General features: G+C 33.6%; 5 protein-coding genes across 9 annotated transcripts; all 5 read right to left on the bottom strand.

The window, feature by feature from the left end:
• Window positions 1-1,676: 1,676 nt before the first annotated feature.
• Window positions 1,677-13,824, bottom strand: GR (glutathione reductase). The gene is made up of 11 exons (XM_022300107.1): window positions 13,259-13,824; window positions 11,696-11,921; window positions 11,212-11,490; window positions 10,951-11,127; window positions 9,216-9,269; window positions 8,989-9,137; window positions 4,475-4,538; window positions 4,226-4,396; window positions 3,995-4,126; window positions 3,802-3,897; window positions 1,677-2,059 (listed from the first exon to the last, which is right to left on the bottom strand). Exons 1-10 carry the CDS (start codon window positions 13,633-13,635, stop codon window positions 3,856-3,858), a joined length of 1,671 nt encoding a protein of 556 aa, XP_022155799.1. The 5' UTR covers window positions 13,636-13,824; the 3' UTR covers window positions 1,677-2,059; window positions 3,802-3,855.
• A 2,334-nt stretch (window positions 13,825-16,158) lies between these two features.
• PSBW (photosystem II reaction center W) lies at window positions 16,159-17,415 on the bottom strand. Its single transcript, XM_022300108.2, has 2 exons — window positions 17,231-17,415; window positions 16,159-16,628 (listed from the first exon to the last, which is right to left on the bottom strand). The coding sequence occupies exons 1-2, from the start codon at window positions 17,322-17,324 to the stop codon at window positions 16,312-16,314; spliced, it is 411 nt and encodes a 136-aa protein (XP_022155800.1). The 5' UTR covers window positions 17,325-17,415; the 3' UTR covers window positions 16,159-16,311.
• Window positions 17,416-18,375: 960 nt separating this feature from the next.
• On the bottom strand, window positions 18,376-27,800 carry HINT3 (histidine triad nucleotide-binding 3). Of its 2 annotated transcripts, none has more exons than XM_022300126.2 (8): window positions 27,428-27,800; window positions 23,821-24,083; window positions 22,376-22,431; window positions 21,166-21,223; window positions 20,807-20,873; window positions 19,331-19,386; window positions 18,712-18,765; window positions 18,376-18,625 (listed from the first exon to the last, which is right to left on the bottom strand). In XM_022300126.2, the coding sequence occupies exons 2-8, from the start codon at window positions 24,025-24,027 to the stop codon at window positions 18,497-18,499; spliced, it is 627 nt and encodes a 208-aa protein (XP_022155818.1). In that variant the 5' UTR covers window positions 24,028-24,083; window positions 27,428-27,800; the 3' UTR covers window positions 18,376-18,496. The 2 variants fall into 2 exon arrangements, with proteins under 2 accessions (XP_022155818.1, XP_022155819.1); XM_022300127.2 differs by having other exon boundaries at window positions 23,821-24,060; window positions 27,428-27,799.
• Window positions 27,801-29,519: 1,719 nt separating this feature from the next.
• Window positions 29,520-42,266, bottom strand: GAUT6 (galacturonosyltransferase 6). 4 transcript variants are annotated; one of them, XR_015787233.1, is made up of 10 exons: window positions 41,816-42,266; window positions 41,685-41,719; window positions 41,353-41,391; window positions 41,175-41,265; window positions 41,028-41,080; window positions 39,394-39,710; window positions 38,839-39,196; window positions 38,097-38,618; window positions 37,433-37,977; window positions 32,735-37,294 (listed from the first exon to the last, which is right to left on the bottom strand). XR_015787233.1 is itself a non-coding variant. In XM_022300129.2 (9 exons), the coding sequence occupies exons 1-9, from the start codon at window positions 41,925-41,927 to the stop codon at window positions 29,789-29,791; spliced, it is 1,803 nt and encodes a 600-aa protein (XP_022155821.1). In that variant the 5' UTR covers window positions 41,928-42,263; the 3' UTR covers window positions 29,520-29,788. The 4 variants fall into 4 exon arrangements, 3 of the variants coding, with proteins under 3 accessions (XP_022155821.1, XP_087973730.1, XP_087973729.1); XM_022300129.2 differs by lacking the exons at window positions 32,735-37,294; window positions 37,433-37,977 and adding an exon at window positions 29,520-30,064 and having other exon boundaries at window positions 41,816-42,263; XM_088117604.1 differs by lacking the exons at window positions 32,735-37,294; window positions 37,433-37,977 and adding an exon at window positions 29,898-30,078.
• Window positions 42,267-63,556: 21,290 nt separating this feature from the next.
• On the bottom strand, window positions 63,557-65,937 carry WRKY21 (WRKY DNA-binding protein 21). Its single transcript, XM_022300144.2, has 3 exons — window positions 64,780-65,937; window positions 64,570-64,695; window positions 63,557-64,025 (listed from the first exon to the last, which is right to left on the bottom strand). Exons 1-3 carry the CDS (start codon window positions 65,520-65,522, stop codon window positions 63,881-63,883), a joined length of 1,014 nt encoding a protein of 337 aa, XP_022155836.1. The 5' UTR covers window positions 65,523-65,937; the 3' UTR covers window positions 63,557-63,880.
• Window positions 65,938-71,538: the final 5,601 nt, after the last annotated feature.

Below are 71,538 nucleotides of genomic sequence, written 5' to 3' on the forward strand. Positions count from 1 at the left end.
CCACTTTGAGTTAAATTTTTACTTTCCTATTTTTTTTTTCTTTTCATTTCTTGTTCTCTCTTTTCAGACTTTTCTCTTTCTCGTGAGACATAACAAAATCAGTTTTCCAGATTTTTAGGTTTCTCTCCTTCTCTCTTCTTCTCTCTTTTTCAAATTTTACAAATATTTATGGATTTTAAACTTTTCCCCTTTCATTGGAATTTTACGAAAACTTTCTTTCTCTCTCTTCAAATTTTCCCAAAATTAAAATGTACACTTTTTCTCTTCTCTCTCTCCCTCTCTCCTCTGTTTCACATTTTTTATGCATGAATCAAAGATTTTTTTTTTAATATTCGTTGACCAACGAAATAGATGGATTGTGTACATGAGAAAGTTCACTTTTTTTTTTTTTCTCTTCAAGAAAATCAAGAACGGGAGCTTTGGTGTGGGAGAAAATCAAAGCGAAATTGAAGGAGAGAAGAGAGAGAAAGAGAGAGAGAAGAGAGAGGGGAGAGAAAAGAGAGAGAAAAGCGAGAGCGGAGAGAAAAGATGGAGAAAAGCGAGATGGAGACCAAGAAGAGAGAGAAAAGAATTCCCAATTTTTTTAAATTCGGTTATGAATGCGTTTTCCATTTTTAGTTTACAAATTACAAAATAAATAAATTTTGAAACAATTTGACCAAATTTAAGTTCGAAATATTGGCAAATAATCAAGATCCATGGATTAAAAATTTTATTCAAATTTAAAATTTAACATCTTTTTAATCTCATCCAAAACTTTTTTTTTTCTCTCTCATCTATCATTCTCTCTACAATTAATTTATTCTCTCTCGTAATTTATTTTAATAGTAAATTTTCAAATCAATAATTAACAAAAAATAAAAATTAAATATTAATGGTGTTTCAAATCTATTAAAACAGAATTCAAAAAATCGGGATTCCTTTTATCTCTCAGTCTCGATTCAAATCTATTAAAAATATATTTCAAAAAATCAAGATTCATTTTATCTCTCTTCTCGATCTCACTTCTCTATCTCTTTTCTCGCTCATTCTCTCTCTTTGGTCAACAGACATTCAAAAAGAAAATCGTTGATTCATGCAAAAACGAAAAAAAAAAAGTGAAACAAAGAGGGAGGGAAAGAGGGAAGAATATGTACATTTTAATTTTGGGAAAATTTGAAGAGAGAAAGCAAGTTTAAAATTTGTAAAATTCGGTAAATTTTGTGGGGGGTTTGAAATCCATAAATATCTGAAAAATCTAAAAAGAGAGAAGAGAGAGGGGGAGGAAAACCTAAAAATTTGATATTGTTATGTTTTACCAGGAGAAAACTCTGAAAAGAGAGAACAAGAAAGATTGGGAATAGAGGGAAGGAAACATGAAGAGAGATGAGGGAGGGAGAGGAAGATGAAAATGGGGAAGAAAGAGAAGGAGAAGAGAGAAAGTGAATGATTCGAATGAAAAAAAGAGGGAAAGTAAAAATTTACCTCCCAGATATCGAGGGTAGTAATGGTCATTTGGTATTTGGGAGTGGGGACATATTTCAAACTGAGTCCGCTACTCAACCCAAAAACCCTAGATATATATCTCAAAAAAAGGACTCCGAGAAATATCTCAGCCTTTTTAGGCTCCAAAGAATTCAAAGTAATTCTTTAGATATGGTTAGATTTCTAAAAGAAATATGGTAAGAGGCATCACAGGAGAAATATTAGCTTTTAAATTAAGAATTGTCCTCAATTCTTGTACAGCATCAGAGATTTGTCAAAAATGAGAATCAATTTTCTCAACGAACTGTTTTGTTTACAACATGTCTTATAAACAGAAACACCCACCATCCAATTTCCAAATAATGAAAAATGTAAAGAGAACCAATAAGATAATTATTCGATGGTTCAATCTGTGCTGCTCAAAATGCCACTCAAAAATGTACAAAAGGCATAATCACAACATATAGAATTCATCATTCTTCAACATGCAATCTTTGTGTATTGGCATGCTCGGAAAGTTATTTTCCTAAAGTTTCTGAAGCTCATGTATACGATGTCCGTTGGGAGCTGTTCCCTTATGTAACATGAAGTCAACCTGCCAAAAACGAGGCGCCGAGCTTTCTATCAAGAAAAAATAAGAATACTAATTCGTTGGTGCAAATAATGAAATACCGTGAGCGGAAGGAAATTTAACACACCCCAAAAGGAAAAAGGCTAAAGACAACTAGCCGATGACCTACATCCATTCGTACAAACTTTAGAGGAAGATTGTACCATTTGGAAAAGGGATGAAGAGGACTTGAACATCTACGCTTATGGAGTCTCGTGTGTCTTCCTTCCACCACCAAGGCAACATGTATTCTAGTAATGTAATGTAGTTGGACTCTCATGTCGACCTAAGCGGCTGGTAACTTCCATGTATATATATATATATATATATATAGTTTACATTCTCTTGGATATTCATACCTAAGAATAGGTGTGGGGTCAGATCAGTCCTGGCTCAAATTAGGTGGTGTGCAAAAGAACTGGATGACAGCTTGAAATTTCAAAATACCTAATTCCCTATACCAACCTAAGATGAAGACTGTTTTCTAACACTAACATATTGAGGCTGCCAATGGTGAGAGAATTTTGAATATACATCATTCGGATTCTTTCTCGGTATTGGTACTGGCACTATTCTTTAACCAGAAAGAGTTTGAAGGAGCTCATCAGCAAAGGATCTCTAGAAATTTGGGAAGGTAAGTACTAAGTACCACAAAAAGGTTATAAGTCTTTTATGTGGACAACTTGTCTTCATGGCCTCAACATGATCAGTGACTTCATAGTCACTTTTGAGCACACAATAGAGCTATTCTGTAGCTTTTGTGGGAGGAGAGTCCGAAAGATTTTTGGAGATAAGACTTCTTCTTTTGATTCTTTTTGTAATGGTGTACAACATACTACTTTTTGGTGGTGCTACAACTATAAAAAATTCTTTTGTAACTATGACCTTTTAATGATTACTAAAGATAGGAAGAATTATTTTGTAGTTCTATTGGGTGGGGCTCCCTCTACCCGACCCTTCAGCAGATCTTTGTCTTTTTAATATAATTGTTTCTGGTTTCTTATACTACATATATATATATAAAGGATAGTTCAATAGTGGTATAAAGAATTAGATTAGATTCATTAATGTTACATCTTAGCATAGTTAAATGTATTTTCTCAACTTTCAATAAGCAAATATTTCTATATGAAAAACCTTGTTAATATAGAGTTTCAAACTCAAAAATTTCAATTGACATTCATCTTTATGCAGAATTAGTTAAAACTATTTCAACAAAAGTTATATTACACTTGGAAGAAGGCTAAATATATATTTTAATCCCTAATAATTTGAGTTTTTTTTCCTAACATTTATGCTATATTGCTTAAAAAGTTTTCTTCCATTTAGCATGATTCAATTATACATTTTTCGTTGGTGAATGTTAAAATTGGTTGATGTTAAACTTACCATTACACTGCCTAAAAGAATTAAAATAAAAGAGTTTTGCCAACTTTTTAAAAAATTGGAGGAATTAGAAAAATTCCTCTCTTAGATGACCGGATTTCTTCTCAAAATATTTGCAAACCAATTAGTATCATGTGGTGCAGGTTTATTATCAGCTCATTTTAATATTCTCCAATGGTAGAGTATAATTAAAGTTTTTTTTTTTTTTTCTTTTTGAAGTATATAATTGAAGAATGTTAAAATACAAGGGATTAAATTGAAACTTTTTAAACAACGGGACCAAATTAAAAAAAAAAAAAAAAAACTCACAGATATGGTGTATAGATCAAAAGAATGGATACCTGAAAAGACTGACTAAGTTTTTGTTTGACAAATTGATTAACCTCGGCTTTGTATTAAACACCTGCTCCAGCTTTAGCCTCAGATTCTAACTTTTCCTAACAGATGGTAACCCAACGATTCGTTATTTAGTAGTTCAAGAGGTCAAAAAATGCGATAAAGTTAACTGACACAGCCTCATAATTGTCAACAAACCTCGGTACTTCTTCGAATCTTCCTTGTAGGAGTCCGCATTGTGACGAATTCTTCAGCAGCTGTAGGATGAATACCCACCGTTGCATCAAAGTCGGCCTTGGTCAGACCAGCTTTCACAGCCACGGCAAATCCCTGCCCATTAAAACCCGGTACATAGTGAGCTTATGAATTAATCAGTAAGATAAGGGGGGAACAAAGAAAAAGTACTGATTTAAAGGTAGACACAGACACCTGCATGATTTCTGGTGAATCCTCCCCGCACATGTGCAGTCCTAAAACTTTATTCGTCTTTGCACAGACAACAAGCTTCATAAAAACTCGGTTAGGGAGCCCCGAGAGTGTAGCCTTTAGTGGCCGGAAGTTTGCTGTGTAGATGTCAACATCACCATGCTCTTCTATAGCCTGCAAATAGTTGAAATGTCAATGACATAACGGAAAACGTGCGGACGCTGATAGTTCAAACGTAGTATCTCTTCTTACCTGCTCTTCCGTAAGACCAACTAGTCCAATTGGTGGCTGGGAAAAAACAGCACAAGGAACAGCACTACGTAAAGAGTAAGATGTTCAAGAAAATATCACCAACAAAAAAAAGGCCCAAAAATGACAGATAAAAGGAATATGTATTTCAATGTTCAATTTAGAATGAATGCTTAGTCAAAAGTAAAAAAGCAAAAAAAAATTATTGAGGAAAAACAAAACATAACTCAAGGGTCTTCTATCTGTTTTTAAAACAACCGAACATTTAATTGATATTTGAAAAGTTACAAAGCAAGTAAACAAACTCCCTTAAGAAGCAAGACACTAAAACATCAAAAAGTAAGAAAACAAAAGCACATTACATTTAAAGTACCCTAAATCTTGTACATAGGGGACCCAAAAAAAAAGGTATTAAGAAACCCTATCGGCCCAACCCTTGATATTTTTTTCCTTTTGATAACCGGGAGTTGGAGCTTTGGTCCCCTGTACCCAAGGCACCATGCCCGCCCTAAGGCCCAACCCCTAGATATTTTAAGATCTTTTTTCAAACATGCTCTCATTTCGAGTCCAAAGATAAATAAATAGACGCATCCTATATTCCTTGAAGTGATTGAGGAGGTTGAATTTTTCAAAGATGTCAATGAGCCCACTCCAGATCGGAACTTTCTATGTATGTTTCAATTGCATCGATGACGTATTAAAAACATTTTCAAGAAACCTCCACCATGACCACTTGTTCCAAATCACCGAGAATCCTTCTTCTAATCTATTATCAAGTAGATCGAAATTTCCAATCATTTTCCCCACTTATCCCCTAAAATCATATTTTACCTCCCTTCGTGTGCTTCATTTCCCTTCAAAATTTTGGGTTTTACTATTTGCACAAAAAGTTTCTCCTCCCACCTACCAAATGAACAATTTCTAACCGAAGACATCCCTTCTACTGCCTCCCCTTCACCCAGCTTCCTCTTGAAATCACCCAACAACTCCCAAAACACACTCAAACCACCCTTGTAACACCAGTGGAACCACAATACATCTCTCAAGTCTCAACTACTTCAATAGAGGTAGTAGAAATTTCATGAACCATCCAAAAAGATCCGAGCTTCCTTTCCAAACAAAAGGTTCCTTCATCTCACCCTTGAAGAACTTCAGTTTCAAAGGATATTAAAGAAGATCCATCAGCGTTTGTTCCAACAGAAAACATTGCTCCCACTGCAATCTATATAGAAAGAGGCAGATTTCTATTTTCTTCTAACTTAATCAAGAAACCCCCAGGAACCAGCGATAGAACCGATGAAGGAAGGCTTACTTTCCATGATACAACTAATAAAATCCATGAACCTCCAAAGGAAAACTCCATTTTCACCAAGAGAGAAGAACAAAAATGAAAGAGAAGGTAGAGAAAAAGAGAGATAATGATCCATCGAAATCCCGGGGAATGTTATACCAAAGGAACTAAGCAAATTATAGAAAAAGGTGAATGATTGGATCATCACATCTACCATAATACATAAGAAAGGTTTTTTCTGCTCAAAGCCAATAACTGTATAATCTATTAGCATATCAGGACTCAGGAGAAACTCTAAATAAGACATACTAGAGAACTGCCCGTTGGAATCAAGAGAACAAGGGTCTTCTTTCAGTTGGATGACAGAAATGAAAGGTTTAGTTCACTTGAAGAAAATACTGATGAGTTACCATGAAAGTATCTTGACAATTCTGCAAACAGGTCATTTATAGACAACCTATAGGGATGTAAAGAAAAAGTCAATCTATAACTGAATTTATTTATTTTTGAATTTCTTGAGATGGGTTATTGGAAATGGCTCCCAAACTTATTTTTGGAAGGATTGTTGGTTGGGAGATTCCTCTCTTGCCTTGCTTTTCCCTCGGTTGTACTTCTTGTCTTCTATGAATGGTACGATCAATGGCCTCAATCACTTCTCTCGGGGTGCCATTCGTTTAACTTGGGTTTCAGTCATTCTTTGACGGATAGGGAGGTTTGCTTGATTTGGTTCAGTTGGTTTTGGAGATGAGGGTGTTCACTGTTCACCTTTGGTCCCCTGCCCTTTTGAGGGGTTTTCTTGTAGGTCCTTGTTTCCACTGTTGGGTGGCACTCACCCCCTCCATCTGCTTTATTTGCCTCGTTACGGAAGGTCAAAGTGCTTAACAAGGTAATTTTCTTTGCTTTGGTAGGTTTTTCACGGGAAAGTTAATCCTTAGGCATTCCTCCTTCATGCCGGAGCTGCAGTGGTGTAGAACCATATTCTCTGGAGTTGCCCTTTTGAGTCTTTGATCTAGACTTGCTTTATGGAATCTTTTGGAGTTAGTTGGACTCATAATAGTGGGTGTTCGTTGATGATAGAGAAGGTACTCTTTTCTTTTTTAACAAGAAACAAACTTTTCATTGATAACATGAAAAGGAAGAAAAAAGTTAAAGGATACAAGCTCCCAGAGGAAGCGAAAAAGGAAAAAGAAAAAAAAAAAACAAACAGCACATAGAAAACAAAAACCATAAAATTATGAGAATTGAAGCCCAAGAACAGAAGTTGAACACTGATTACAAGAAAGATCGCCAAAACAAAGGACAGACTGCTAAGGAGGAATCCAAAACCATTACTTAACATAAGCTAATCGCCAGAAGAGAAGAAACTGAAACCTCCCTCCACCAAGAGAAGACACAAAAGCGAAAGAAACTCAACCCTCAAAACTGTTGTGAAGCGGAACCAACCAAAAACCAGATGCCCATAATAAAAGCCTACCTAATTAGTGATTGGATCTAGGGTAAGGCCAACGTCTTCAAAAAATTTTAAAAACCTTTGATTTTCTGCACAAGAAGCTCTTTCGCCTCTCAAAGTCTGCTCCCGAGAAGGAGAAGGAATGGAATCTATTTTTGAAGAACAATGATTGTCCTCTGCAAAAAGTAAATTAAATTCCTCTCATAGGGAAACCTCTGATAAATCATCATTAATAACCGCTTCCTCCTCCAAATACTCTGCTGGATCTTCACTGCTAACAATAACATTGAAATCTTCTTCATCTTCAAACAAAACGTTATCCTTGATAGAGAAGGTACTCTTCCATCCACCGTTTTGCGATAAGCAACGCATCTTGTGGCAATGTGTCTTTGTTATGTGGAGATTATGATTAGAGAGGAATAGAAGAGTCTTTGTCAGGAGCATGAGAGGCCTTAGGAGGAGGTGTAGCCTCTTGCTAGATTTAATGCATCTCTTTGGGCCTCCGTTACTAAGGCTTTTTATAATTATCCTCCGTTACTACGACTTTTTATAATTATCCTTTAGGACTTGTCCTTATATATTGGACTCCATTTTGTAGGGGTGAGCATCATACCCCGAAAAACCGCCCCGACCGACCGAACCGACTCGGTTCGGTCGATTTCAACTACAGGTCGATCGGGTGTAAAACTGACCAGTCGGTCGGTCGGCAGTTCCAAATAAGGAAAAACCGACCGACCGACCGATTCATAGGTTAGATTGGGAAAGATGCCCGTTTTTCAAGGTGGTTTTTATAAAAAACCATGGGCGCTCACGGTTTTTAGAAACCACCCAACATTTTTATATTATTTTAATGGTTTCTCTTTCCTCTCTCATCTCCCATTTCCCCAAATCACTCATTATTTACCATTTCATTTATTACTCTCTTTCTTTCCTCTCATCTCTCAAAATCTTCTCCCTCACCATTTTCCACTCTTCACGATTTGTCTCTCTTACCTTTTCATTTGTCTTTCTTCTCTATCTTCTTCCTTTCTTCTTTCTTCTCCATCTTCTTCCTTTCTTCTTCCTTCTCCGTCTTCTTCCTTTCTTCTTCCATTACCATTATAGATTTTTTTTCTTTACCATGTCTTCTTTTCTTTTATTTCTCACCGACGACACAATCTTTCGAAGTTTTCTTAGTTCTTTTTTCTCAACGACAATAATAGCACACTTGTCAGTCGCCTTCGCCGGTCGCCCTCGCCGTCCCAACAGCCCCAACCCAATCATGACAGATTGCTTAGTTAAACCGACCAAAATAAAAATATATTTGTCGGTTAAACCGACAAACCAACCAACCGAACTGATCGATCGGCCGGTCGGCGCCAAACTGGAGAGGGAAACCGTCGGTTTCCAATGGAAACCGACGTGGTCGGTTTCGGCGTCGGGGTCGGCCAAAAACCAACCCCGACCGACCGATGATCAGCCCTACCATTTTGTATAGCTACTAGCTAGGTAGGATTTAGAGCCCTCTTTCTTGGGCTTTTTTTTTGGTATGCCCTCTTGTATACTTTCCTTTCTTCTCAATGAAATCAATTTTTCATTTAAGAAAAAAAAACATCTTAAATAGGTAGACTCTGGAAATTGCTACAAAGAATGCCTCTGAACTTAGATGACTTGATATCATGTTTGCAAAGAAATAGTAGGAGATAAAAGATCACAATAGGAAGTAAAGACTGCGTTCAAGAGAGTTCGTAAAATGACACTACAAAACTTACTAACAAATTATCACAAGATAGATACCTATAATTAGGTTTTGTGGGCTCATTCTGAAATAGGGTTTTTGCCAATGCTCCTCCCTCCATTAAAGCAACAGGAGTTAGGTTTATCCTATCTGTAACATCTCCAACAGCCCAAATTGAAGGAACTGAAGAACGGGAGTATTCATCAACCTAAAAAGACAGAAAATAAGGTTCATATCAGATTTATGCAAAAGAAACGAACACCAAGAAGCAAACCAGAGTCACTACCTCAATTGCTCCATTCTTGGTCATTTTTACGCCTACTTCCTCCAACCCCAAGTTCTGCAAGTATGAGTTGGATTAACTAAATTAGCAATGACTGGTACACTTGTCACCACTTTCAAGGAAATAATGAGACACTCGCAAAGGTTTCTCTGCATTGTTTGTTGGAGTAAAATAAAAAATGCTGAAAACATAAAAATTTAACTACTAAACAACTTTTTTTTGTTTTTTTGTTTTTAATATGAAACCTGATACTTTAGTATTATAAACAAAAAGGGCAGTATAGCATAAGGGCTGGGGGTAGAGATAACCCCCACCCAAAAGAAGCTAACAAATGGCTTTCCAGTTGTTTACAAACATGGAGAAGCTATAGTTACAAAAGAATTTTCTATTTGTAAGACACCGCCAAGAAGCTGTGTGTTGTACATTCCTACAAAGAGAGTCAAAAGAATAAGTCCTATCTTCAAAAGTGCACTAATTCCTTTCAAATCAAAGGTGCCAAAGAAGAGCTCTCGCCGCACTATTTCAAGGAAATCTAGCCTTTCTAGGTAAAAGGCAACCGATCAAGACTTCAGGTAACCAACCATCGACATGTCTTGGAAAACAAGTCAAGATTCCAAAAAAAAAAAAAAATCCAGTAGAAGGAACCAGCCTCAGGCTGCGAAAGAACAATGCACAAAAAAGGTGGTCTAAGGATTCACCATCACTATTGCATAAACAACAAAAAGAAGAGGAAATTGTCCAGCTTCTGCCCTTCTTCTGAAGAACCTCATGGGTGTTTAGACTTATATAGGCCAAAGACCAAAACACCTTGATTTTCTTAGCCCTTAGGAATTCTAAAATTCTTCAAGGAAAGGGGGGCCGCTGAAAACTAAAAATAAACAGATTTTGTGGATAAAGCTCCTCCTTTTCCCAAGGACAATAATCCTTGTCATCACCTTCTCCAAGCCTTACCACATCCAACAGTTGAATGAGACCCACCCAACTTCCCAACTCCCTATGAAGAGACCTCTACGAAGGCCTAAATCCCAATCTCTTGAGGTCTCAAGCCAACAATCAGTAATGGAAGCTTCTTCTTTCAAAGATACGCTGTAAATATCTGGAAGGCAGCTTGAAGAGTATTATCCCCTAATCTTAGAAAGCAAAGATGTTTACCATGTTCTGTTCTTTTTGATTACTTACACCAAGAAATTTGCACACTACATTATATAGTCAAAGGAAACTAGCTTATGCTTTGGTGGGCTAGTTATGAAACTTAGTTCTATTAGTACAGCTCTCTGTTACCTATTGATTTTGTTGCTGTAGTAACAAGTAGACTCAACTCCATGATTACCTAGGATCAAATCTTGCATATTTATATCCATGATCATTTCCTCTTTCGAGATTGTTCTTTTATATCCTCTTCCATACATATTTGATTTAGTTGTGAGTCATGGGTACGCTAGTCAATAGTTGGGATATCATTTCCTCAACTGTAATAGGAAGGATTCTTCTTATAAGTCAACAATACAACTACAATAGAATAAGAAATCAATGCAGTTTTTTTCTTCAAAAACAAAAGGTGTGCTTTCAACCGTTAAAAACTGTCGTCACCTATCCAGGTTCACTCGCTTATCATAAGGTGGTTATAGGAAATACAAATATTCAAGCATACTTTGAAGACATATTCAATGCAACAGGAAGAGATTTGCAATCTTGATACTAGCCTAAGGGAACTTTCATCAATATTGTAATATTTTACCTTTGTATTAGGCCTGCGCCCTGTCGCAAACATAACATGTGAAAAGCCTTCAACTGTTCCTTTGTTAGTCTTCAGAGATAATGACCCATCTGCTGATTTAACGATAGCCTGTGGTACCTCCTCTGTATGGAACTCAATTCCTCTTAGAGACATCTGTTCTGCAACAAAGTCTCTAATCTAGAACAAATAAATTTAAACATGAGAGCTTTGAAGTGAAGGAAAAGAATCAAGCAACCATACGAAATTAACGTCAACATTTACCTCTTCATCGAAGCCTCTTAGCACTTTTTTCTGCCGTATAAATACATGAACTTCACTTTTCAAACCATTGAAGATGCCAGCAAACTCTAGAGCAATGTATCCACCTCCAACTATAGCAATCTTCTCAGGTTTGGATGGCAACTCAAGGGCAGCATCAGAATCTATTGCATACTCACTGCCAGGAATGTCAGGAATGAAAGGTCGCCCCCCAACTGAGACTAGTATGTGTCTAGCCGAATAAAGCCTTCCATCTACATCAACCGTGTGTGCATCCACAATCTGTAGATATTATGTTGTTGAAATTGATACATTTAACAATTCCGTAACATGTTCAATGAACAGACCTTTGCTAGCTTGATCTCAAGAGTTAAAAGGGAAAGAAAATGTCGTACATCTCAAAAAGTTCTGTGCAAAAACAGAGTATTAAAAAAGGAAAACAGTAACATTTAGTGCTAAAAATTGTGAACTCACAGTGTTGCCCCACCTTTCCACGGCCTTCAATCAATTTGACACCAGCATTTTTTAGAACGCTCTTGTAGATACCAGTTAGTCGTTGCAACTCAGCATTCTTGTTAGCAATCAAGGTGCTCCAGTCATGCTTTGGTTCAGAGTCATATTTCCATCCAAAGCCATGACTCTCTTCAAATTCATGAGCGTATTTTGATGCATATACAAGTAGCTTCTTTGGTACACATCCTCGAATAACACACCTGGAAATCTAATAGTAAGATGACAGACATAGGAATTGAAAGGCATTCAATTTTAAGAACTCAACATAACACAGAATTCAAGAAAATAAAAGCAAAAACATAGCAAGGATTCAGACTATATACACTTTTTTAAAGAACTACCATACATTTCAATGATTTTCAAATTGAAAATTTATTTTACTTAATGATATAGATCTTTGAAAGACAATAAGATAGAGGTGATGAAACATATGACACTTCAGAAAACCGACGACACTAATTACGCAATTATAATATGTAATGCTTTATAATAATGGATTTGAAGAAAATAAAAAACCCAACAAACATTTCTCTAGGATTTATTTAATATCTCAATCCAAAGGCGAGGATATGGAAAAATCACATTTCTTAAAAAATGTTATACATTTAACAATTTTCAATTTCAAAATTTATTTTAGTTGATGATATTGATATTTGAAACACAACATAACACTTCAAAAAACTGATGAACAAATTACATATTTCTAATATGTAATGCTGTATACTAGTGGATTTGAAGAAAAGAAAAAACCAAATAAACGTTTTTCTCTCTAAGAGGTTAACATCTAAATTCCTTCAAACTGTTCTCCCTCCTTAGAATAAAAAAGTACACCATGTCCTCCATATTGAGAGTAAAACTGTAACACATCATAACGAGATGCCCCAACATAAAAAGAACCAAGGAAGAGGAACCAACGGGTAATCGATGCTTCACTTCCACTAGTAACCATCGTCAATCTAAACATAGTTCAATAGTTAAGTTATTGGTTTTTTTTTTTAAAATAATAATAATAAGAGACTGAGCTTTTATTAAGACAAATAAAGGAATGAACAAGAGCATAAAAAAAACCATCCTAACGTAAGGTACTCCAATCTACAAAAGAACTCCAAACTGATCATTACAAAACTCCTTTGTAACTGAGCCCATGAAGAAGTACTAAATCTTATAAGCTCCCAGGTAGCCTCCCAACACTTCTCTAAACTCCCAGGTATCAATAGTTAAGTTATCTCTACCTCCCATCAAATTCCCACCTCTATTATTGATGTAATGTTCTAAGAAAGATTGCACCTCTCTCTCACACACACAGAACTGCCTGGGGGCGCAGGAGAACGCTTCAGTGAAGCTCCACAGCCCAATAATGTAATAAAACCACATAGTTTAAGTAAGAACCCATAACCCATGTAAGAGCAATTCCTAAATTCTCATTTCATACAACCCTACCCCACATAAAGAGTTCTTCATTCACACATTGAAAACACCTCAATCCAGATAAGCTCGAATTGCAAACAAGACAATCAATCAGAAATTGCAAACTTACGTCCCACCAACACCTCCAGCGGTGTCAGACGAAATGGTGGAGAAAGGAAGCTCGCAAACCGCCACCGAAGCACCAAAATTAGCAGCGAAGCGAGAAGCTCGCACACCCCCACTGCCTGCGCCGATAGTAAAGAGGTCAAAATCATACGGGCGAAGAGCTTCGGCGCCATTTTCAGACTCGGCCCGAACTACAAGCCCACGGTGGCGATAGAGGCGATGATTAGAGGTGAATTGAATGAGAGGCAGGAAGCGGTGGGAGTGGGAAAGAGGGGCTGCTACAGGCTTAGGAATGGAGAGAAATGAAGTTGATAGAGAAACGGGGAGGTTTTTGCAGAGAAGGGTGTGGAGGGTCTGCGAGGAAGAGAGGGAAGCGGCCATTTTTCTCTGAACAAAAGCGCAATTCTATGGATTTCTTCGTGGGTCTGTGCTCTGTACCACTTCCATCAATGGGGAAAAAATTTCGATTGAATATGATATGGGTTGTGTGATTTGTAAAGAGTGAAGACCAATCAGTGGGATTTCTTTTGGGCTTTGCATAGCAACTAGAATGGCGTCTGGATTCTTAGGAGGAGATTTACAAATTTTCTACTTCTGTTTCTTCAGTTTCATATTTGAGATTTTTAGGAATCTTTTAAATTTTATTTCATTGTGAGTTATGAACTCTCTCTGTGTTGGAGACAAGGTGAAGTTCTAGCAATGAAAATTTTGATTACTTTCGATGGTGTTTACCAAATTTATGAATGTAATCAAATGGTAGAATTCACATTAAATTTTGTAATCCCATTACACTCATAATTTTTAATTAGTTTGTTTTATACTTTTATAATTTGTTCTCCATTTATACTCCAATCTTTATTAGTTGATGAGATTTTATTATATAATATTAATACTAATTAATATCATTAAATTTTTTAAATAGATATTATTACTTTTAAATATTAGAATGATAAAACTGTTTTATTAAAGTTTGGTTCTTATAATAAAAAAATATTTTATTTGATGTAATTTTATTTTAATTATTCATTAGGTATTAATATTAGATAAATGGTTATAATAAGAAATATTTACTATCAATAATATAGTAATAAATTAAATTAAAATTTATTATTATTGTAATTAAAAAAAATAGCACAATAATATATTTGTAATTAGCTAAAAAGGAGAAAGGGGTATATTAGTAATTATCATATATCTGATTCCGATTCCGATTCCAGACAGTTTTAATAAACAACATCAAAGGAATTCTGATTACGATTTTAGAAAATTTCTAGTAAACAACATCAATGGAATAACATTACGATTCCGATTGATTTCATTACGATTGATTTTCATTACGATTGCGATTAAGTAAACGTGGCCTAAAAGAAAATTTTTATTAAGTTGAACCAAAAGAAAAATAATAATATTTTTTCCCTAAATTTGGTGGGGTGTATCAATTTTTATTTCAAAATTTTCAATTTCATCGAATTACATTTTAATTTGAACACAAGTGTTATAATTTTCGCAAACTTTAGAAAGTGTAGATTTTCATGGGTAGAATAGGGTTAAAAAAAGTATTTTTCTTTTTAGGTGTATCAATAAATTATAAAACATAAATTTTGTGTTGTTAGGATTTAAACAAAAATAATAAAGCTGAAATTTTATTTTTATTTTTTTGTTTTTGAATGTGTAATTTTGGATAGAGTTATTTAATGATCGATTTTGTGCCCAATGAAACTTAATTTTCATTAAATTAATGAATCTTTAATCCTTTTTATTTTTATTTTTGCACTAAATTTAATGGATGAATTAGTAATTTGATTAGAGAATAAAAATTGCAACACATATCTAAGTTTATGTTTTAGTTTAATGAAATTGAAAATAAAAAATTGATTTAAAATAAAAAAACTAATTGGTGTGATTCACCTCGGAATAATTCATCCGAATATGGGACAACTCATCCTTTCCTTATTCAATTTTTATATTTCCTTTGCGAAAAAAAAAAGAATATATATATATATATATAGTTTTATATTTTCTCTCTCATCTCTTGCGTGGGAGATCTACACTCCTTTTTCATTAAGAGCAAAATATACTTTTGATATTGGTGTCTATTTGGTACTGAAGTTTCAAAATTTACATTTATAGTTTATAAGGTTTGAAAAATATTCTTAAAGGATCATTGCAAGCTTCTTTAACCAATAGTTGATTAACGGAGAAAAAGAAAAAAAAAACCACATAAAGAACAAGTCTATATGGCACAGCTTCCACAAACCGTACCTAAACAAATACCTAGCTTTATGCCCTAAAACGTACCCTGAAGCTTAATTTGAGAGACTTTTTATAATGTGCATCAAGGAGAACAAACACTATCGAGATGATAATTATAAGGTTTGCAAGCTAAAATCGTGCAAAACTCCATCAATAAACAAGTTAAAAAAACTTGCCTAGAGCTCAACGAATTGAAATGATATATAATTCCAATTTTACCCTTTGGAATGTTGAGAAGAAGTAGGACAAGTGGAGAAAGAAGTTACAAGCCAACTTAGAATACCCAAAGTCAAATACTCTTTTAAGGATTATTTAGGATTTCTTTCGAGTTTAAACCCTAAACTAGTACGTTTCTTTGTGTTTCTTATTGTATTCTTATTGTAACCTTCTTATGGACCTAATCTGTATAATAGTTCTCCGACCCAAGTTCAAGGTTATATATCTTAGTTATGTTCCATCCTATAAAGAGTTCACGGAATCACTAACTAAAGTTTGCTTTCATAAACTACCGAACAAACTTGAAAGTTCAAGCTTTTGCCAAAGGCTCCAACCAAACTAATCTGCATAGGGCAGTTAAAACTTAAAAATCATCCAAACATACCCTTAGTTTGTAATTTGCTAAGTTAATTAAAAAGAGAAACACAGGCAAAATATTTAAACATTTTTTACTTCTTTCTACATTGATATCCCAACAACAGGCTTTGATGATACAAATTCAAAAGCTTATACGAATTCGAGCCAAAGGCGAATATCCACAACGACGATAACAACAACGACAACAATAAAATGGCGATCGAGTTTTGCCTAAAGAGACAAGCCCGATTCCTCATCCTCTTCAAGAGAAGAAGTGTAAACGATGTAGAATGACCATATGAGACCAAAAACCCCTAAGAGAATCCAAGCAAGAAGATTGTTGCTCAAACCAAATGGAAGGCCAGTCCCTTCTGTGCTCAGTCTCTCATCCACCAGAGCCATGGCCGGGCTCGACATCGTCGTCGCCACCGCAGCGATCAACGACGCACCCATCCCGAGGCTGCTACATTTGTTTTCTGCTTCTTTGCTTGCCTTTCCTTCTTCCATGGAACACCTCACTCCTCCCTTCTTTCCCAACGCAGGCAACCCTACCATCAAAGTCATCAAAATATAAGAGCTTAAATTATAACATTTTTGTTTCATTTGTTATGATTTAGTCACTTACATTACTATTTTGATGCCTGTTTTTTCAATTTAACATAAATTAATGGAAACTTTAACATTTTTTTTAGTACAAATTAATGGAAACTATTTACATATGCATTTGTAAAACTTTAACATAAATTATATATATAAATGGATTAGTACAAATCTATGACTACTTTTAAAAAAAAAAAAATTTAGCGAGTGAAGCGTAAGTACAATAATAAAATAATAAAATAGACATTTTGAAAGTATAGATGTCCAAATTTATGTTTTAAAAATCCTATGTACTGTTTAAATGAACTAAAGTCGAAAGTACCGAAACCTTTATTTGAGAAAGAACCGCGTGCATGAACAAGTGAATGAAGTCCCGAGGTTTTTCGTCTTAGATAGAAATCAAACATAAAAAATTACATAACAAAAAGCAATACAAATACTATACATTAACCTAAACACTAAAATTTATTAATTGAGCAATATTTATAAAAACAGATCATAAAAAATCAACTCATCAGCCTGATCAGAAGAGAAATGGGGAGGAACTCACCGAGAAGGAAAGGGGCGGATGAAGCCGCCGTCCGGGGGCGGCTGTGAACCGGAGCAGTGCGCACGGCAGCGGCGGCGGAGGTGACGGCGGCCATTTGCTTTGTGTTGGAGGAGAAAAATGAAAAATCAAATTTTTTTGGCAGTGGAGAGAGAGGAGTAGAGATTAATATTATTTTGTTGGTAGAGAAGTGAGACCACACAATTTTGTAGATATGGAGACAGCCATTCATTTGATATCCTCTAATCTACCAGTGGCCTATTGAGTTTGTACACGTGTCGGCTCATCCATTTTTGGCCAATAGATTTTCATCCTACGTGGACTTTGGCAAAGTGAGAAATTTGCCAACACTCACTCACGTTCCTTTCATATCAAACAAACGTGATGCTCAACTTTGATTGATATTAGGCTCGGTTCATTTATTTATGTTGTTTACTTATAAAACTGTTTGGGTTGGGTTGAGTTGAAATGAGACATAATACCTGAACTATTTTGGTTTTAGATTTATGGATTTATCCATGTACAAATTTCTTATGATTCAGTAAAAATTGTTTGAGTTGAAGAAATTTACAAATAGTAAATGACTAATATATGTAACTGAACATAACTCAATGGATAATGGATAAGACATCCTGTGGTTATTGAACTAAGAAAAAGGTAAATGGGACGATCGTAAAATTCCATAACCAAACTAGTAGTTTATAGGTAAATGAATAGCCTCCTTTTCTCATTCTCTTATAAATCCTCCGTTGCATTTCCCTTTTTAACTATACAATATTATAAAAGAGCAAGACCAACTTCAATCTTTATTGGATCATTTTTCTTTTTTTTAGCACAACAAGTGGGCTGGACCAATCGAACTCGTGACCTCTTGATCAGAGACAGGTGCCAATTATCGCTAAATGAAACTCATGTTGGCTTATTAGATAAATTAAACAGAGTACCAAATAGCTTAAAAACTAAAAAAATACATTTCTCAAACTAAAATTAAATTAGAAACTAAGAACATCAACTATGAGCAGGGACTAGTTTAGTTTAAAAAGCTAACATTTTCTCCCAACCAACGATATCATATATTTCCATTTCTTTTCCAATTCTCAATCACTTTTCACCACACCCATCTAATAAAGCAAGCACAATCATAGAACTACAAGCAAACCTTTCTTTTCCCTCTTTTATTAACTATTTCAATTGTATGGTGCTTTAAAAGAATACTGTAATTCATTAATATGGTACAAGATAATACAGTACAGCAGACTAATTACATTACTAATTTCCAGTGAGATTTGATTCTTGAACCTTGCTATCATCCTCTTTGGTGCCGTGTAACTTTTCTTGTATGCTTTTCGCGAGCCCCGAAGCCTCCTCATCGAATTGTAGAATTTTTCTCTGCAAACTCTGCATAGCCTCAATGTTTATAGTCCACATATCGATGATTTGGTCACACACCATACAAGATTTACTAATGATAGAGTAACGCGTACCTCAGATGCCCATAAGCAATCCCTTGCCTTGCGGGGAATTATGTGAATGTGAGTCTGAAAGTTTCAAACTTACACGAAAATTAGCAAAGATGAAACTATCTATAATGCTTGCTAGAACCGCCATGAGTTGGTCTAGAGATCGAGAGAGCAAGTTAAAATATTAAAATCACATAGTAAAATTCTTCGTAATCAAATATTATAATGTCACGTGATTGTAATAGGAACGCTATTAGGATAGAACTAAGAATATTATGAGTATTAAAGGTATATTAGTAATTAATTAGAGAATTTGTTAAGGGGATTTGTTATAAATAAGGTCAGTGGGAAAGGATTGAGTGAGCAAGGTTTATGTTCGAGTAAGAATACTCTCTTTGAGAGGAGGATCCAAGTAGTAGTTATTATAGTTCTTCTATCCTCTATCTTTCAATCTATTTAAGTTGTTTGAGTGTTTGACTTCTATTTTTGTCTCGTAAAATTAGTTGAGGTGCATTATGCTCCAGGCTAGTAAAATTTAGCCTAAATGTGCAAGTTCACGTTCGTTCACTCGAGCATCATTAGTGAAACCTATATTGCCCTCAAGGGCCATAGAGAAGAGTAAGAGAGATCTATTACAACTCACATGGAATATAACTTGACCAGCAGCCACACCATTGTTTACTAACAAATTGAATGAATCTGCATATGATATAAATTTATCTTCAAGTCAGACTAAAACTCCATGAAACAAGCAACATCCACCACAGATTAAGAAATGTCATACAGATCAAATTAGAAGAGGACATCCATTCTGATTCTACGTTTCTGGTTCAGACAACAAAAAATGCAATATAAAAGAAAAACTAGACAAGGACATCATCTCCACATAAACGTGACCCGGACTAGAGATACACCAGGTACTTTGTGTTAGCCAGTTCATGAGAGGGCAAGGGTGCCTGTGTTAAGTTAGAATGTGTACGTATGTGGGGTCCATTGTAACTAAGCACGCTACAAGTAAGTGTGTGACTTTAGATAAAGTTAGAAGAATATGAATAAAAGACGAAATATATAATAATCTATCAACTTATGTTTTTAGGTTTAATGGTAGTTTGACATGGTGTATCAAAGTAGAGGATTCTGTGTTCGAACTTTTGTCATGTCATTTCCTCTCCAATTAATATTAGGATAACCACTTGTTGAATTTTGTGCTAATTTCCTATTAGAATCCATATATATGAATTAAATTTACCAAATCCATCAACTTAAGCTTTTGGGTTGAGTGGGGGTTTATTCGTCCTTAACATGGTATCAGAGCAGGAGGTCCTGTGCCCGAACCCCTGCATTGTTGTTTCCTCCCCATTTCTAATGATTTCCACTTGTTGGGCCTCGTGCAATTATCCAAACCCACAAGTGGGGGGAGTGTTAGAATCCATATATACAAATGAAATTTACCCAATCCATCAGCTTAAGCTTTTGGGTTGAGTGGTGATTTATTCTTCCTTGGCATTTCCAAACTCACAAGTAAGGGGAGGGTTAAAGAACAAAAAGATATAATATACCGGTATTGGCGGTATCAGTTTAAGCTTTAGATTTATCTAAACGAATAATATTTTGAGGCTTCTATGGTGGAAAGAAGGTACCCTTTTGGTAGTTGATAGATTGGGAGTGAGAGAAAGTCAAGGACCTATCCACTGTTCCTTGTCAATATATCTCTCTCTTAAGAAAATAAATGAGTCTATCAGATTCATCCACATTTTAGGTATTTTCATGTGATCTAAAATCCAAATGCAATGCCTTGGCTATTAAAAAGAATTTGGAAACCTTGTACGATTTTTTTTAAAAAAGAACCATAACTTGGTGACAAGATTGAAAATATTGGGTGTAGTTAATCTTTTATCTTCTCAACAGTAAGATTACAGGACATCTACCCCTTTTTACGAGAAACCAAACTTTCATTGAAGAAAATGGAAGAATACACAACATATAACATATGTATTTCAAACATGCCTGAATTCCCAATATATTACATGACGAATAAGACTAAGAGATGAAAAACTAAACAAGTGAGCAAATGAAAGGAAGACTTATGCATACAAAGTAGCAAATAGATAGTTCATACCACAACCAGTAGACTTCATGATTGCATTACTAATGAAGGGAACTTTCGAACACATTGCAGCTATCACCTGTTTGATAAGTGAATAGGAGTTAGAGAAATATAAATGCACAATTCATCAGAAACTTGACCTATATATATATATACACAGGTTAAATAGTAAGGGCAAAAAAATATTAGGTGAAAGCAAAGCTTATGATATAAGCTCTATGAGATAAGAAAAAATGGAGAAAGATGAGCATAATTCATCTGAGGTCTCTTGAATGCTTGCTTTTTCTTACATAGACAGATTTCATTGAAAAAATTTTGTTTTTTTTTTTGACAATTACTCTAGAACAGAGCTTCAGTGGATGATAACTTACAGATGGAGGCGTAGCTTCCAACGAAGAGTAATGAGATTTTGGTATAATTAAAGAGTGCCTGGATGGAACATAAACAATGAAGAACAGGGAAAAAAAACCTTAAATTGGTTAAAAAACTCAACTCGACATAAATCCTAGTTAGATTAGGAAGCATTAAGTCACATTTAATGTGTCAACTATACAATGCCATGGCCACATCAACAAGGAATTGTATGATAAGGGAAAAATAATTTTAAATATGTCCTAGTTAGATTAGGAAGCATTAAGTCACATTTAATGCGTCAACTATATAATGCCATGGCCACATCAACAAAGAATTGTATGATAAGGGAAAAATAATTTTAAATAAAGGGCAGAGAGACGGAAGTATCTAAAAGAATCCAGATAAAGAATGGAACTTCTTTAAATGGATATAATAAGGATATACCTCTATTTAACTACCACAAAACTCAAAAGCTTAAGTTGATAGGTTACGATAGTGGATCTGGAAATTAGAACAAGGCTCAACAAGTGATTATAAATATTATTAATCGGGAAGGAAGGGGTTTGAACATAGCATCTTTATTTTGATGCCATGTTAAACTACCAACAAATCTAGGTATGGTGTTTTTTTTTTTTTTTTGAACAAAAGACGAACTTTTCATTGATAAAATGAAAAGGAACAAAAATGTTCAAGGATACAAACTCTCGAAAGAGTGAAAGGAAAACATAAAATTCATAAGATACAAAGAAAGAATCTAAAAATCAAAACTACTCGGGCCTAATAAAAGCATACCAATTGGTAAAAATAAGAGAAGGGGAGTAATGAGAAAATGAATAAGAAAGAGAACACCAATGAGATGCTTTGAACTTGGCTTGAGGTAATTGAACAAAGATCTTCGTTTACTCTTGAAAAGCCGCAAATCGAAATTAGTGATTAATACAATGATGCTAGTAATATAGTGACATGATAATAAGATATCATTGAGTTAAAATTAATAATCTTACACCTGATAAATTTTTCTTTATTCTTTTTAACAGACTAGATAAAATTCAAAATTAGTGAATGCAATCAAATACATCAGTAAGTTACTTGAGGTATCAATGTAACTTATAAACACATCTCGAGATATTATCACACATAAAATCATCAGACAGAATAAATCCATGCTTGTCTCAACATAACAACCTATATAAATATGTATTGCATCTTGGATGAATGATACCTTACCCATTACTCAATGGTCTTGTATCTAATATACAAAGGCAACTATCATCTTCATAGAGCTGCAAGTTGAAATAATTTAGGTGTAAGAAAAAAAAAATGGAGAGTTAAACTAGCTACTCATACCTCATTATTGTGCACTAAATTTAACAGTAACTTTTTCATCAGCCATGAGAAAGGAATATGGACTTCTCTAATTAAACTTATAAGATTGCCTGATGTAGCTATAAGGGAACAATCACTTTTTTTTGGGTGATAAGACTGAATCTTATGTTGAATTGCTGAAAAGTAAAGGATAAAAGAAAATGCAGACAAAAGGAGTTTATATTGCTTCAATTATTTCAACAACATCAACATTGGTTCAATATGATTGTACAAAATAATCACTTTTGCATATTTAGTAACACAGGATATGGCTCCATTTGATAACACTTTCATTTTTAGTTTTATGTTTTTAGTAACTATGTGTGTTTCTTCCTAATTTCTTTGGTATGTTTTTCATCTTTCTTAAAAACATATTTGAATTCTTAGCCAAATTTCAAAAACTTGTCTTCTATAAAAAAAACAAAACCAAATAATTAATCATAAGAGAGAATTTACAAAACGAAGATGAGATTTCCTTGACCAGCCAAAGAGATTACAAAAAGGGCTCCAATTTGGCAGTAATTCGTGTCAAGCCATAATTACAAAATAAATAAATAAAAATAAAAAAAGAAGAAGAATGAAGAAAAGAAATACATAAGTGAAAATAGTATATATAAACTCAATTTTCAAAAACAGAAGACCAAAAACAAAAATAGTTATTATATGGGGCCTATAGTTCAAAGTTGCATTTCAATTTCCTAGCTGAGCCAATAGTACTTCTTGAAAAGCATTTTGTCAGATCAAGCCTAAAACTAAAACCCCACTATATTAATAATAAAAATGATACTTATTGTCAGACTTTTATTATTCTATATTGCATTTAACAATACTCATCACTCATCACTTGTCAAACTCAAACTTCATCCTTAATATATAATTGAGTGAAACAGAGGCTACAAGATAGTGCATCTTATGAATATTTAACCAAACCAGACAGAGAAAACACAAATCAAAATAAAACAAAACTCAATGAAATGTAAGTATCTTTAGAAGATAGTAACATTTATAAGGAAATAACAGATGAAATCCCTAAATACCAATGTTTGAAATGGCGAAAATTAGCTCTTCTATTCTATATAAGAGGCTTTAGTTATCAAAGTATGCATATAAACTACGAGCTGATTTTAATTATAAATGACTAGAACAAGAAACTTCACTTAAATATAAGCACTTCATAGTGATGGTGGTGCATATTTTGCAATAGGAGGGAATAACTGGTTTGTTTGCTTCAAATATCCCCTATCTAATAAAGCAAACATAAACAGATGACATCAAAAGTTTAAATGGATAAAACAAACAATTAATACCTTTAAAGCAGGCGATTCGCCACGTATAATCCTGCAGAAAACACAATCATCTTGCAGACTCCCCTTCTGAGAATCATGAATTAGCTGCTCACCCTTGGATCCAGAAGCACAGTTTGAAGAGGAAAGATGTGAGAGAGGAGCTTGGTTATGTCCCAAGTTGATCGGGCAGAGATGCGAACAGAGAATGGCAAGCCTCCGAGCCTCCATTGACCATTCGAAGCAGAAATTATTGCAGTCAAACTGTGAATCGCCATAAGTATATACTGTAACACATGTAGAGAATTTGATAAAACAAACAGAGCCACTGTGCTATGAACTTAAAAATCTAGAGAAGAAAAAGGACAACAATGAACTGTGGATATTATGACTCAAAGGAAATGAACTGTCCCCGTGAATTCGACAGCCCTGAGAGTTTCCTTCAGCTGTAATCAGCTTATTTTTTTAAGTACTCCAGAAAAATTTATACAGATCAAACTACACTCTATTTAGTCATCCAATCATCACCTATAGACATTATGTAAATGCCTCTCTAGTAGCCATGTATCTTCCTACTCTTACACAATTAACCCTTTACCCCTTCCTTGCATCTGGAAAATGTGAAACTTAAAAAGTGAGTCCTGGCATTACCCCACTGAAACTTGAAATTTTTCCTCAAGGTGGAGGTCAGGAAACTGCTGGTAGGTAACATCAAAAAGTTCCCATCTGACCTCAAAATTACGCAAACTTTTCCAAGCGAAACAGTGCTTGCAATTATTCAAATTTATCAATTGGCTATGTCCACAACCCCAAAACTTCTTTGCCTCTTCGGGCTCCACAAACAACTCAAAACAGGCAGTCAATTGAGGAGGCAAGGTAGGCAAGCATGAGTCATACCAACTGATCGTCACAATTGAGATTTGAGAATCAAAGAAGACAAGGTGAATGTGTGAGAGACCTATTAGGAGTAGTTTGGAATAGTATTAGTATTCTAGTTAGGGGTGTTATGGTAATTAGTTAAGGGTGAGTTTGTTATAAATAGAAGTATTAGAGAGAGAGGGAAGGTATCTTGGGAATAGTTTATGGCGAGGAACTTGAGAGAGTTCTTGGGAGAGAGATAGCCCTCTCGAAGGCTATTGATATTGTAATTTCTTTTTGATATTGCAATATAGTTACTTAGTTGATGTTTTGGACAATCTAGTTTGGAGGACACCTTGACGATACATGCCAGAACAAAAAACAGGCCATAGAACTTAGGGGTTGACTCCTCACTCCTCCTTTCTGCAAAAAATTTTAGCCCCAAAGCCAAAGGTTCAAGAAAACCATATCCCCAGTTTTCTACTCACTATGACAATACTTATCTTCGGCCAGTTTCATGTGCTGTTGAGCCCTTAGTAGGTGAATTTTAAGATAATCTAGAGCTGAATCCTGCTCCTCTAGCATGTCTCCAATGGTCAAAATATAGGAAGAGCCATTCTCATAAAGGAAGCAGTGGCGGAGGTGCCAGCCCATGAATTTTCTAAGCACTTGTTTAACTACCTCAGATTGTGCAACGGGGATGATGGCTGTACTTTGCTTAAGAATAATCTCTTGAACTTGAACCTTGAACAATTCTTCCCATAAGTGATTCAAAATATGATTGAACGTGGAAAGTTACCCAAGTGATCAGACCACATCCTTTAGAAAGATTTCAAGTACCAGTTGGGGAAGTGTTCAATTCACTCCATTAATACCACTAAGATTGTTTCAACCCCAATAGAGTGATGTAGCCTCTCAATGAAATCCGTGGTCATATCATCCCAAATTGCATATGGTAATGGTATGAGCTGCAGTGATCTAGATAGTGAAAGACCTTAGACTTTCTTGCAGTTACAGATCTCCCAATCTTTATCAAAGGTGGCCAGAGACAGTCTTCCACATTTAGACCCAATACATATCTGCAGCTCAGTACAGCCAACGGAAAAGCAAGGATAACAAATAAAACCCATCTAAGTATAGTATAGGACAGAGCGCATCCACCACCAATTATCTGACCCTGATAGTACTAGATTTCAAAGTTGAAACCCATGAGCTCTCAATACCAAGCGCTAGAATTAGTTCCCAAAGGCTTTTTTGGTCTATACAGACAATGAACTTCTCTCCAACCAAATAAGATCTCCACTTCTGAACCAACAAAACCGTAGTCGTCAACTTCCTCTCATACACTCAATTTTGGGGCCCTTCTGCTGTGTTGATACCAAATAATTTGAGACAATAATTTCTCATACAAATATACATATCTAGTGCTACCACAGTACTCAATACTCACAAGTTTACCTCTCATTAGTCGGCCCCATAAGTAGAAACAAGAAACTATTCAGCCAGACAGGATAGGTACATGGACTCAAACAAGATCTACAGAGTTCAATTTCTCTATTTTTGTTCCTCTCCTCATCTTTATGTTTATATTCAAGTAAGTTTATAAGTAATAAAATAGCCTTTTCCCTTTTTTCTCTTTTCTTTTGAACCCTTTAGGATTTAAAGAAAATGATACTTTTAGCTCCATAACGATTGAGAGAGGAAAAAAATAAAAGAAAAAAGAAAGACATGTTTTGCTAAGGATTTTTATGCACCCAAGAGTTGGAATCCTACCTGAGTGTATTCTATTAGACTATTACTGAACTCTTGATTTCCTCTGAAGAATTATTTTAAATAGAGAAAAATAAGTAACCCCACTTTAATTATAAAATGAAAATATTAGATTGAACCACTGAGGAGAACGAAATGGTGAATTAATAGTTAAAAATGATAGAGCAGACGAAATGTACCAAGTTATGAGTTAGATATTGAATAAAGATGTTGCTGCAATATTTAGCATACTTTGATCATTTGAAACCATATCCAACAATTTGCACTTCCTGACTCAAAAGTATCTCTAGCAATCATTACCAACTCACGTGGCAATAAATTCTTTTTTTTTTTTTTTTTTTTACTTTTTCATCATTTTTTGACTTCATTTTTTCAACTTTTTCACTCTTATATACTTTAAATTCTATTTTGGTCATTTTACTTTTAGCTTTTTATTTATTTTGATCTTTTGTAATTTCAAAACGTCCATTTGGACCATTGTACTTTTAGTTTTTGTACCGTCCCCGTACTTTTAAAACGTAGCCGTTTTGGTCCCTATCTACATAACTCTAACATAAATTTTATACCCTAAAAAACCCTTGAATACACAGCTATAAAAATATTTCAAAATATTTATTGAGTGCAATGTTGTGATAAAAAAGAAAACAAGGCATCAAAATGGGGACCAAGAAATGGACAAAGGACAAAGATAAGGTTTAATCCTTAATTCTTCTACTTCCCGACCTAAGTCTTACTTTCTTCTCCTTTTGCTTTTCTCACAAACTGACGCCTTCCCTTCCTTTCTGCCAATATATGCATATCTGAATATTCTCCCCTCAAACTTTTTCAAAAAAAATAAATAAATAAATAAATCAGGTCAAACAACAGACATGTCCTTCCTTTCAAAGGTTTGACCAAATCACAACAAACAATTATATAATCTCCGGCCAGACAAAGCATTAAGTTTCAAGAACAGAGTAACTCGTCAAATGCACTAAAATTATCAGGAAGGATTGCCATTCACCTCTCCCTAGCTTCCCGATTCAGCACCAAATCCTTTAGCTCCCTTTTCCACCCGATCCTGGTATCAATCAAATAGCTCCATACCCACCAAGAATTTGTGCCAAAGTTGGTGCTGCAAGGCCCATTTCGCCACTAAGTTTGGAACCCAGATGGGAAATTATGCGGAGAGAGCTCAGAAACTAGTTGGGTCAGAGAGTGAGGCCGAGAAAGAGAAGAAAAGGGTGGCTAAAGAGAGAAGGCGAAAGCGTGGGTTTTAGAGAGTTTGTGGGTGTGGGTGTGAGAGAGAGAAGAAGAGGGAGAGATGAGATTCCAAAATGAATGGCTGCTCTGTTATCTGGATTCACTTTGTAAGATTGGTTTCGGCCTTTTGTTTTGGGATCGACTTCGACTTAGCATTATTGGGGCTCAAATTGTTCATCTTATGGGGACAAAAAACAATTAAAAAAATACATTTTGTTCCGTAACAATGTGACAATTAATTGACACATGAGTTAGATTTCATTCTCTTAATTCAAAAAAGAAAAAAAAAAGTACAATGTAAAACAATATTAACTAATTTATTAATATTTTTGTTATAAGTTTTAAAATATTATATAATTTATCATATATTATATTTGACATGTTTTACGGGTAAGAAAAATGAAATGAGTTTGTAACATGAAAAATAATATATTTATTAAAGCAAACCTATTTTTTTATTTAAAAAATTTTAATTTAAAATCTAAGGACACTAAAAACATACCAATGTTTTTTTCGCAAAATTCAAATAAATTTGAAAACAATAATTAGAATAAGATGAGAAGATGAGATCCATAGGACTTGTTTGGTTAGTAACCTGCATTGTTTCTTATTTCTTATTTTCATATTCACTAAATGAATATGCAATTGGTAGACAGATTTATTTTGTAAAATTGATTCTGAAAACAACGTTTTACTATACTTTAAGAGTTTTCAGATTTTGAATTTGAATTTAAAATGCATAATTACATTAAAAAAAGATAAAAACTTTTATAAATATTTTATTTCATGTTATAAACTCTTTTTTTTTAAATTAAAACATGTAAAATATAAAAATATTGTAAATTATATAATATTGTAAAATAATAATTATTAAAATTTTTAACTAAATCTTGATAAATTAATTAATATTATTTAGATTGAACTAAATATTTAATTGGTAAGTACAACTAGTTACAAATATATTTCTAAACACCAATTCAACAATTTTTTAAATTGAAATTCAATTTCTAAATGTACTACTAAACACATATCTGAAAATACTAAAAACAAAAAATACAACTCTTTTTTTATTGAATCTCTTGTTTTCAGATTTATGTTTTTTCCCATTAAAATACAACTCTATTTTCTGGCCAACCAAACACAAGTTTAACAAACTGAAACTTAACCTACTATATTCTGCTCAACCAAACAAACTCATACTTAATAAACCCAGGTTTAACAAACATCTTCAATCCTGCAAACCAAACATCCCCTAAGCTAATTATGACTTAGTTAAGCGACAAGAATCGCCTAGCAATACTCGACAATCCTCAAAAGCTAATTTTGATCCCGTTAAAAATCATAACTCATCCTAGTAAGGTTCCAACTCAGTTTAAAAGCAAGACAATCAAGTAGCCGAGAACCAATACGATGAAAAATTATGTGATGACATGTTTGAAGGATCTTAGCCCAGTGTAGAAGCAATGTTGAGTCGTGGGACTTGGCCTAGAGTAGTGGCAAGCCGACTAGAGTCGTGATCAAGCCAACATGCATGCACAAGCGACATGCATGGCAAGGAAAAGTCAAGTTGCGCACATAGTTATAAACACTTGGCTTGAGACTAATCCAACGACGAACGAGAAGATGCTCATTAGTTAAAGTGAATGTCCAAGACGACTTCATGATGCAAATAGGAAAATGCTCGGTTGAAGAAGAGGAAACAAACCTCGCCTATAATTCAACAAAGTTAAAATGTACAAGAACCAAAATGTTATGAGATAAATGACTAATGGTATATTCTATTTTAACCTATAAAAGCATGTCAATACTGCAAAACAAAAATAGAAAATAAAAAGCACAGAAAAGGCAAAACCTATGAAAAGTGTCTCCCAATTCCTTTTATGTACAAAAAGCTAACCAATCAAAGGTGGAATTTCTTATTTTTCAATCATTACTATAATTCAGCTCCCTACAAGGTAATGGTGAAAGAAAATACATATTTGGGGGAAAGAATCAGTTGCAATTTACATGAAGAATCGTAGAAGTAGAAAGAATGGAGAGAATTTTTGCAGCCTCCTAAGAAAAAAAAGTAACTAAATCTCACATCTAATCGAACCTCTAACCTCTGTTTCATGGTTATTAATTACCCGTGGATGTTGCACTGTTGCAAATATGGGTTGTTGAAGTCCATGTGTCTGCTCCAAAAATATTTGTACTCTCCGAATCCAATGTCTAACCATGGCTTCCGAACACCGTCGTAGTGTATAACGGCTGCCTTCTCGATAGTGTCTGGTGGCACTGTAGAGTCGTGGCCGAGTCCAAGCAGATGCCACCGCTGCTCCAAGGCCGTGGTCTGGTTATAAAATGTGATCCACCCCAAAGGCAAGCTTCCACCCTTCAAGATCGGCCGTTCATTATTCTGCATGCATATAGCTGTGAGGAATGGGGGAATGTGCATTTGAAAACCAACTATGAACAACAATAGAGATTAAAACAATAATCTTTTTGTAGTATCTCTAAAGACTTCTATTCGTTTAAATGATTTTTTTTAATGAGAAACAAACTTTTCACTGATATAGGAAAGGAAAAAAAATGTTCAAGGATACAAATTTCTTGGGAGTGAAGAGATTACAAAAAAAAAACAGAGAAATAAAGAACAATTGACATACAAGAGAAATAAAATATTCATAAACAAAATATCTTAAAGAGAACAACAGACTAATGAATTATAGTTTTAAAATACTACAAGCATAAAGTATTTTATAAATCGAAATAACGAAGTATACAACTATTTTTGTATGAAAGGCTCTTCAAAAGATCTATCGCTAAAACAGGTGATAATCATTGGCCCATTAGCTTGATGAATGGAGTCTAAAATTTCAGTAGAAGTTCTCATGGAAAGAATCCAAAAACTCCTCCAAAACACAGATTCAGATAACCAACAAAGACAGACAAATTATTCATGCAGTTCTAATCACAAATGAAGTGGTGGAACAAAAGAGAGATAGAAAAAGGGTGGGGGTCATCAAATTTGTTCTTGAAAAAGCCCGTGAAAGAGTGGATTGTCAGTTTTTTTGACAAGATATTGGAAGGAAAAGGATTTTGTAAAAAAAAGAGAAGGTGGATAAGAGGATGCATTACCGATACTTCTTTCCATCTTTCTTAATGGGAAGCAAAGGTTGAAATTAAAATCTTTCAAAGGATTTATAGTACTGTAGCTGAATCAATGTGGACCAGAGTTAAAAGCTAAAGTAGAATCTTTCAAGTGCAAAGTGGGAGATTGGCCTATGACTAATCGGCTACTGTTGGGAGGGAATCTAACAAAATTGACTTCTGGGATCCCATCATCGATATAGAGTGCAGTAGAAAGTTGATGAATGGAGGAAAATTTTAATGTCTAATGGAGGTGATAACCCCTTATCAACTCAGTTTAGCCTCGCTTCCCTATTTACTACATGTCCTTGTTCAAAGTATCTTGAAATGTAGTCAATATCTTGGAAAAGGCTTTGAGAGACTTCCTTTCACCCTCTTGCTCTATAATTTTAATGTCTAATGGAAAAGGCATACAAAAAACAAGCCCACTGTGGGGCACCGCATACAAGATCTTGCTCTACAACTCACTTTCGGTCAAGTTTTTATAAATCATGGTAGTACCAGCTCCGTTAGTTGTCACATTCCAAGATAACGTATTTAGGGCCGGGTTGATGGCAATAGGATGTGCAAGCCCAACGCGATATGTCACAGCTAGTTATACTTGGAATAGCTCCCTTTTTGGCAAGCAGGGCCTTATGTTTTGTCCTCAAACCCTTGCTATCTTCCAATGGGCTCAACTTTGATTTCCTCCTTCAACCCACTGATGACTTGACACTCCAAAATGAGCTCTAACAACTTTGATAGTGGAGCAACAAACAAACAATGATACTCTTGAAGGTGGTTTTGGAAGAAAAACAAACAAAGTTTCCCATGACGTCACCTCCTGAATTAGTTGAAATATTTTGAGTAACAAATAACAAAATTTGTCCCAACATCTTATAGAATGCTGTCCTTCAATCCATTGATGCCAAGATCACACTCTCCATCTAAACAAAGTACAAAGTCTCAAGTTTTTCTGCTATTGTAACCGATTTATCACAAATAACGTTCAACCCTAGGCAACCAACCATCAGGATTTGTTCCATAAAGAATTGGTACCTCTAACTTCTTTAAACAAATATCCATAAGATTCAAGAGAAGTATAGAATTAGGGAAAGATTGAAGAGTACCCCTTACTCTCCCAAGTTCCAGCTAACACACCAAAAGAGTTCCCCTTGCCATGATCCTCCTCCATCTTCTCCACAACAACTGAGATCTTCTCCAAGATACTTCTCAGTTGTTCTGTACGCCAAATTCCCTCCAACTTCTTGATGAACTCCATCTTGCTATCAAGTGATAAGTTCAACTCCCCACTCAACTCAACAAGCTCTTTCTCATTTAGTCCTTCCTCTCCACAGAATATGGAAAATTGGTGGGGCTTAATCCAAGTTTTCCTTCTTTTATCGGGCCTTTCTTTGAATACAGTCAAGACTGCAGTGATTAGGGTAAACTGTAGTGCTTCAGAGGTCAACTTTTGGGCAGATTCTTTTGGGGGTAAGGCAGATTCTTTTCCCTTCATTTATTTGGGTTTCCCCCTGGGAGGTAACCATCGGGCACCTAGCTTTTGGGATGTCGTGGTAGACAAAATACACAAAAGGCTACAGAAATGAAAAACTTTGCTTTTATCGAAGGGGGGCGCCTTACTTTGGCTCAGGCGGTCTTGAATAGCATACCCGTTTGTTTCTTTTCCATCTTTATAGCCTTGTCAGTGACAAAGACGATGGAGAAAATCATGCGGGACTTTATATGGAATGGTGGAAAAAAGAGATCAATTGGGAACCTAGTGAAATGGTCATGGACCACTTTGCCTAACCAATAGGGAGGTCTAGGGATAGGCTCTCTAAACCTTAGGAATAAAGCTCTCCTCATGAAGTGGTTGTGGCATTTTGCAACTGAAAAAGATTGCTTCTTGAGGAAGATTATAGCCTCCATCTATGGAGAAGAGCTTTTCGGGTCATTGTCCAAGCCCTCCAAAAACTCATCTATAGGCAGACCGTGGATTGAGATTCAAGGAACTAGTATGGCCTTTAGCAACCTTACTTTATTCAAGGTAAATTCAGGCGTGTCAGTGAGATTTTGGGAAGATAGATGGATTGATTCTTCTCCCCTTTGCTTTATCTTTTCCAGATTTGTACGCCATCTCCTCCAAAAAACAACAATCAGTAGCAGATTGCTGGATCTCAGAGGCCATGACTTGGGATATCGGTATGAGACGGAATCTCTTTGATAGAAAGCTTGATAGGCGGGCTACCTTTACTGAAAAGCTGGATGGGGTGGTGATTGGCCAAGGAAGGGATACCATCTGGTGGAAAGCAGACAGCAAGGGCTCTTTTACAGCAAATTCAGCCTTTCTTGCAATCACTTCTCCTTCTCCCAAGCTGACTTCCGCAACAGCTTCCCTTATTTGGAACTTTAGGGTCCTGAAAAAGGTTTTTTCCTTTGGACTCTCTACTACAAAAGTATAAATACAGCGGAGAGTTACCACATTGGTCTCTCTCTCCATCCATTTGTGGCTTATGTGTTAAGGCAGCGGAAATGGTGGATCATCTTTTTCTTCATTGTTCTTTTGCGACTCGGGCTTAGCACTACATAGCTTCTCTCCTAGACTTGCTTTTTGTTTACCTAAGAAAGTGGATGATTTCATTGCTGAAGGCTTTGGTGGCTCCACTCAAAGGAAAAGCCTACGTCTTTTGAAATTGTGCTGCAAGGGCTCTACTTTAGCTTCTTTGGAAGGAAAGGAACAGTGGACTTTTTGAGAAAAAAGAGACCCCTTTTGATTCTTTTTGTGTGAATATTAAGCATACAGCTTCTTGGTGGGCTTCTATCCACAAGAAGAGTTTTTGTAACTATGGCTTCTTTTTTATTCTGCAAAGTTGGAATTCCGTGATTGTATAGATCTTTAAGGGAGGGTTCTCTCTACCCCTCTGCCTCTAGGTTGTTTTTGTGTCTTAGCTTTGGGCCCTTATTACTTTTCAATACATTTCCTTTGTTTCTTATAAAAAAAAAAAGAAGTTTAGATTGAAGGAGAGAAGTATAGCCACTGTACCAAGGTAAGTTTCAAGCTCTTTCTCATTTGTACTTTAACTCCCACCATTTTCTCTTTCACAGCATAAGTATGATCTCTATTGTTATTTTCTTGTTAGTGACCAGTCCCTAGAATCGAACAACTCTAGTAACACTTTTGCTTAAGGCTGAAGCCTGCTATTATTTTGAAAGTAAATAGAGAAGTATAAAATTAGGGAAAATTCAAGAGCTCCTCTTGCTCTCCCTACTAGCTAACACATCAAATGCATACTTCCCTCTTCTAACAAGGATCCTAAATAGCCACCATATACATCCACGTTTTGTCTTCTTTTTTTTTTTGATAACGGGGAGTCGCAGTATTGCTCCCCTATACCCAGGGGCACGAGCAACCGCACCCGCTCTAAGGCCTAGACCTGGGAGACATTAAGGGTTTTTGGTATTAAGCTCACCAAAAAATTCAAACTTGAGACCTCTAAGCCAATATGATCAAGAGACCTCAAACCTTTGCCAACTAGGCTACCTCTTGGGAACATATCCACGTTTTGTTTTATGCCTAACTATTAGTTTAAAAAGAAAACGATACGCTTTACATTATGCAGACTCATTAATCCTCCAATCGATATTCTGGTGTCCTAGGCGTACAGGAACCACACCTGAAAGTCTTCTTCGGATTCTGCTCTCGCAATTCTCAAAGTACAAAGTTTTCCCAATCAATGGATATCTCTTTGAGAAGATGGAAAGCCCTTTCAAGAGCCTGAGAGAGGGATCCAGAATCTGAGGAAGCGACTGGAAGGGAAGCAACTGGCCCCGACTGCTGATCTTCCGAGAATGCCGTGTCGTCCAGCAAAGCCTAGAAGAAGGTGACTCGCACAGACAGCTGACTCGTTTTCAATAGAAAGGAATAGCTTATCGAATCAGTTGCGACACGGATGGGAATGCAGATGTCCTTTCATAGATTCTCAAACCTTCGACAGAAGAAATCAACTCTCCTTTTAAGATTTGCATTAATAGTAGAGGGCCTACCAAAAAAACCTTTGCTCTCCTATCTCTCCTTTTATAGGAAATAAATATTCTAATATGAAATACACAAAAGAGAACTTTGCTCTACCATCAAAATGCCTTTGGGAATATCCTTCAGGGGAAAGAGAAAAAAAAAAGCCTTTGGCATTGGGCATACCAAGTAATGGATCATTTATTCTTATGTTGTGAATTAATAGCAAATGATGGTATTTCCTATTCAAAAGGTTTGGCATTCAGTGGTGCCTCCCAAGAACCATTCAAAATACTTTGTAGATGATGACACTATCTGGGAGAAGGTGAATGTATTTGCTTCGGATTGGAGCTCCTTTTTTAAAGAGTTCTATGATTTTCCCCTTTTGATCATTTATACCAATTTGAGCACTTTTATGTAAGCTCATTGGCAGCTTTTGGGGATTTCTTACCCTCTTTTGTATTCTTTCATTACTAATGAAAGTAACTCTTATTTTAAAAAGTAAAAATAAAAATCAAAGGTTCGATATAAATATAACCTACAAAGAAAGCTACAAGAGTATTGGACTATAAAATTTAGCTTGCCCTGTTCTAAAGGACTATCACAAGCCAGCATATTGCCGTAGGGGAGTACCAGTAAAGGTTAAAATGACCAAATAAGTATTCCAACCCTTAGTTGCAAAAGAACATTGAAAGAAGAGATGATTTTGGTCTTGAATTTACAAATAAAGCACCATTTTGGGGACACAGAATAGTTGGGAAACTGATAGAACCCAAAATATATTGAAATATAAAAAATATACGAGCTATAATATAATCCCAAGTATTAGAGGTACTTGGACCTTTCCTCTCTTCAGATATCACTCGAGACTAAACCTAAATCAATGCTTGCCTTCCTCAATTCCCACTCCCTCTATCTATAACAAATCTCCAAATAACTTCCCCAACTAATTACTAATATACCCTTACTATTCTATTAATCCCCCTAAATACCTTTAAAGGTCATTCCTGTCAGAAACCTTTGCCAAACTTTGTTGCAAGTGCTCAAGTGGTCTTGGACAAGGACCCAAGAAAAATAAATTTCACCTTTTTTTAGAAACTTTGGCTTTCCATTTAGCCTTGAGCCAACAGTTTTCAATAAGTCCATCCATATCAAAAAGGGACGTAACAAGGACTACAAGTAAAGGAGCCACAGAAGTCCAGAATTTACCTTTTAGAATCCAGAGGAATGATAAAAAGCAACACCTGGAAGTAGGTTCAATAGAATACCACATTCAATAAATAGCCCAAGTCGTTAAGCTTCCTGATATAATCAAGGTTTCAACCTGCAAGTCCTCATTACTCAGAGACTAGCATTGGTTGGCAGAATAATTTCAAGAGTTCATAATTCTGTGAAGTCTACGAAAGCAACCGGAGAGAACTATCAACTATCATTATTCAGGATGAATCCAGAGATCCTTCCAGAACAAAATTCCATTATTTTTACCAAGCTTGCACCTATGCTATTTATCTACGTGCAGACAGCATTTTTTACTGTAAGGTCATGGGTTTCTTGTCGGTACACCATTTTGGACAAGCAAGCCAAACCACTAAGAACAATAGAATATTTGCTAACAATGGCTTTCCTCCATAAAGCATTAGTTTCCATCATAAACTTCCAACTCCATTTAGCAAGAAAGGCAAGATTCCTCTTTTTGAAGTTACCACTTACAAAGGCCACCTTGACCCAGAGGCAAGGAGACTCGACCCTAATGGGCTGTTTCTCTCCCTTAGAAGTTAATAATCGAACTCTCCAAGGTCTAAGCAACTTTGGAAGAAATCTTAAGAATAAGTTGAACGAAAATGGAGATCCTAGATAGGGTAGCATTAGAGAGAGCGAGACTGCCACTTTAAGAGAGCAAAGTGCTCTTCCACTAAGAAATTTTTCTGGAAATTCTTTCTTCCACCAGTTTCCAGAAATGAACATAGGATGCCTTCCTCTAAATGTCACTCCCAGGCTGAAAAGAGGCCAAGTCCCTCTATACACCCCAAATATTAAGCTTTATTCTGGGCTGAATAATTATCAATGTTTATGCTAATGAAGGTGGATTTGGGAAAATTAACCTTGAGACTTGAGATTAATTTGAAGAGGTTCAGTACCTTAAGAAGATTATTGAGCTTGTTATAATTGCTTTAGATATAAAAGGGTGTCATTAACGAATATAAGAGGGTTGACTGAAGATTGTGAGTACATCCACCAGCATCCACCATCTATTGGTTTGAGACTTTGAGAGAACTCTCTTGGTCTTTTCCATTTAAAAAAGGGTGTTTGAAATGCAGCCACAGATCCATGAAATCTACTTGGACCAAAAGCCTTTCTTGAGATGCACTTCCAATAAGAATCCCAATCTACCATGTTGTGAGCTTTAGCAAAATCAATCTTTATTACTCATCCCTTCTTGTTCTCCTCGCCCTATAATCATCCATAATCTCATTGGCCAAAATGATGGAGTTTAGAATTTGCCTATTAGAGATATAGAAAAATCAATTAGAGTGAAGGCTTTCTTCAATCTAGAAGCTATTTTTCCAATTAGTTTAACACCTCATCCAATTAGTTTGTAGAGAAAAAAGTGACAAGGCTAATAGGATGGAAGGCAGTAACCTTGGAGGCCCTGATTTTCTTTGGAATAAGGCACGAGGAAGGGAGAAAGGAAGAATGAACAACCCATCCATTTGATCCTTGCATAACATCTTTTGAAATGTAACAAGTACCTGATTGATAAACTAAAACAGTACAGAAGTGGCTGGAGATAAGGTAGACTTAATTAACAAGAAATTAAGAATTATAATACCATACAGTAAAAGTAAATGGATATGAACTGTATCTATAAGAAATTTCACGGCCTAAGAAATCAGCAGGATACTGAAGACAGGAAGATATGATCAGTGTTTGATGGGTATATTCTTAACAAATGGAAATTCTTTTGTAGAGCATACTTTTTGCTCAAACCACAAGAAATTCTGTCTTCACAATTTGCAAGGCTCTTCTTTTGTAGTTTTTTGAGGGCAGGAGCTTCCTCTATCCCGGCACCAAGGCTGTTTTTCTCCCCATTTCTTTTGTTCTCATATATTATCTTTCTGTCTTTTTTTTTCCTCAGAGAGAGACAGAGACAGAGACAGAGAGAACCTTAACACGATAGAATTAGGCTGAAAAGTAGTAAACGTTAACAAGGTAGACAATGACTACTAATTTACAAACTGGTTAAAATAGTTGCATATCCAGGAAAAATAGCACGTAAATAAAGCAGGGACATCAATTTCCTTACCAATCGTAGATATTCATGGTAGAGTGCAGTTACACTTTCTTTCCTCCACCTTCCGAGATTGAAGAGGTTCATTCCAAATGCCCATGTGCATGCATTTTTGTTGAATTTATTAGCAATCAGTGGATCTGAGAAGTTGACAAACATATCCATCCGAAGAAAAGAAACTTCACTTTCTTGACAAGTTTCAACAGCAACATTTACCTTCCCCTTCATATCAACATCCCACAAACCAGATAGATCTTTTTGCACCACCACATCATGATCAAGAAGCACAACCTTACCCAATGAAGGGAAGATATTCGGCAGATAGAACCGAAGATAGTTGAGTTCAGAATTAAACCTTGGGTCACTAGAATTTTCCGTCTTCCATCCTAAACGATACTCCGTGGATAGCCATTTAAAATCTTCCATGCTCAGGACCTCGATTGTGGCTTTTCCGGGAGGATTTAGTAAGAACCACATGGACATTGCTGGTAAGTTCAATGAATTGGTCACCAAATGGAAGACAATTTTCTCGGGTTCCTGCCAATTTAAAACAAACAATTACAAGTATTTTCAGAGAAACTGTCCCTAATAAGTAATAACCATTTTAAAACTGTGTGAAGAGATCACATCCAGACAATATACAACCTTGAGAATTCCCAGTACATATCAAGAACTAGAATCTTTGAGACTTTATATTCTAATTGAGGTAAAAATAATAACGTTGATTGTGATGCTCAAAGGGGAAAATCATGGATACCTTAGCACTTGAAATAGTGGAGTTTACAACAACTGCACAAGCCAAAACATTGTCAGAGAAGACAGCATAATGATGCAACTTAGAATCATGCAACTTCTGCTGTTCAAGCAGCTGCCTCTCTGAAGGTTGCAAAGCAAAATATTCAGAAGTCAATCGCATTGACAGACAATGAAAGCCTTTAGGGGTGGTTCTTGCGGCAAGATTAAGAAGGTAAGCAGCTTGTTTCTTTTGCGTACGAACTTGCTCTTCAGCATTTTCAGTCATAGCTCGAAGCTTTGAAGCCATAGCTGAGCAGTCTGGGAAAGCATGGCCCGCTTTTACTAATGAAGACTCCATATTTTTCATTTTCTGCAGAGCACTACAAATTTAACTGGGTTTTAGATGAAACTCCACCAGTTTAGCTTCTCTTCTAACAAAAAGCTGATATCATTTTCCGTACACTAATGTAGCTCCTAGACATTAAAGCAACCATTCTGCTTTTTCTTCATCATTTTTCAAGATTTCTTTCAAACTATCCCAAAAAAATGCTAAAATGGCAATGAAATTACTATTTACCTCTTTGTCAGAGCTGAATCCATAGTAGCTTCATCAACTGCATGTTCTAACTCTTTGATTCGTTGCCTTAACTCTTTCATCAGGTGAGAATTACTACTGGGTGGGGCAAAACTTAGGTAGGCTTTGGCTCTTATTAGTTGATCTTTGATCTCCTTTACCTTAGAATCTATAGTTCTAGACTTAGGTACATTCTTATCACGCTTCACAGCACTCCGATTCAATTGCTGATGTTTTTTCTCTATCTCCACATCTCTCACTCCCCTTGACTGAGAATGCACAGAATTATCATGTCGTTCTGTTGCCTTAGAAGACTGTTTCTGCAATCAAAAATTTAAAACCAATATTAAGCTGAAGTTAGATATTTATTCTTTTCAGTTCACACATGCTAGAGACTAAATTCACTGTTGCAGAACATTTGTGCTTCTAATGGTTCGATTGGGAACATAATAACAACATAAGTGAGGAACAAGAGTTGAATAACATAAGAAGAGCAATATGTTCATGGATGATGTTGCCACCACTTATACAGAAATTTGAATGTTGACAACCAAAAATTCAGTTTTATGCATTGCAGTTAAGTATTGCACATAGTGATTCGTTCAAATCAAAAAAATAATATGCACTCTTGACCATGCTCAACAAATTCAAACTTGATGCTCATTATTTCTGCTGGTGATATGACCAAAAGGACATTAGATTTTTAGAAAATTACAGATTACACGCTTAAACGGTAAAAAATTTGCCATCAGATGCACCATATTAAGGAGATTATTACTGTAGAATAAATATTTTTAATCAATTAACCAAAACATACCATACATCATGAACAGATCAAACTTATATGAAGGCTTCAGAATATTCAGCATCATTGAATCGAATAAAAGATCTTTAAATTGACATAGCTTAAACACATTGTAAAAAAAGTTAGTAAAAGATCTTTAAATTGACAGTTTATTCATAAAATAAAAAAATAAAAAAAAAACCAGACTTTTTGTTCAAAAAACAATTGGGCTAGATAAGAAATTCAACTTCAAATTATCAACACATGCAAGCAGCCAAATGTACGAGTATACTGACAAAACCGGAACTCAAGGGAAGACCCTATCAATTAGAAGAAAACCTCCGACTTCATAATGAGAGAGAGGTTTCTTTCGTCAAGGAAGCCTATTTAGAAACATTACAATAAACTTTAATCCAAGTATCAATAATTTCTCTAGTTTTATATTTAAAAGTGCATGTATTCCTTCATATTTATACCTTCCAAAAGAAACCAAACCATGAGTCCAATAATCCATAAAGTATTTTCCTTGCTTCTAAAAAGATGTAATTATATCAGAAGCTGTAGCATACTCAAAATTAAATTTAAAAACAGTAAAATTCATTTGCAACTCCTAAAATAAGATCGTAAACAAAAGTTTTGCAATTATCAACAATGGCAAGTTTCTCAAGAAATTGTTTTGCACCAGGATAGTGATCATTGCATTGAAGAATGAAACAAAAAATCTACGAAACTAAGGCATTACACTCCTAGTATAGCCTAACGTCACACATATACATTTCAAATATCATTGGGAGGTGGCAAGTCTAATTGGTCACCGAGAATCAAAAGCATTTGTGGAAGTGGAACAGAGTACCTTTTCCCCACCCTCGAACCGTTTATCCTCATTTCCCTTACTGGGTTCACTTCCTGAAGTTCAAATGGACTATTTTAGAATAAGGCAAAATAAATAAAAGAAATGAGAACTGTAGGGGGAGATTAAGATACAAAGAAAAACACTTACTGAAATTAAGGGAGTTAATTCCTTCTCTAGAATGGAAATCTATATCTTCGAAAACAACAGGTTTAGGCTCTTTCAAGCCTTCACCCGCTTCCTTCATGACAATGACAGTATAGATCAAATTCACTAACCATAGAGTTCAAAACATCCTAGTGGCAGAGTAGTATATAAGTCAAAATACCTGTCTGATTGAATGAAGTGCTTCAACATCAATCCGCTTCTGCAAAGAACAATATTACAAGAGGAAAAATAAGAAAAAAAAAACGCCTTCAATCTTGTTATAACATTCATCGTTATCAAACTCCATTCCAACACTACGAAGCATCACATACGATTAAAACTATCTCACCGAAAACGAAAAAAAATTCCCAGTGAAGGAATAACAACTAAGCCTACGCCAAAGCCAAAAACCACTAGACGCCAACATTTCTCTCATTTCAGTAAAATCGTTTTCCTCAGAAACTAAAAACAGAATCCATAACCAAAAACCAAGATAACAAAAAATAGCCATACCTTGCTTGATATATCCTCGATGAAATCCCGGCGCCCTGAATCAGAACAACCAACCAACAACCCAAATCAATCAAACCCAGAACCAAGAACAAAAAAATACATGGAGACTCCAATAGAGTAGTGAAACGGACCAAAAGAAGTGATCGTCTTGAGGCGTTGAGAAACGAGAACCAAAGGAGCAAGAACAGAGAGAGAGAGCAGAGAGAGGATCAGAATCCTCTGGCATCGACGAAGAAGCTTCATCAACGCCCTTTCCTACACTGGGAAAACCGATCCCGACCCAAGATTCCTCAGAAAAACCATAAAAAAACACATTCAAACTCTGCTGCCGGCGGAGGGAATTGATTCGCGGGATTGCTTCAACAATACGGAATACCAGAGGGAGGAGGAAAAAGGGGGGAAAGGGAAGAAGTTGCTCTAGGGTTTAGGGTCAAGCATTACAAAATTCCCTCCCCCTTCTTTAATCGCTGTAGAGAGAGAGAGAGAAATGTAGAGAGAGAAAGAGAGAGAGAATGGAGAGAAGAAGAAGAAGAAGAAGCTTGCTCTCGGCCATGTTCGGCTGGCTCTGTATGTGTGTTTTGTGTGAGAAGTTTTTTCTTTTTTCTTTTTTTTTTTATCTATTTTTTATTTTTATTTTTATTTATCATAATTTCTTTTTTTATTTAAGGAATTTTAAAACAATTTCAAATCTGTCATTTTTATACTCTGATGCGGACAGTGGTGGGCCATGCTTGAAAAATATAATAACAATATTATTCTTATTATGGAAAAATTTTCAAGAACTTAGATTTTGTAAATACTTTTTAACGTTGGTAAACTTCGCATCATTCCACGAATAGTGCATGAAATAAGTGTCTATGTTCTAATAGTGTCGTAATAATTCTAATGTTAAAATATTCATTCCATGGTTCATTATCGTCTAACAATTTTAATTTAAAAAAATATGCAATGTGGATGTGTTTTTCATATTTTTAGAGGAAAGATTGATAGAGGCAGTGAGATAGGGTCGAACTAATTTTAAGATTTATTAAGAGTAGATGGACTGGATATTTAAAATACAATAATTAAAATAAAACAAATTTCAAAATAGTGAGACGAAATAAAAATATAACATAATCTTAAAGAAAAATTATTATGGTAGTTGGCTATAATTTAGTTTGGGTTCGAAAGTTTGAGTTTGATTTCAATTTGCAATTTCATTTATGAGTATAATTTTTAATTTGTTATTCTAAAAAAACTTGAAGTTGTTATTTTATTTTATGATTTTGTTAAGATCTCAAAAAATGTCAAATTGTGTGATGTACCACCAAAGGTCTAATAAGTTTTATTATATGTCACATCTTTTTGTCTGAAATATTTTTATTTGAATATGATTGAGAGGTTTGTTCTCAATAATAATAATAAAGAGGTTAATCAAAACGTACCTCGCCAACATGAATATATCTCAACAATTAAATTATATAACTTTTTTTTTCGGTGAGAAGTTTAAATTCTCAAACCTTTATAGTCGTACTACTAAAAAAAATGAGAACATGATTCAACAATTAAGATAAAGACAAATACTCGGTTCTATCTAACTCTTAGGATGTAAGGCTCTAAACCTCTACTCTCTGGATTTGAGTCCATGCAATGGCATGAGACATTTCTTTCTCATTAAAGAAAGAAAAAAAATCGAAGTCTCCCTCCACCACTCCTAATTATAATGCTATATTCTCTTCTTAAAAAAACAAACACAGAGAGAATGAAAGATTACAATGAATTGACATCCAAGTAAAACTAAGCATAAGAAAACTATCAACATTTGGAAAATCAAATTAATTTTTTTTAACACAACTTAGTATAACTAGGGAGATTGATTGGCTGATCCCAACCTCAAATAATATTTTCAACCAATTAAGTTATGTTCAGTCATCAAGATAACATGAACTTAACTCCTAAAAGTCGAAGATAAGAGGTTCAATCCTCATCCATGTTAGTTGTACTAAAAATAATTGATCTTTTTTCATTTTTTTTGTTCAACAATTGGGGGAGAGATTTTTTTTTTAGTACAACGTATCGAGGAGAGGATTCGAATTCACAACCTTTTAGTTGGAGATATATGTCAATTATCGTTGAGTTATGCTCATTTTGATAGTGGGGAGGAATTTAAACTTCAAACTTTCATGGAAATAAAATAAAATAATATGTTGACCAATCGAGCTATGTCGATGGCTCAAATATAGCTTACTTTATAATCTCTCTTAAATGCTGAGATTCCATATATATACATGGCAATTAAAAAGAATGGGAAATGAAAAAAAAAATATATTAAAATGGTAATTATGAGTTAATAAAGATGAAGGGGTGGGTAACGGTGGGACCCACACGAAATTCAACGGTTTTTCTAAGAAATTGTTAAGACTCATAGACCAGCGCACGTTGCGGAAGCTGAATGGGAAATGAAAGGGATTGGAAGAAAGAATAAGAAGGAAGACCCCATTGGGCATTTTTATTAAAAATGGAACATAAAATTTGATATAATATATTAATATTACATTTTTTTTAATTTTATTTTACTTTTTGTGAGATCGTTTGGTCAAAAGACGAGAGGATATATGTTCAACTATTCTCAAGTTAGCTACATAAATCTACTTAGATCAACTACAAATTTGGGTTTGATATAGTTTTTTTTTTTTTTTAAACATAGATACATTTAATTAGGAACTCAAAGTCACATGGGTATAGGAGGAGGAGACACATCAGTCTTTACAAGACGATAAAGCGTAAAAGAAAATGAAAAAACCCACAAATTGGAGGAACGAAAAAGAAGACCCAGACCGTCAGATGATCTACTGGGGCGGTTGTGTCAGCGAGAGGCATGGGTGAACTGATGAGAGTCCAAAAAGAGAGAAAGAATTTTGATGCCACGAATCCAGACACTTTCATCACCAAGGGAGTTCGATCTTCAGAAAGAAGGTTGATAGCTTCAAGGGAGTCCAATTCAACAACAATGCGCGAGTATCTAATAGATCGAGCCAGGCAAGGATAATCCCTTCAAGAATGGCGTGAAGTTCAAGCAGTGGGGTATAAGAAACCGGTAATAAAAGAGACTGAGCGATCACTATACAGTTGGAGGAGTCTCATAAGAGGAAGCCCAGATCTGTACCAGTTTCTTGGTCACCAAAAGCTGCATCAGTGTTCAATTTATAAAAACCACACGAAAGGGGAGACCATGAAGGTGAAAGCGAAGCATCTGAGGAGCAAGTTGAACCTGGGTTTGATATAATTTGACTAACAAGTTTAGTTTTAATTTGGTTCATTTGATTTTAAAAGTTTTGATTTTGTCATATAAGTTGTGGTTTAATTTTAATTTGGTCAAGACTAACAAATTATCTCTCAAGTAATTTTTACTAGATGTAAATTTCAATATAATTAATTAGCACAAATGACCAAATTAAAAAAATGAAAAACACACACTTATTATAATGTAAATAAAAAACGTGTATCGTATTTAATACAGTAATAATAGATACAATAATTTGAATGTCTTACGTGGTAGAAGGTTACTTTGTGCCTTAGTTAATTTTTTTTTTAAGTACAACAAATCTGATATACGAGAGTTTGAACCTCTCACCTCAAAAAGAAGAGTAAATGCCAATTACTGTTGGGATTTATTCATGTTGACATGACATGTCTTAACTATTTTTTTTTAGATAATATCTTGACTAGCTATAATAATAAATAAATAAGTCGATTGTAATTTTAAAATGTTTTTTTTAAGTAAATTTTACATTTACATGTATTTTAGGAAATAGAATTACCTATTTGAATTTATCTGCCATTTAATTCATTTCCTAATACAAGAGATGACTTTTTTTTTTTAATTGTACTAAAGATCATAAAATATTTATAAAAAAAAATATTACTCTTTACCTTTCCCAAAAATGTCATAATAGTAACTTTGGTCGGTCCCTCTTTTTTTTTTCTTTTAAATTTTGGTTGGCATCGTGATTATATAAGTTTGTAAATTATGTTATCTTTTTAAAATTTTAAACCTAATATTATAAATATAAATACGTAAATATTTTGTAATTTTTTTTAGACATGGTAAGAGATGACTTAAATAATGACATGTAAGTATTTAATTGTTTCAAAAAAAAAAAGACAGGTAAGTATTTAATATTCATTTAAGAACTGTAATTTTTTTAATCAAGTAGAATTTTTTAGTTTTTAAAGTTTCAGCCGAATTTTAAATCTGGAAATACTTTTTATTTCTAAAATCCGGCGAATATTTAAAAAAATCTAGAAAATATAAAAAGTCATCAACAAAAGCGTTTTGTTTTTAGTAAATGAAAACAATAAACAAAAAGGAAAAAACAAAAAAGAGTTACCGAACCAGCTATTTTTAGTAGAAAAATAACAAATAAAGCCAAACCAAAAAAGGAAAAAAAAAATAAAACACTAGGACTTCCTATCCTATCCTATCCAATTTTAAAAATATAAAACTCTTTTTAGCCTTTTGTTTTGCTTGAATTATAAATTTTATATGTATGGTCGGTTTAATAACTTCTTTTTCCTATTTAAAAACTTGATATTTATTGATATTTAAGGAGTATGAATGATTAACTTCGATCGCTACACACATTCCATGAATCTCATCTAGCATTCCACAATGATGATAGTGAGAAGTTGTGCAGTTATGGGACGGTTTTCACCCTTAAGCTACAGACTCTTCAACCTTGAAGATGAGACTCAAATGATAATCTATAGTTCAGACTTGCAAATCCAAACTACGGTAATCTCAGCATAACTCACCTCCAATCTTCAAGAGGCACGTGGCATATCAAAAATATGTCTCCTAGCAAAATATAAAACTCGAAAAAGAAAATAAACTAGAGCAGTAAATTTGTTGGGTTTCATGGACTTCCATCTCAAAACCAATTGACAATCATAGGAGTAGTTCATGTCTATTATAAATCATTGCTAGGTCACCTCTCTTTTCAATGTGGGATCCTTAACATGTCCTCTCAAGATCGTACCTTTTTTGGCTCGTTGATCTTGGTCGGATCCCCTTTTTTTTTTTGTTTTTACCAGATACTCGTTTGAGCTTTTGGACTATATATGATACCATGTTAAGAATGAATAAATCATCGCTCAACCCAAAAACTTAAGTTAATAGGTTAGGTAAATTTAATTCATTTATGGATATCTAACACGTAGAAGAGTACAATGATGCTCTCTAAGTGCTAGAAGTTGTTACTACAAGAAGATGATGTGTTCCAACCACTACAAAAGGACTCATGACCTTGGGTTTTAATAATCACAATTGAAATTATTTAAACCTGGTATACCAGTTCTAAATAATTGAGTAGTATTTGCTTTGAGAATAATTTTTCTCTGATATGGAGTTTTCCACGTTAGTTTCTTTCAATTTCTAAGTTATTTTATGTTTATTTATGCGGTAGAAGTAGAATATTTTTTCCCATCAAAATTAATCTCCCATCCTACTCGTGAAGCTAGATGAGAAAATGGTCTTTGTGTATCAATGAATGAGATTCTTTGAGATTTGCAGCTCTTCAGGCAAGGTGGTCGACGATGATGTTCTGTCTTCTTCCGATGTGGGTGAAGGTAGTTTCTTTTCGGGCTTGGATTAATCTTCAAATTCCTATGATAAAATTTGCAATTTCCATTAGGTATTCGATCTCGCCATGCATAAGCTTAATGACTTTGAATGTGTATCCTTTGTCACGAGACTAATATGTGATTTTTTGTTTTTCCATTAAAGCCATAGCTTCTATAATCTTGATTTTTGTTTTCTATCTTTAAAAATTAAGTTTTATAAACACTGTGGCGTATGGTTTTTTTTTTCTTTATTTTTTCTTGTTGTTATGTTATCTACATTTTAACGTTCTCAAAATCTAAGCAAAATTTTAAAGCCTATAAAATAAAAAATAGTTTTAAAAACTAAAGAAAAAAAAAGAAGGTACGAATTAAAATATGTATTTAAAAATGTAAAAACATATTAAAAAAATATTAGGAAACCAACATAATTTAAAAAATCAGAAAATTAAGGTAGGAATTATTATCAAATGAGGCCTAAATTTTTATTTAGTCCATATATTTTAAAAGCTTTATGATTCAACTCGGGCTTACTTGTATATATAAATTCTACACCTTAAAAAATTATTACATATTAACTTTATTAGTTTAACATTAACTACACCCACCAATCTGAATATAATTTAATTGATTAAGATATATATTTCCAACAAAAAATTGTGGTTCTTCACTCCATATATTTTTACTTAAAAAAAGGAAAAAAGAAACCTCCACAAAATTATTGAACTTGCTCGACATTAGCCACTCACACAATTCTTAAAAATATAGTCAATGTACGGTACGCATATAAGCTTTACATTGATTAAGTTAATAACAAAGTACCTACTGTCAATCTAAACAGAGTTCAACTAGTTAAAAGTTGTGAATTTGAATTCCTGCACCGACATGTTGTACTAAAAAAATAACAATTCCATATACGAAATTTAAAATTTAGTTTAGAACTTTTTAAATTAAGGATAAATAGTCACAATCTTAAAAATTAAAAACATCTATTAATTTTTTAAAAATAAATAGATAAAATGGAAACAATGACCAAACTTACCAACTTTAAGATTAAAATACTAATTTGATTCATATACTTATAAGTTATAACTTTGATTCATTTTCATTTCTATACTTTCAAAATCTTCGTTTTGGTCATTATACTTTCAACTTTATTTCATTTTAGTTCCTATATTTTCAAAATGTTCATTTTGGTTTCTAGATTTTGAAAAAGTGACCATTTTGGTCAATTAGATTTATTCTTAATCTCATTTTTTCTATCACAATTTCAACACAATAATACAATCAATATATTTCTTAAAAGATAAATATTACTTTATAATAAAGAGTTTCCATTATAGGTAAAATTTTGAAAAAATGGACTAAAATGATCAATTTTTAAAGGTATGAGAACCAAAATGACCATTTTCTAAGTACATTGACTAAAATGAACCAAATTTACAAATATAAGATACAAATGAACATGTTCAAAATACAGGGAGAAAAATGAACAAATGCTGAAAGTACGGGGACCAAAATAATATTTTAACCTAACTTCAATTATATTCCTACAAAATTAAATACTTTTTAGGATAATCAATTTTTTTTAAAAGGCATCTATATTTTCAAAAACAATAATAGTAAGTAGCTAACATAAACTTTTCTCATTTACTTTGTAACTCATCTCGTTGGTAGTTTTTCTTTTCCTTTTTTTTTTTTAATATTAATCAATGATTTCACTCGATGCAGACTTACGTGATTCAATCAATTAATTCAATAATATATCATGTTTTTATTACAAATAAATTCAGATTATTTAATAATGACAGCTTTTTCCCCAAAAAAGAATATCTCTTTTGATATCAAATCATGTAAAGTTAACTTTGTAAATCTAAGGATTTATTTATTATTATTATTTTTTGGTATGCCTCAAGGAGGGTGTTTGTGTAACAAAAATCAGGCAAAGTCAACCTCGGTCAAAGCAAGGAAGAACTTGACTATGGCTTGGTTAGGAGAGACCTGCAAGGGGAGAACAAATATTATGACGCTCAAGTTAGTTTTAGTTCAACTTTAGTATGGATCGAACTAAAATGTGATACTTGACTAAAAACTGAAGTGTCTTATTTATGGGGGTCTCCGACAGAGAATCCGACCAGCGATGGGATATCTCGTGCCAAAGATCAAACTTGTCGGCAAGGAAGTTTTGGGTAGGGAGACGTTCATCCTATTTAGGGGTTTTTCTGTGTAGTATTTGGCCAAGCACGGAATGTTGTTCCTTTTTTGAATGATTGACCCAGGTAGTTTTCAAGGGAGTTCTTCAAACGACATTAGAAAAGACTTTGTTGATTGGACCTTTCTTTGTCCACGTGGCAATGTTGTATTTTTGTCCCAAATAAAGGGTAATTTAATTTTTTTTTAATAAAAAATCAACAATAAGTAGAAGCAAAATTTATGACTCTTAATCATATTTGAATTATTATTTTTCTTTGATAAATATTGGTACTTGAATTATGTCAAGTTGACAAGATAATTGATTTTATTAGAACATGTATCTAACTATGTATAAAGCAAAAACTATAATATGCTTTCAAAAAGAAAGTATAAACCATGATAAAATTGATTTTTACAGTTGATAATTTAGAAAATATTGTTAAATTCTTGATATTTACTCTCAATTTTAATTTAAGAAACGTATTAACATAAGGCCTATTTTTAATATTAGCGAGGATAGAAAGGCTATTTATTCTTCATAAAAAAAATCACAAGAGAAATAAAAATACTTTTTAACTTTTCAGTAAATGTATAATTATGTAAAATCTTAGTACAAAAAAGAACAGAAAATTGCACCAATAACCCTTAACGATGGTAAAAAAATTTACAGGTAGAAACGATGACGAGTCCATATTAACCCAATTAAAGGTTAAATTTTTTGTACCAACTAATTGTTCTAAACAAATTTGCATATTAATTGTTACGTCGTTTCAAATTACTAAGTCAAATTTATCATTTAAAATATTAACAGAGATGTTTGTTCAAAATATATTTTTGAAATGTTTACGAAAGATCAAAGTAGTATTGAAAAGATAGGAGTATTATCATTATCATTTATTATTATTTTCATAATTTAGACTATTCCCATCTATATGTCACCAAGGTGGCAAAAATAGTTGATCCAAAAATAGTTCTATGAAAGAAATAATAATAATAACACACTTTTTCTAACAATAATAATTCGCTTCTAAGTCATTATTGTTTCCATATTTTTGGTAATTTTTTTTTTCGACTATAGTGTTCGCGAATGGATCCTAAGTAATTAGTATTGTTCATTAAATTTGAAAGAAAATAATTTGTTGGATTTGAAAGTTATTTCAATGTCTACCTGAATAATTTCGTTGACACTGAAACACAAATCGATATCACTTTTTGTAATTGAGGTTCGGGATGGATTTCTATTTGATCACTGTGAAGTTTGTAAAATGATTCTAAATGGTCCTTAAAATAGTTTAACCGTTTGGTTAACTAGTTTTAAGATGATTTAACTTTTAAATTGCTTATTGTGATAGTTGATTTGACAATATATATTATTTAAATATATTTTAATGCTGATTGGACTATACTCTTCCTTTCTTTCTTCGATGAACTTTGTGGCTGGACACCTCTTCGCGGTCGCTCGTCTATCGATATTATTTAAATAATATAGGTTGCCATATCAGCTATTATATTAATCAATTCAATAGACTAATCATTTTGAAGTTAGTCAACTACCTATCAAAATATTTCAAACGCCATTTATAACCATTTTCACAAATATCAGAAACTAAAAGTATTATTTTTAAAACTTAAAAAACCAAAAAGAAGCACACCCTAAATCTAGAGCAAAAATGTATTTTGGTCTAAAATTAAAGATATAAGATTTGATCACTGTGACAATCAAGATTTTAGATGTCGATATCAATAAAAATGTCGATGTCTCAATTTTATGGAAATATCAAAGAAAATATAGATAAAATGTCGATATAGACAAATATATCTAGAAAAATTATAAAAATAAACAACTCATACGTTATTCACTATTTTCAAAACAAGTTAAAATGTATTAATACTAGCATTGTGTCCATGTAAGTGATATTTTCTTAATATTTTTTTTATGTTTTGTCAATTTTTTTTGTGACACTCATTTAAATGTTGATTCACCCTTCTTGTCTACGTTGAATCCATAACATATGGAAATATAGTTATGGACATGAAAATTTAATACCTTGGTAATAATTTATAATTAATTAGGTAAAAAAAGGAGTTATCTCACTCATGTAGATTAAAATAATAACTTTTAAAATGTCTACCTGAGTCTCTAAATTTTAAAAAAGTAACTATCTTGGTTCTTAAATTTTCAAAAATAACCATTTTGGTTGTTACTATATTATTTTGTTACCCAATATTCACTTACCCATTTACCTTTTAACGAAGCGTATGTGATTTGAATATATGTTCATGTTGACGCGATTGTACGAATATTTGAAGTCATATTATCATGGAGTATGCTTGCATTAGTGACAAAAAAAACTCAATTAATAGCAAGTATAGCAATTAAATTTTGGATTTGCAAATATAAAAATAAAAAAAACAAACAAACCAACGCAAATCTGCTCATGGAAAAGACTAAAATAACTTTAATGGTCCTACTTACATTTATCAATCAATAAGTGGTAGACTATTTCACTGATAGACTATATTATTGAAAGACGTTTTCATGGATAGAAACTAATAGACATGATAAAAGAACGTAAAAATATTTAAATTGACGTGAGTTTTTTTTTTTTAAAATTGACATTTACAAATATGACACTGTGAACTAACTATTAAAATTTCTTCATTATCAATTTGTTAAAAAGGATTAAAATAAATATTTTAAAAATTTAAAAATAAAAATGGAGTGGACTCAAGAGTTTAGAAACTAAAAGTGACATTTAAAGGACTAAAATAAAAATAATCTTAAAAATTTAGAGAGAAATGAAATTTAAATTTATTTATTATTATCATCATCATTTAAATTTGCCACAACTTTGATAATGAGGGCTTCCCATTTGGCTTTTGTGACTTAATGGGCTTTTGAATTCCATTCTCATTCCCATTTGCTTAGGAGCCCAAAAAATATTTGATTTTAATCAGGCAGGGAAAACTATTTTACTCCATTTTAATCTCAAACTTTTAATTTTATAAGCTTGAATTTTAAACTTTAAACTTAGAGATAAAAAAAATAATATTCTGGACTAGATAAATTTCTATTTTTTTTACATTTGTAGTTAATTATGAACATTTTTGTGATTGGGCAAAATTAATTAATTGTGTGCTTTCTTGACCTAATTAATTTAAGAGGTTAGTTTTGATATTTGTCCCGGTTGGGTTTGACAATTTTAAGATTTGATTAAGAAGAGATTAATTTCACAATTTAGAGTTTAATTTGGAGTAGAGGGCAAACAAATGTTCTCAATCAACCCAATAGTCATATGTGTAAAATTAACCCATCAATTTTCATAAATTGAAGTTAGGAAAGTAATGTGGATCGAGCCTTTTGAGTCAAACCATCTAGGCCGGATCATCCACCTAATCGAACCCGAACCGACCCAAATCCAATCCAACTAGTCGACCCGAACCAATTGAAGAGGACTCCTCTATAAATTTTAAAAAGAGAGACCTAGGTCTTTCACAACTCTACTTTTGCTATTGTTCAAGAAAGTTTTTTGCTAACTTAGGCGTTTGAGTATATTGAATTTAGCACCACACCAATGTACAGATTTATTTGGGAGTATGTATTCGCCGGATCTTTAAATTTCCTACCTGAATAGGTGAAACTAAAATCTATTGAGACATTTTGTGTGGCAATTAAAACCCACGTACAAAATTGAGTCATAGAGCATTGTGTCCACCTTGGACTTAGGGATGCTCTTTGCTCTCAACTAGATTAAGCAAACTATGTATAGAGAAAATCAAGAGTTCATACTCATAGAGCATTTTGTCATACTTTTTTAATTCAATTTTTTTAGAAACGAATCTTAAGTATACTTTTTATTTAATATGAATTTTAAACGATATGATACTTCGAATTATATGAAGAATGGTTGCAATAAATGTTAAAGAGGTAAATTAATGTTAAAGTTCTAATACGACGAAATAAGATTGATTGTCGGTAAAAGTATTATCTGCTGACAGTTCTAGATGAAGTCATTAGTAAGGATCTTTAGGGATGTTAAATTATTCTGCATCAGCAAAGATCTCTCGAGTGTCCTATACCGACAAATTTTCTAACGATAAATTTACCTGTAACATGCTTCTTAAGAAAATCTCTTAGGATATCATCCAACTTAAATTGCTCAAATTCAAGCACGCTCTACTTTGGAGTTCTAATGATTGAGCCACAATTCTTTTAAGCGTTTCTTAACTATGCCTCTATGATCTCAAGATCCAGCTAATTTAGATGTGATACCGGTTTGTTCATGTATCCTTCCTCTCTACTCGAACATCTCATTGTAATCAGAAAGCTTTTTCATGACGCTTTTCTACATTGGCAAAAAGTTTATTTCAAGTGGTGTTGTTACATGAATACCTGACTAACACTCCCAAGCTTGTCTCATGTGCGACATAAATACCTCTAGCCAGCCACTATGATGAAAAGGGCAAATCATCTACCAATTGAGGAAAAAATAGAGAGCATCTAAGCTTATGTTCATACTCTATTATCTTATTCATAGGTTCATTAAGCTGACACCACATTGGTGTTCCTTATTCCAATCTTTTTCTTTTGTTGTTTAAGGACGTCGAGAGAATTTAAAGGTCTGTTTGATAAAGTTCTCGTCTCTTATTTTTTGTTTCTTCATTTGTAATAAAGAAAAATATAATTGCAAGGCCCAATGTCTATGGATTTAAGAATGATATAACTATAATTTAAATTTATGTTTAGAATTAAGCGTAAACGAGAACAAGAAACAATAGATTTGTTTTTGTTTTTGTCATTTCTAAAATTTCTATACAATTTTGAGACTACTGTTCCTAAAAAATGAGAAACAAAAAACATAAATAGAACTGAAAATTAGAAATAATAAATAATGTTACCAAACGGCCTCCCATCTTAATTAACTTTTGTAATAAAAATGATAAAAGAATATTTCGGAAATGAGTTAGATATTTGATCCCTTTTTACCCAAGGGAGATAGTTTGTAAAAAGTCCTTGCTACATTATAAAAAAATAATAATAATAAAAGAGGGGAAGTAAGTATTTATTGGAAAATAAATAATCGACACTAATCTATTAATTAAACCACTACTCTAAACAAAATTTTCTCCAACCAACACCACTAGTCCACTAAGCGCCTACAAGCTCTCCCCAATTTACCTTCATTATTTCCACTAATTTTTAATACTTTTGTTTATTTATTTATTTTAGTACCATATGTATGTAGGGTGGAAGATCGAACCTCTTGGTTGGAGATATATGTCAATTACTGTCTAGTTACTTTGACAACAAAAAGCTCTATTTATTGTGTCACTAACTAATCACTTTTAATTAATAAAATAATAAACTAAAAAGTCATATTATTTATCTCTAGAAATTTGAAACCAATATTATAATAGATAAGAAGGAAAACATGATAATTTGAAGTAGAAGCAAAAGCACTCAAAAGTGATAATTATTGTTATGTTGTGGGAAACATTGTTTCAACCAAAAAAAAGATTAGGATAGGCTACTAATGAAGAATAGACATCTCACTTGAGAATTTGTTTTCATGTTTAGTAATCATGCAATGCCAAACGCTTGGCTTTGCATTATAATTTATCTAAACTTTAGAATAATATGTATGCTTCACCTACCAATAATTAGAAGAATGAATAGGTTGAATATATAATTTCTCCTTTAATGTTTTTCCTTTCATTAATTATTATCATTTTTTAGTTCCAACAGTTCTATCTACCTTTAAAATGGTAATAGGTATTTTATTCACTGAGTATATTCAAATTGACTAATTTTTTCTTTTTCAAAAAGACTTTAATTAAATGAATAGAAGATGTCACTTGGGATATAGATCGGTGATGAAGGGTGTCACCCTCTGCTACATTTTAAATGAAGAGAAGGTGTCACTTTGGATATAGATGGGTGATGAAGGGTGTCACCCTCTACTACATTCGACAGCCAAAATAGAAAATTAGTAAAACCAAAAGTTTGTGGCTGCATTCCGAGGATCGAATTTCGCCAAAGCATCGGCAAATTTGTTGCAAGCCCTAGTGAGATGGTCGAAAGATATCGAGGTGAAAGAGAGAGCTAAGAATGCTTTTGATGAAAAATTTATATTTATATTTTGTGTACTAATTCTTCACATGACTTCTTATCGATAAATATTTAAAAATTCGATAACCACTAGTTAACTGGGTGATATTAATTATATCTTTTATAATAATGGATAATTGATCAAGATGTTAATTCAGTAAATCATAATATTCACTATTTTTATTTTTTCTCATTTTCATCCATGTTATTGGAAACTCAATTGATAGAATATATATTTTGATATCATGTCATTTAATGAATTGAAACATTTTTAGTAGACTTATTAAATAACTTAACATATAAAGGATAAAAAAAAGTAATGAAATCAAATAATAGTATAAACATTTGGAATGATATCAATATCTAGCAAGGAAGAATACCGGAGTATAGCTGTACGTACTTGTTAGGGGCTGTTTGTTTCATGATGAGACGGGCATTTGGATTCCCGCATTTGTTTTCAGTAATGTACGATACCTAGGTATCTCAAGATGCCCATACGGGAAGGATTCGAATTGTTTTGGATGCCCTTTTGAAACATGGGATTCTATGATTCCCATGTCGAGGACATTTTATATTGACATTTTTGCCCGTTCATTATTTTTTCATATATTTTCTTTTTTCAAAATTCTTTGCTTTTATTTGTAATTTATAATTTTAAATAAATTAATGTACTCATTGACTAATAAACAATTTTATGCAATTAACTATATTTATATATTATATGTACATATAAAATAAACTTCAATTAAATTATATAATATCACCATTTACTTTTAATATTCGGAAGAAATTATTAGGAATAATATCTATTATCTTAAATACATAATTTTAAAAGTAACATTTTTTTAATAATTAGCTTACATTTGATATTTTTCTTCATAAAAGAATATAATAGATGAATTTCACCTTAGATAACATTAATTATATAATTGTATTTTTTAAAAAAATATTAAAGTTGAAAATAAAATTTATATTCAATATTAATTACTTTTTAAAAAGTCTTATATCAATATACCTAATAACATACAAAAATTAATATACATACAATTAATATAAAAACCAAAATATTAAATCTATCATATAAATGTAAATTATATTAGATTAATATATAAATTATATGTATATTCATAAGGGCATTTTTGAAACATTATATAAATTTAGAACCTTCCCTTGAAAAAATATTTCTAAACAAACGTGACTATCCAGATATTCTCAGATATTCTTATATATTTTCCTACGAAACAAACGGACCATTTGAAGATGCCGAACATCTAAAATTTTGGACATTTGAAATTCCAAGTATCTAAGAATGTCGGACATTTACCTTCTAAAAAAACAAACGGCCCTTCCAACTATTGGTAGTCTCTCATAAAATTCTGTATTTAAGTCATTAATGAGTCTATCTTAATGTTAAAGTATTGGTGTAATTACCACTCTATATTAATTAAATTTTCTTTTATTTAAGATTTTCGATTAGCTATGAGTATTCGGGTGGATACTGTTGTTTTTGTGGGGGTTTTTTTTTTGAAGATATTATTTTTGTTGCTAAATTAAAGAGCTTTTCATTTCCTTAATTTTGTAGGCAGCTAGGTTCAAGTATTTTTATGGTTAAGCCTTTGACATTTTTGTGATATGATAATTATGAATATTTTGTTTGTTGAATTTTAGATAATTTAATGATCGGTTCATGAACAATTTTAAATTTTGTTTTGGATAAGTATTAATGATTAATTAGTTTTTTAATGAATTAGAACACTTAAATTTACTGTTTAATAGGATAAAATTAAAAGTTTGAGATTAGAATTGGCTCAATAAATCCCAAAATTTTGATAACTCATTCAATCCGTCTGGGACGAAGAAAGGAGTGTAGAGTAAAGAAAAAGAATCTTTTCCCTAAAAATAAAAAAGCTCTAATTTTTTAGGAGAACAAAGGTGAGAGTGGAGATCTAAACCTTCTACCTTAAAAGTTCCGACAACAAATGTGGGGTAGATACCTTAACCACTATGTTAGCTATTTCATTTTTTTTTTCGTGTATAAAGTTTGATATGATCTTTTTATTGATTTTTTATGCGAATTAATATCGATGCTGCATGCAACTCTCATTGTGGAAAGGCTGGTTGTAGAGTTGTTTGTCGATATCTCTAGTTTACGAGCGGCGATGATCTCCTCGCACGAAGTTGCCTCCCATTTACTTGTCGAGATTCTTGCGATTTCGTGAAGGAATCCGTTTGGCCGAGTGCATGGAGTTGAAAAATGTTGTTCTTTAGTCTGATTCTCTGGAAGCAATTCACCTTATCAAGGGAGAAATTGAGTGGCAAAATAAATTTAAAAATTGGATTTCTGACATTAGGACTTCGACCTCCTCTTCTTCGTTCATTACCTTCTTACATATTGATAGGGAGAAGGATGAGACAGCTAACCTTCTTGCAAAACGGCTTTTAGGTCTAATTTTCCATTTTTGTGACTTATGAGTTTCTCTCTTGACTTGTTCAAGTTGTGGAAGTTATATGTATTTATTATGGATAACAATAAATACTATATAAATAGGATTCTAGTGGATGAATCTTTAAACGAGACATGTACCGAAGCAAACAAACGAAACGAAGTGATTTCTTCGTGTTTTTAATTAATGAAGTATTTATCAAAAAAAAAAAAAAAATCTACAATATAAAAAGGGCGTGAGATAAATGCTGTTTGAATTATATAGATGTAATTACAATGCGAATAAATAGGTCTCCAACAAAAAATGTATAAAACAAATTTGAGAAATAAATTATATATATATATATTTAATTATATATGTTTTGACAAAACTGATAATATATCCCATTCTTTGTAATATTATATGGATAAAATAAAAGAACGGATCAAAATAGATCTCATACTCAGAAAAGAAATCGAATTTATTGATAAACTAAACTGAGGTATCTTTGATTTAGTTTTTTTTTCTCTCCCAAGATATTGATGAAATAATTAATCTTTTAAATGAGTTGTTAAAGGTGCACTTTATTTGTGACTTAAATACAAATACAAAAATCTAAAAACAAAGGAAAAATAGAGTGATATGTTTTCAGCATTTTGAAATATGTGTTTGGTAGCATATTTAAAAATTAGATCTCAAGTTGAAAAATTGTTTAAGATGTATTTGGTAATGTATTTGTAACTGATAGTTGTTATAACCTAAATATTTAATTCAATCTAAATATTATTAAATAAATAAATAAATAAATAGTATATGTTTTAACTTGTATTTTACAATATTATATAATTTATAGTATATTATTTTGAATTATTTGGAGGATGTCTTACTATTATATCAAAAAGATGGACAATTTACATGTTTTAATTTTAACAAAAATAAAATGAGTTTATAACGTGAAAAAACATATTTATAAAAAATTTTGTCTTTTATAATATAAGGGTATGTGTTAAAGTTTCAAATTCAAAATCTAAAAATATTAAAACATAAAAATGTTGTTTGACATAATTTTAGACCACATAATCAAAAAATAATTTTAAGAAATAAATATGTCAAATGAATATACTCACTAAAACAATCCATGAATTGGAGAACAATAAACAAAGTTTGAACTGTATTTTTTTTTCTTCCTAAGAGATGAAATAAAATAACCCGATCCCTGCTCGACAGGTGGGTCTTGCAGTCAAGCTCCCTTCTATCTTTACACTCAAGAGCTACCATACTATCGGATCTCATAGAATACTGATAATTTTAGTCCACAAGTAGTTTGATAGTTTAACATGAGCGAAGCATATGATTACCTCGTTGGTTAAATACAAACGTCCTCTTAATTTTTATGACAGTTTTGAGAAAGAAGACAATATATATATATATATATATATGTAGAAGTTAATAAAATAGTAGGATGGATATTTGGATTGGATGTGACTCATGAATAGAATAGTTTCTAAGGAAAGCTCCAAAAGAAACAGAAGAGCAACTTAATAATTGATGTTGGCTGTACAAGCATATGGGTCAACTCAACACAAAGATTCTCTCTACCACCTTTCGAAAGTAGGGGGCGAAAATCTCCCACGATTCAATTCGTGTTGTTCGAACAGGAGAGTTTAATTGAAGCAATCTTGAGATTGTATAGCAACTCAAAGTCGACATCTTCGTGATTCTTGATCACTGTAGGCCCTGCACTGGCCCTACACTTTTATTACATTGATATGGATTACCTCGCGAGATTACAATAGAGCTTTTCCAAACATTTTTAATTCATATTCTAATTCGACAACATTTTGCTTCGAACATATATTGATGACTTTTGAGATGGTGAAAAGTGTTTTAAAGTGAAATGCTCATTCATGAGTATTCTTTTAAGGAGGCATTTCGTAAGTGCTTTTTCTTCAAAGTACTTTAAATACATTTTAATGGTAGGTTGGGGTGCTTTTAGCAAAAAAATTATTAAATTAAAAGTATTTTTAGTAAATTACCTTCCAAGTAAATATTTGAGATAAAAGTACTCTGGGAAGAAGTGATTTGGACATGACAAAAATGTCACATTGAAAAAACTCTCAAACCATGTTTTTATAATTTTGAAAATCACTAATCCGGGAAAACACCATCAATATTTTCAAGAAGTATTTTAAACTAGCTAAAATGGTTAAAAATTATTTTTGGTCCCTGTACTTTAGTTAAAGTAACGATTTAGTCCTTGAACTTTATCGTGTAACAATTTAGTCCTGTATTTTTAAATTGGTAACAATTTAGTTCCCGAACTTTAATATGTAACAATTTGGTCCTTGTAATTTAAAGTTTGTAACGATTTATACTCCTTATCGTGAAATTTTTTTTGTTAAGTTTCTTATATATATAGATTGATAAGCCAATGAGGGACCAAACATGTTTATAAATTAGAAAGATTAAAATGTTATATGATAAAACTTGACACTTAATTTTAATAAGATTTTTCACGATAGGACTAAGTTGTTACAAATTTTAAACTCCAAAGACTAAATCGTTACAAAATAAATTTCGAGAACTAAATTGTTACTTTAGTGAAATTACAAGGACTAAATCGTTATTTTAATGAAAGTACAAGGACCAAATGTGTTTTTTAACCAATATTTTTTTTTGTCTTCAAAAAGTCATTCTTTAAATGACAAGTTGTAAGATTATCCTGCCAACTTGAACATAGCTCAATAGGTTAAAGGATCTATGTCCAACCAAAAGATCGCAAGTTCGAATCTCCAAACTCATACGTTTTACTGGAAAAAAAATTAGCGGAGGAATTTCAAAGTGCTTTTGCATGAGAATGGTGGTGTGGTTTTGGGTGAAGCCTTCCAATTAGTTGTCAAGAAAGCTACCTTTTATCTACAAGCACTTAGAAAAATGGAGAAGCAAAAGGAGATAAAATGTAGGTGGGTTAATTAACACCAATTTTTCATTTTCAAGTTTTGACTCTTTGTGCTCTTCTACTGGCTAGAGTAAAAAATTTGTCTGAGTTATTTCATTTGTTATTCTTTCTATTTTCCTTCATCTACTCATTATAACAAAAATCGCTTTTCTTCTGGCGAAGATATTTAAAAGATCGTCATCTTTTTTAGTGTTATCGTACTTTTCAATAGTGGCTAGCTATTAAACGATGACGCTTGTACACTGCCATGCATCTAACCAATCGTCATCATAACTTACACACGATGACCTAGTTAGAACATTAATGGTTGGTAAATTGCCATCTACAATGATATCATCGTAGGTGAATGGAACTACCATATTATATCGAAATTAGCATTCGACATGCAAAAATATGAATGGAACCCAATTCAAGTATTATACAGAAACTGAACATGCATTTGGTAACATTTTTTTTATTGACAAAAGAAATAGAAACTATTGTTCCCATTCTCTAAAATTAAAATAAATAAATAAATTTTTTTAATATTAAATATTCAAATTTTGTATGTTATATTTATTATGCATTTTATAAATCTAGAACGGTAAAATTATGTTTTTATTTATGTTTTAGAAAAAAGTTAGCAAGAAGAACAAAATAACATCTTCAAAAAAGAAAAAAACGAAAAAACATGAAAATTTTGAAAACGTTTCCTCTGGAAACGAGATATGAAAAATAGGTATAGTTACCAAACACTCATATTTCTAAAAGATTAGAAATGAGAAATAAAAAAATAACAAAAAAAATAACAAAAAACAAAAAACGAGAACATTATCGAATAAGTCCTTACCAAACATGGAAAGTTACAGCCCTTTTGATAACGTGTTTCTGTTTCTTATTTTTCGATTCCAATTTTATTAAAAAACTCAACCATTTAACAACTACTTATGTTACTTTATTCTCATTTTTTTAGAAACATCCTCAAAATTGTACTGAAATTTTAGAAACAACAAAAACAAGTTTATTATTTTTTGTTCCCGTTTCCAATTTGTTCCAAAAATATTTTAAAAAATATATTTATAATTTTATCATTCTTGAATCTATGGGTATTGGGATGATGTCATTCTATTTTTTCTTAATTAAAAATGAAGAAATAGAAATAAGAAACGGAGACCGTCTTTAAATTTTTTTGTTTTGCACCCAGGATAGCATTGACATAGATTCCTTATGTTTTGTAGGGTAGGAGAAAACATATATGGTCCCCTTTTAAACTCTTCATAAAAATTCAATTAAATGCACTCTCAATTCTTCACTTTCATTTTCAAAATTCCAAAGAAAAAATATATGTTCCTATTAACACATCACCAAACATGGATTAATGATGTATAATGTTATGTTAGGTATTGGAAGTTGGGATGTTCCCATCTCAACTCACTCACTCACTCACTCAACTTTCTTTCTCCAAACAAATCATTATATTTTTTCTTTTTATAACATTTTTTGACTTCAAATTATGAACATTGACCTAACCAACTCTTAAGTCCATTGGTAATTGTTTCTTGGATCGGTTGTTCGTTTGAGCGTTTTGGGATCTGATACCATATTAATATTCATGTGGTTCTATCTCAAAACCAATTAACAATGAGAGGAGAATGTCTATTATAAACCTATGTAATATCCATTTTCTTTTCAATGTAAGATCCTTAACACTAAGTGATCATTTCTTGTTGTCGTTCTCTCGAATTTTAAATTTAAAAAAAAAAACAATCCTAAAGTTAGTTTTTTTTTAAAAATAACAATATAAATTATTATGTTAGTCCAATGGGTTAAAAGATTTATCTCCGACCAAAAGGTTGAGAGTTCGAATCCACACCCACTCTATATATATATATATATATATATATATTACTAAAAATAGTTTAATTAAGCTTTATAAAAACAATATAATTTAATTACAATGATTTTGTAACTTTTTTAGTGCAACAAATATGGGGACGAGGATTAAACCTCTGCCTTCTAAATAATGAACATACTCATTGTAACTTTGCCAAAATAATTGTTCGAATAGAATGTTTAAGAGTGTGATTATAATTATCACGTAGTTTACCAGAATAATTGTTCGAACAGAATGTTCAAGAGTGTGATTATAATTATCATGTAGTTTATTGACCCATGGATATAACTTTACTAAGAAAAGCTTCATCTCCTCTAGTTCACATAGGTTCAAATGACCTAAGAGATTGATTAGTTTTAAATCTCTTTAGCAGGCCTCAATTGGATAGACTTTTTCAAGGTCGACGTAATTAGATCCTATCTTAATCATGACCCTTTAGCCTTTCTCAATGAGTCAAGAGCGAGCCATGCTTTTCAAAACTCACACTACAACAAGAGTTCCACGGGAAAGAGACTCAACTATTAGAAAGAGATTCGTATTGTTGAATAGGAGCGATAGGTATCTTAACTACTTGAGCTATGCTCGATTTGGCATAGTAAATGACTACTTAACAAAGTCAAAGTAACCATAGGAACCAAAACTAACTTTTTATGCAAAATGAACAAAAATTAGGGACCAAAAAATAAAAAATAAAAAAAGGAATTAAAAGAAAAAACCTGAAATTCCAAACTAGAAGGACTCCTCCATTCATTTAGAATAACAAAGCTGTTTTCAGGCACTGATTGCAGAAAAGGATGAAAGTTTTCAAGATTTTACATTCACACCCTAATCCACGTAACCCATCTCTTGATTCTGACTGCTTCCCAAATCATTTAAAAGAGGCTTTTGCAATGAAACCCACCTCTCAAAAAACGCTACAATGCTGCTCCAAAAAGTATTCCATATGTACAGCAACACTCGGGGACGCTTGTCTCGGTTCCGCTACATTATGCGGAGATCTTCAAATCACATTCGGGCGGTGTAGTTGTCTTCGTGGAGTTTTCATGTATTTGCAGATTGAGAAGGTATTCTGGGATGGTTGTGTTCACCTTCATATGTTACAATGAGCATTGAAGGTTCCTCGAGACACCTCTCGACGTGCTTCCTCGCTGGACAACCTCTCATGCTGCTGCACTTATAGTATCCCCTGCAGATGTTCGAAAGTAGATTAAGATCGACATGAAGGAACAAATTTTATATGATATATAATCATTGATGCATCCATGGAACTCCTGTCCCTCTTGAATTTCAGGTTGAAATTACAGTAACTGTGTTAAGTATTTAGCAGAATGAGATACATGGGAGCCTCGTAACAATTTGCCAAAATCATACAATATGTGAAATGAACAACACTAATTCCTTTTCTATAAAGGCCACAAAATGGACTACCCCCAGGTGGAGAGTTCAACGGCGTACTCTATTCCGAGCACACGAGTAAATAAACAAAGCAAGTTTTCAATATCCCAACTACATTACTATAATTGAAATGGCAAGAGATATTTCAATCCATAAAGTAATGTCAAAACCAAAAGTAAGAGTGCAAATATTTCATTGATGCCAATTATACAACCTCCCCCTCCCCCAATCAATCCATATAATTAATCAGCTAATTACATTTGCGAAAACCTATCAATCTAGATCGAAATAAGCATCATGATAAGCTGAAAAGGCGCGAAAGAATAGTCCTATACCTCGGGTGAGGAGATCCCTTGATTGGCTTCTGGCCATATTTCCTCCATGAATAATCATCAGGAGGGATATCCGCAAGCTTGTTACTTATCGCAGGCACCTTAATCGACCGCTTCACTCTATGTTTCCTGCAAGAACATCATCGAACAAATCAAATCAGAAAACCGTATCAAACCATCCGCATTCCGATATCAAAACCACAGCTTCCCAACCTCTTCTTTGAGCAGTGACATCTTCCACTGCTTCCACATTTTACACTCCCATCTTCCCCTCTCCCACTGCACTTCCTCTTATGATGGGAATTCTGATCTGAGGACCGGGGCGCCCCGATCAAATGGAACGCGCCACTCCCATCCAAATTCGCCACACTCCCATCAATGCTCAAGGAGGAAATGAAGGACCTAGTTGATGACATTGTGTGTGTGCAGCTAGAGCTATCAAAATTCAAGTTAATCCCACTATTATTCCCCCTAAGATGATACATCATTTCAGCCTGTGGATTATTCTGAAGCAACACCCTAGTCTGCTGCTGCTGCTGAAGGAAGTGGTGATAGTGGGCAGAAGCAGATTGAGCTTGTTGGAGAGAACTCTTCCCATTTGAGCTCAAACAGAGAGGACCCATCTGCAAATTCTTCCCCTGGAGGAGGTCCGTTCTGCAATTTGGGGGATTTTCCAACAACATGGTGCGGGGAAGAAAAGGGGAAGACTGAGACTGAGACTGAAACTGAAACTGAAACTGAAACTGAAACTTCTTGAGCTGCTTCCTAACCCTTGCATGACCCAACCCAGAAGAATTCAGAAGCGACACAACTTTCCTAAACTTGAACACAGCCTCCCCTGTTTCCGCCATTAAACTTCTGAGCTTCGACTGATCTTGCGGCGGCGTAGACAGCAGATTCAGCACTCTGTGGCAGCTCTCCACGGCCGCTTTATTAGCTTCTTCAACCTCTTCCATCGGAAACAGAACAGAAACAAAAAAACCCCTAATCGTGAAATCCGAAAGACCTAGCTGAAATTAACCATAACGGGGGGCGAAAAACCTCAGGAAAAGAGGCGATTAAGAACTGGGGGGAATTGGGATCGGAAGTTGGTCCGAAGAACGAACCCTAGATTGAAGATTCTTCTGCCATGATTTTAATAAAGTGAGAGAGAGAATTTTCACACACCCAAAGGCATATAAAGCGTTCCCCCTCTTTCCTCTTTTTCTCTCTCTCCTTTTGAAAAAAAAAAGGATGATTTCTAGAGAGAAGGGGAAGAACAAGAACTGGGAAGTGAGAGAATTTTCTCAAAACCCACTGTTGGAAGATGAAGAAGAAGAAGAAATTGGGCGAGGAGAGAGATTCTGTTTTTTTTTTTTTTTTTTTTGGTAATTTTTGAATTATAAGAGGAGCAGATGCAGAGCAGAGGAGGCAACAGGAAGCAGAGAAATGAAACTGCCGTCTCTGTCACAGATTTGCAGGTGGGTCCCACCACATAGACCATGTTACTTTTTTTTTCTTCTTTCAAATCTATTTGACAATTCAAAAGAAAAAAATTTAATGTTTTTTTTCTCCTACTTCTACTTTATTTATTACTCTCATTATTGTTATTATAATATCCTTGTTCCATAAAAGACATGTAAAACTGAAATCGAGCAATTAATGATGTTACCACAAATAAATCATTATGCATTGGCATATTCAGGCTCTTTTTTTTCTTTTTTTTTTCTTTGTTGTTGTCGTTGTAGCAGTAGTATTTATATATATATTTTGGTAATTTAGAAAAGGGTAGTTTTGACAAATATTTTTTAAGATCGGTACACTTGGTGTCATTATGTGACGATCCAAGTATCTCTTATGATATTGTTTATTTTCGATATAATCCTCACGATTTTACTTTTGGTTTCACTTAAAATCATAAGAGAGATAATTGTCCTCATCTATATATTATAGATCATTCTATTCCCTAATCAATGTCAGAGTTTATTTGCACACCTTGCAACCCCAACAATATTACCATTTTGAATGGGGGTGGTGCAAACTCGAAGTTTAACAGGATTTGATTTTCAATGTTATCCTAATTTTTTAACAAATGGATAACAGTGTTTCTAATATATGATAGATGTTGTTGATGCTTGGATTTTGGTAGACCAGTTCACTCCAAAATCTGCACCAAACTCAATTATCAACAGACTGGATACTTGCAAAACCGAACAATCCTAAACCGGTGTGACTTCAGTCACACTGGCTCCGATGCTTAAATCAGCTATGGGAGAAATCACTAAGCAAGTAAGGCACTTGAAAGTATAATTTGGCTTACCTTCAATGGGTGGTTCCTTCTCTATTTATGGTTGATCTTCCTCCTAGGGTTTCACGAACTCTAACCCTAGGTCCTCTCCAGATAGTCGGCTCACTGGGTCGTGACACTTACGGGCCCTTTAATCGAGGCTTGGGCCCCAACATCATTTGATTGGCATGAGAACCGAGAGAGAGAGAAAGGTCGAGAACCTTCTTGACCTAAGGCCGAGAAGGGCTCGGTGCCTTGACGTCGTGGTGGGATCGGCTCTCCAGTGGGTCGGCCCCTGCTGTCGGTGGTCCCGGTTGTCCTTCTTCTTGTATGGTCCATACCCCTATTGCCATATGAACCGTATTGCTCCATATAAAAGTAGCCCCCACTCTCAAAACTGAAGATGAAGGTTGTGACCATGTTAGATTCCTGTTTTGAGAGTACTCGTTACCCGTTGTTGTTGTGAGGCCATACTACAAAGTAGTTTATATACGTAACCAGTTGTTGGACTCTTCAACAATGTTAATTATGCCAAGGTTCTTAACCCACTGAGCTTTTAACAAAAAGCTTTTGCATCCAGTTTTTGGATTTTAAAACGCCTGGTTTCTGCTACTGGTTGTGTATTGCTATTGTGTTGTCTCATGAATTGGAAGTCTTTCCGATTTTCATGTTTTGTTAAGTTGACTAGTCATGATCAAGTCTCTAGGGCCTGGTTTCTCACCCATCTGGTTTTTATCATTCATTTTTGATCTTGGGATCTAACTTTAGCAGAGCTGGTGTCGAAGTCTTTGGATTTCCAACCTGTTTGACATTTGCCCAACGGTTTTATATCCTGACCTTTTATTTGCCTGCTTTAGTTTTGACCATGCTGAGCCTTTTCTGGCTTGCTTCTAGGTTTTTCCCTTATAAGTTTCTTGATCAGTTGTAGATATTTACACACAATGCCCCCTACTTAAGAAATTTGTTTTCACACAAACATAAGAGCTCAAGTACCATGTCAAATGGCGTAAACTTTATTAAAATGAAAACTGTTCAGGTAGAGAACTAGGTACAATAAAATAACCCAGTCAATTGAGATAAACGAGTGTTAAAACATAAAACGCTCATAAAATAAATGGAATGTATCACCAAGCTAATGGTAGTATCTTTTGAGGTGTTGAGCATGCCATGGATGAGGTAAGATCTTCCCACGCGGGTCTTCCAAGGCGTAGGTGCCCGTCCGAACCACTTTAGTGACTTTGTATGGGCCCTCACATGTTGGTCTGAGAACCCCGCTGGTTGAATCGTTGGTATTAGGCAGTACTTTCCTCAGGACCAGGTCGCCTTCTTTGAAGTTACGCTTCTTAACCTTCGAATCATAATATCGAACGATCCGATTTTTGTACTCGGCCATTCGTAGTCACTATGTTTCTCGATGTTCTTCTAGTAGATCGAGGTTAAGCTGTATGGACTCGTCATTTTCAGGTAGGCTGAATTGTTCTACCCTTGAGGAAGAAAGGCCGATCTCTACTGGCACTATTGCCTCAGAACCAAACGATAATGAGAATGTATTGCTAGTTGATGTGCATGATGTTGTTATGTAGGCCCACAATGCGATGGGAAGTTCTTCCACTCATAATCCCTTAAGTTTCTCTAATCTGGTTTTTAGAGTTCTTTTGATGATTTTGTTGACTGTTTTGACTTGTCCATTAACTTGTGGGTGTGCTGGCGAAGAGCAGATATGCTTGATGCCCAGCTCCCTGCAAAAGTCTCAAAAAGCTGCATTGTCGAATTGCTTTCCATTATCACTGATAATAGTGTACAGTACCCCAAAGCGGCAAATTATGCTTCTCCAAATAAAGTCGGTGATATTTTTCTCGATGATTGTAGCTAGGGCTTTGGCTTCGGCCCATTTGGTGAAATAATCAAATGCTACCACTACAAACTTGGTTTAACCCTTTCCTTGTGAGAGGGGCCCTATAAGGTTTATCCCCTGTTGGACAAAAGGCTAGGGACTCATTATGCTTGTTAATGGTTCTGGCAATTGCCTAGGTACTGTTGTAACCACTGACATTTGTCGCATTTTCTCGCGAACTATGTTGCATCATTTAGCATGGTCGGCCAGTAATACCCTTGTCGGACGATTTTGTGGCTTAGGGATTGTGCTCCAGAATGGTTATCGCAAACGCCCTCGTGTATCTCTCTCATGACATAGTCGGCTTCTTCTGGTGCTAAACATTTTAAAAGCAGCAAAGAGTAGCTTCTTTAATTATAAGTTTCCATCTCTAAGTACATACCTAGCTGCTCGCCGTTGGAGTTGTTGGGCCTCTATCCTTTTATCAGGTAGGGTCCCATCCCTTAAATATTTGATCAGAGGGCTCATCCAGTTCTCCTCTGGTTGCCCTTGCTCGTCTATTTACATTGTCTCCTGAACCTCTATGCTCGGCTCGGACAAAATTTCTACCGGCACAGTTCTTCCTAGGTCGGTTTCATAGGTTGTAGCTAGTTGGACTAATGCATCTGCGTTGACATTCTAGACACGAGGAATTTGTCGGATCTCATATTTCGAGAATTGGCTGAGCTGGTCTCTTACCCGAGAAAGATACTTTGCCATCCGTGGCTCTCTAGTCTGGAACTCTTCTTTCACCTGACTTACAATCAACTATGAATCACTTATGTTCATGACCCCAACGTACCTAGCTACTTTTAACCTTGCTAATAGAGCCTCGTATTCAGCCTCGTTGTTGGATGCGTGAAAACTAAACCGTAGTGCATATTCAAATCTCTCCTATCTGGGGAGACCAGTAGAAGTCCTGCCTCGCATCCTCTAAAGTTTGAGGATCCATATACGTAAAGGGTACAGGGCTGCTCTCCCTCAACTAGTTGTGGATTAATGCTACATATTTGATGTTTTGCCAGCGTTAACTCTGCTATGAAGTCTGCTACGGCTTGTCCTTTCATCGCAGTCCTCGGTTTGTAGTGGATGTCGTATTCGCTGAGCTCTATGGCCCACTTTACCAACCGCCCAGAACTTTCGAGCCTTTGCAAAATCTGCCGTAGAGGGAAGTTGGTGATGACAGTTACATTATGGGCCTAGAAATATAGGCGTAACCTCCGAGTCGAGGTGACCAATGCCAATGTCAATTTTTCCACTTGTGGGTATCTAACCTCTGCATCCACCATTGTTTTGCTTGTGTAGTAGATTGGAAACTGTCGTCCATTCTCTTCCTTTATCAATGCTGAGCTCATTGCGATGTCCGATACGACCAAGGTTCAAAATGTCGATATCGATGGAAATGTCGAGATCTCGATTTTACGGACATGTCGATGTCGATAGATATTTCTGAAAAAATTACGAAAATAGTGGATATTGATGGAAAATTTTTAAATTAGTAAACAATACTTCAATTGTAGCTTAATTAACCTATAACTAATCACTTATAGCCATCAGTTCTAATCATATAAGTAATATACTTATAAAAATATAGTCAAGATAAAAATATGTGAAGTATAGATATATATAAAGTATGAAATAATTTTAAAAAAATTAGATTTAGTTTAAAATTTAAATGTTTAATAATAATGAGTTAAATTGATTTTCCTTTATTAGTTTGTTTTAAGATTTGGTTAATTAAATTTAATTTAAAATTTATTTTTCTTTTAAATCAATTACTTGAAGATTTTGTTAGATCTTTAGTTAAATTTTGTTTTTTTAAATCGATTATATGTTTCTTTAATATTTTGTTAGATTTTTTTAGTTAAATTTAGTTTAAGAATTAAGTTTTTTATAAATGGACGGTTTATAATCTATTTCAATAAGATTTTATTAGATTTTTATAGTTAAATTTAATTCTGACGTTTGTTTATTTTTCCCCTTTTTTGAACAAAATGATAAGAATTAAACTTTTCTAAAATTTAAATGTTTAATAATAATTAGTTAAATTGGTTTTAATTATTTGTTTGTTTTAAGATTTCATCAGGTAAATTTAATTTAAAATTTGTTTTTCTTTTAAATCAATTACTTCAAGATTTTGTTAGATTTTTTTAGTTAAATTTAATTTAAATTACGTTTTTTATATATCGATTGTTTATAATCTATTTCTTTAAGATTTTTTAGAATTTTATAGTTAAATTTTATTTGACGTTTGTTTGTTTTTTTTTTCTTTTTTTGAAGCAAAATAATAAAAATTTAACTTTAATTTCTTTAGAAGAAAAATAGAAAACGCCCAATGTCATATAATTTTTTACTATTATTTCCGACTTTTCTGTTTACTCTCCCACCAGCTTTGAATTTACACAAAACTGAAAGACACTTTGAACAAAAATCCTTCTTTTTTTTAAGGTTTGGATTCAAAATTTTTTATATATATTTTTTCTTGAGAAACAACCATCTTCCTCTAAGTCTCAACTAACTAGAAGGCCACCATGGATCCAAATTTTCTCAATCGTTTAGGGATCCAATGCACAAAAAAAAAAATCGACATTTGGTCGACATGTCGATATTTCGCTCGAGATGTCGATGACATTGGGGGAAAACAATTTTCTCCCCCAATATCGATGTCGAGACCGTCGACGTGTCGAGCGAAATTTTGAACCTTGGATACAGTTAGGTATAAGTAGAGTTCATCTCCCGCGACCGATTTTAAGAGGAGCGGGGTTGCCCCAGGTATTCGTTGAGTCCTTGCAGTTGCTTTAAATTTCTAGGTGGACCCATCTCCAACATAGCT

This window comes from Momordica charantia (genome assembly GCF_013281855.1).
Source record: "Momordica charantia cultivar OHB3-1 chromosome 9 unlocalized genomic scaffold, Mcharantia_2.0 BLBB01000009.1, whole genome shotgun sequence".
NCBI classification, from domain to species: Eukaryota; Viridiplantae; Streptophyta; class Magnoliopsida; order Cucurbitales; family Cucurbitaceae; genus Momordica; species Momordica charantia.

Bases quoted from the DNA above. Each gene is read 5' to 3' on its own strand.
- HINT3 (XM_022300126.2), bottom strand. From the start codon at position 24,027: ATGGAGGCTCGGAGGCTTGCCATTCTCTGTTCGCATCTCTGCCCGATC. The intron at 22,432-23,820 runs GTATTAATTGTT...TTCAACTTGCAG, and splicing joins GCGAATCGCCTGCTTTAAAG to CTCTATGAAGATGATAGTTG. The intron at 18,766-19,330 runs GTGAGTTGTAAT...TGAAACTTTCAG, and splicing joins CTGGTCAAGTTATATTCCAT to ACTCACATTCACATAATTCC.
- WRKY21 (XM_022300144.2), bottom strand. From the start codon at position 65,522: ATGGAAGAGGTTGAAGAAGCTAATAAAGCGGCCGTGGAGAGCTGCCAC. The intron at 64,696-64,779 runs GTTGGGAAGCTG...ATGTTCTTGCAG, and splicing joins TGTCACTGCTCAAAGAAGAG to GAAACATAGAGTGAAGCGGT. The intron at 64,026-64,569 runs GTATAGGACTAT...GAACATCTGCAG, and splicing joins AAGGGATCTCCTCACCCGAG to GGGATACTATAAGTGCAGCA.
- GR (XM_022300107.1), bottom strand. From the start codon at position 13,635: ATGGCCGCTTCCCTCTCTTCCTCGCAGACCCTCCACACCCTTCTCTGC. The intron at 11,922-13,258 runs GTAAGTTTGCAA...TTAGATTTCCAG, and splicing joins GCTGGAGGTGTTGGTGGGAC to GTGTGTTATTCGAGGATGTG. The intron at 4,397-4,474 runs GTAAGAAGAGAT...AACTATTTGCAG, and splicing joins TTGGTCTTACGGAAGAGCAG to GCTATAGAAGAGCATGGTGA.
- GAUT6 (XM_022300129.2), bottom strand. From the start codon at position 41,927: ATGAAGCTTCTTCGTCGATGCCAGAGGATTCTGATCCTCTCTCTGCTC. The intron at 41,720-41,815 runs GTCCGTTTCACT...GTTCTGATTCAG, and splicing joins CAAGACGATCACTTCTTTTG to GGCGCCGGGATTTCATCGAG. The intron at 41,392-41,684 runs GTATGGCTATTT...TGTTCTTTGCAG, and splicing joins TCGAGGATATATCAAGCAAG to AAGCGGATTGATGTTGAAGC.
- PSBW (XM_022300108.2), bottom strand. From the start codon at position 17,324: ATGGCCGCCGTCACCTCCGCCGCCGCTGCCGTGCGCACTGCTCCGGTT. The intron at 16,629-17,230 runs GTGAGTTCCTCC...CTTTGATGGTAG, and splicing joins ATCCGCCCCTTTCCTTCTCG to GGTTGCCTGCGTTGGGAAAG.